General features: G+C 42.8%; 8 protein-coding genes and 4 non-coding genes across 14 annotated transcripts in view; 4 read left to right on the top strand and 8 right to left on the bottom strand.

Moving 5' to 3' along the window:
- The window catches only part of LOC139338718 (phosphatidylinositol 4,5-bisphosphate 3-kinase catalytic subunit alpha isoform), a 13260-nt gene extending 13135 nt beyond the window's left edge, over window positions 1-125 (bottom strand). The window contains exon 1 of the mRNA XM_070973964.1: window positions 1-125. This exon is cut by the window's left edge and continues 248 nt beyond it. The gene's annotated coding sequence lies outside the window, so the exon portion shown is untranslated.
- A 1496-nt stretch (window positions 126-1621) lies between these two features.
- Window positions 1622-3034, bottom strand: LOC139339320 (calcium-activated potassium channel subunit beta-2-like). Its single transcript, XM_070974875.1, has 4 exons — window positions 2976-3034; window positions 2630-2800; window positions 2185-2380; window positions 1622-1906 (listed from the first exon to the last, which is right to left on the bottom strand). Exons 1-4 carry the CDS (start codon window positions 3032-3034, stop codon window positions 1622-1624), a joined length of 711 nt encoding a protein of 236 aa, XP_070830976.1.
- A 7911-nt stretch (window positions 3035-10945) lies between these two features.
- Window positions 10946-30719, top strand: LOC139339114 (F-box-like/WD repeat-containing protein TBL1XR1). 3 transcript variants are annotated; one of them, XM_070974586.1, is made up of 16 exons: window positions 10946-11066; window positions 13326-13392; window positions 15953-16056; window positions 16210-16355; window positions 16523-16748; window positions 18264-18396; window positions 20994-21135; window positions 21636-21699; window positions 21798-21895; window positions 23167-23227; window positions 23572-23693; window positions 24662-24736; window positions 24881-25008; window positions 26439-26604; window positions 26723-26824; window positions 29973-30140. In XM_070974586.1, exons 3-16 carry the CDS (start codon window positions 15999-16001, stop codon window positions 29997-29999), a joined length of 1548 nt encoding a protein of 515 aa, XP_070830687.1. In that variant the 5' UTR covers window positions 10946-11066; window positions 13326-13392; window positions 15953-15998; the 3' UTR covers window positions 30000-30140. The 3 variants fall into 3 exon arrangements, with proteins under 3 accessions (XP_070830687.1, XP_070830685.1, XP_070830686.1); XM_070974584.1 differs by lacking the exon at window positions 10946-11066 and adding an exon at window positions 11321-11511 and having other exon boundaries at window positions 29973-30719; XM_070974585.1 differs by lacking the exon at window positions 10946-11066 and adding an exon at window positions 11377-11515.
- Window positions 30720-36944: 6225 nt separating this feature from the next.
- On the top strand, window positions 36945-41453 carry LOC139338415 (lactosylceramide 1,3-N-acetyl-beta-D-glucosaminyltransferase A-like). Its single transcript, XM_070973388.1, has 2 exons — window positions 36945-37192; window positions 39222-41453. Exon 2 carries the CDS (start codon window positions 39510-39512, stop codon window positions 40671-40673), a length of 1164 nt encoding a protein of 387 aa, XP_070829489.1. The 5' UTR covers window positions 36945-37192; window positions 39222-39509; the 3' UTR covers window positions 40674-41453.
- A 5295-nt stretch (window positions 41454-46748) lies between these two features.
- eif4a2 (eukaryotic translation initiation factor 4A2) lies at window positions 46749-51910 on the bottom strand. Its single transcript, XM_070974216.1, has 11 exons — window positions 51623-51910; window positions 50704-50761; window positions 50462-50594; window positions 50052-50191; window positions 49465-49633; window positions 49261-49370; window positions 48779-48922; window positions 48176-48313; window positions 47985-48074; window positions 47623-47702; window positions 46749-47539 (listed from the first exon to the last, which is right to left on the bottom strand). Exons 1-11 carry the CDS (start codon window positions 51649-51651, stop codon window positions 47395-47397), a joined length of 1236 nt encoding a protein of 411 aa, XP_070830317.1. The 5' UTR covers window positions 51652-51910; the 3' UTR covers window positions 46749-47394.
- LOC139339767 (small nucleolar RNA SNORA81) lies at window positions 48537-48720 on the bottom strand. Its single transcript, XR_011602894.1, has one exon. It is a non-coding gene; the product is annotated as a small nucleolar RNA SNORA81 (small nucleolar RNA).
- Window positions 49033-49214, bottom strand: LOC139339768 (small nucleolar RNA SNORA81). The gene has a single exon (XR_011602895.1). It is a non-coding gene; the product is annotated as a small nucleolar RNA SNORA81 (small nucleolar RNA).
- Window positions 49737-49812, bottom strand: LOC139339769 (small nucleolar RNA SNORD2). Its single transcript, XR_011602896.1, has one exon. It is a non-coding gene; the product is annotated as a small nucleolar RNA SNORD2 (small nucleolar RNA).
- On the bottom strand, window positions 50345-50417 carry LOC139339771 (small nucleolar RNA SNORD2). The gene has a single exon (XR_011602898.1). It is a non-coding gene; the product is annotated as a small nucleolar RNA SNORD2 (small nucleolar RNA).
- A 757-nt stretch (window positions 51911-52667) lies between the features above and the next one.
- setd9 (SET domain containing 9) lies at window positions 52668-54028 on the bottom strand. Its single transcript, XM_070974678.1, has one exon. It carries the CDS (start codon window positions 53997-53999, stop codon window positions 53139-53141), a length of 861 nt encoding a protein of 286 aa, XP_070830779.1. The 5' UTR covers window positions 54000-54028; the 3' UTR covers window positions 52668-53138.
- A 264-nt stretch (window positions 54029-54292) lies between these two features.
- dcun1d1 (DCN1, defective in cullin neddylation 1, domain containing 1 (S. cerevisiae)) lies at window positions 54293-57092 on the top strand. Its single transcript, XM_070974200.1, has 7 exons — window positions 54293-54349; window positions 55052-55265; window positions 55454-55622; window positions 55878-56008; window positions 56089-56171; window positions 56257-56353; window positions 56447-57092. The coding sequence occupies exons 1-7, from the start codon at window positions 54347-54349 to the stop codon at window positions 56521-56523; spliced, it is 774 nt and encodes a 257-aa protein (XP_070830301.1). The 5' UTR covers window positions 54293-54346; the 3' UTR covers window positions 56524-57092.
- Window positions 57093-60083: 2991 nt separating this feature from the next.
- On the top strand, window positions 60084-67931 carry LOC139339248 (coiled-coil domain-containing protein 39-like). The gene is made up of 20 exons (XM_070974781.1): window positions 60084-60319; window positions 61081-61200; window positions 61302-61448; window positions 61544-61702; window positions 61820-61912; window positions 62470-62598; window positions 62727-62918; window positions 63016-63119; window positions 63211-63343; window positions 63895-64089; window positions 64190-64354; window positions 64453-64590; window positions 64888-65096; window positions 65279-65402; window positions 65524-65683; window positions 65851-65957; window positions 66426-66566; window positions 66701-66880; window positions 67057-67145; window positions 67364-67931. The coding sequence occupies exons 1-20, from the start codon at window positions 60224-60226 to the stop codon at window positions 67533-67535; spliced, it is 2853 nt and encodes a 950-aa protein (XP_070830882.1). The 5' UTR covers window positions 60084-60223; the 3' UTR covers window positions 67536-67931.
- The last annotated feature ends 768 nt before the right edge of the window (window positions 67932-68699 follow it).

The raw sequence follows: 68699 nt of genomic DNA, 5'->3' as shown, positions 1-68699 counted from the left end.
TACTTCATGATGTTCTTCATCGTGGTGTCCCGAAAATAAACTGCACAGTTTGGTAGCACGCTAGCTCCACACAGCTAGCCTGCTCCAGGGCTGCTAGCAGGCTCATCATCATGGACCGCCCTCCCACACAGAGGGAGCTAGATGGTGGAGAAAATAGTTTGTCATGAGATGAGGCAGAAGATTTCTGAGAAACCACGGTTACTTTTTTCATGGACAGGACAGCCACCAAAGAGCACATGAGAAAAACGTGGCAAAGTTGTTTTGTTCCTTCAGTCATATGCAAAGCCCAGAGCAAAATCTTTCCCCAGCATGTGTGTGAAAAGTGGCACTGATTCATTAATTCCATTGCATATTGTGTTTTAATGCTGCCACCTAGGACATTATGTTTTCCCTGCATGTTATTGAATATCTTTAAAAAACACAGAACATTTCAGTGGAACTCAGTGGGAAGTTAGAGGCCGTGGGCAGAGGAACAAATCATTAGCAGCATAATAAATGGGAATGGCCAGTGGTTATGGTCTGAACTTGAACTTTTGCACATCCATCTTCAGACAAAGTCATATATTATAAAACAGGAAATCATGGCCACCAGCAGTCAATCAGCACTAGGTGTGTTTTGGTGTACTTTCTAAACCCTTTTCTGTATTAAAAATTAGCTTTCTTATTTCAGAAGATTGTGCAGCTTTGATAGTGATGTGTGCTGACTTTTTGCTGTCTATAACCAGGGGAGATGATCATTTGCTTTGGGGTAGGTTCACGGGATTAAATCGCTGACACAGTAGCTGATTTGTTGAAGAGGAAACTCGTGACTCTGGAATCTGGAATCAAAATGTATTTATTTTTTTTACTTTAAGCTTCCATGGGACATTTTTTCCAATAAATCTGTGAGCATACATTGTGTTGTAGTGTCTCAGTGAATTAGATTTTTCAAAGAATGTGCTTAAAATACCTGACCTTTATTTGTTTATCGTGGTTTGATGAGCAAATTTTCCAGAATAGTTTTTCCAACATCATGACTGACAAAAATAAATAAATCATGTCAGGTTATGTACACCTTCGGTTCAGTCATGAAAGACCCACACATACTATTTGGTCACTGAGATCATATATGATTATCAAAATATCGGAAAGTTCTCAGAAAAGGTTCTCAACATTGTAACACTCCTGAACAACAGAGGACAGTTTTTGGCAGACAGCAGTGTTTTCCCCTGTGGATTTAAATATAGATTGGTTTTGTCATGTGTAGATATTGCAGGTGACATAGCAAGCACACATTCATGATGTACCATATTTAAGATTACAAGTGTAAGAAACTCTTGTAAACAAGTACCAGTAAAACATTTTGCAATGCTTTAACACCATGTAAATCCAGTCATAGTTTTCCCTGTATGACAGCCAGTTACATGTCTGACAGTTTCCGCCTCGGAACATGCGGCTCACTTTCATAAACAGTCACATCCTCGATCCGGAGTCAAAGTCGGCTGTTCCAAATGTCTCAGCCGACGAGGAAAGTTTGCAAGAGGGCACAGTGAGGTCGTTTTGGTTCAGACGATGTCTTTCATGTCATATGTCCATCACAAAAGCACCAAATGCTTGGCTTTCACAGCTGCTGCGCTGCATTTCACCTCTTGATCTTCCCTATCTCTTCACACAGCCTGGAGAGGTACTGCGTGAGCTTCACCATCACAATGATGAGGGCCCCTCCTGTGAGCATGCAGGAGGGCCACAGCAGCGAGTGGAAGATGACGCTGTGGTCGTACAGGCGGGTCAGGAGAACCATCTCCTGCTGCTCGCCGGGGTCGTAATAACAAGGGACCTGCTGGCTCACCTTCAGCCGCTCAGAGATGTTCATAATCATGACATGCATGGCCAGACTGTCCTTTTGGCACCTGGGCACATAGAAACACTGCAAGGACAGATTGTAGGTTATCTAGCAGGCAATCAGTTCATCATACATTTTTTGTGGTGATGCTGACTACTTTTGGTTCATTTCCCAATATTGAATACATCACCCTTCATGTATCATCTTTCAGCTTGACCAGGAAAAATTCCAAATCCTATTGACTAACATTTTCTGCATTTGGAGCACAGTAAGTCTATAATCAGGCCAACATCTGACAGCCGTTGTCAACATTTGAAACGGTTCAGTAATTCTCAGTATTTTCCCTCTGGCACTGTACTCACTTCAGAGCTGGTGTCCTGGGTCTCTTCATTGTGAGATAAACGGCTGACACGGCCTGTGTTATTGACGCTCACGTAGACCTGCAGACAGGGGTATTTGGAGACTCTCCAGCAGTCTGACCCACAGTTGTAGGAACAGTTCATGTCTGCTGTGACCGTGGAGTTGAGTACAACACACACACCTTCCTCTGTCCACACACTATGTTGACATTTAAATAAAGATCCAATTTAAGGCAAAGAAATGCAGAAAACATTCTGGGATCTCAAGGTATGAAAGCAACTCTGGCCTTAGGGTATAATTTCATAAGTATTCATTTTTGCAGGTTTCAGGTTGAGAGGGCACTAAAGCAGTTTCTCAACAAGCACATCTGATTAATAAAATATGTTTCTGACAGAAATATCAGTTAAGTCCTATTTAAGGTGTAAAAAAAAGAAGACAGGGTTGTACCTGTCTGCATAGGAGCGTAATATAGTGATCCCCAGGACAAAGTACATCACGACTGAAGAGAGGATCATTCCGAGTCCCAGGAGAATGGCCCGATCTTCACCGGGCTTTAGAGCTGTCACCGTCTTCTTCTTGTCCAATAAATCTACCTCGCGGAATTTCTGGTAGATTGACCTTGATGATGGAAAATGTGGAGGAGTCATTATTATATATTTTTCAAAGCTACAGTGCAAGTGTTACGTATGACATAAAAATGACAGTGAATGACGATGAGAGCACCAGATGCCCCCTTTTTTCCACTTTGCATTTTAAGCCAGTTTTTAAGGCTGAATTGGTATGAACCTGTTACCTCCTTTCATTTCCTCCGCCTGAGCCTGCGTTATTTTTGGCCCCTGCCACAAAGAACATCTTCCTCGATGATCCGCGTCCTCCTTTGCTTGCTGAACGGAAAGACTGCTGAAAAGACCTGTGAATTATTGCCAGTTTTATGTTTAGCTGTCCGGAAACATGAGAGCGCATTTTTTGTTACACCCAAATGCACTTTCACTTCCTGAATAGAAACATAATAGAAATCCCAAGTCATCGGTTACAAAGCAAATTTGTAAGATGACATATCATACTGTACCTTTGGTGCATATTTGCTGTCAAACCCACTATTTTATACAAAAGAAATATTAAGGATATGTCTCTTCCAATAACCCTGCAAGCAGCAGGTCCTGTTTATCACTGTACTATGCAGTGCTGGGACAGGAAGCACCTCTGATATAGTGGACTCCACCAGGTAAACATCCCATTTTGAGCACAATGAAACCCTACAAAGGGTAAACAAGATGACAGATAGCCACAGATGAAAGGTGTTAATGCTGAGGAGGCGCTTGTGAAAAACCTACCTGCTGTATCCTGACCACTTCTGCTGTCAACACAAAGTCATTGGGTCCTCTCTTGGCACAACAACACCTTGCATATGCCTCCTCTCGCTCTCTGCCGGTCCTACCATTTGCAGAAAACACAGCATCCAATGCTCCACATGCAGCTTTGCTCCCACAAATAACATTAGCCTTGATTCAGATGGAAATGAATGGGCAAGTGAGACATCATGACTTGTTTGTTCTGGGTTGCCCAAGGGTTGGCGTTGAGATGAGGGTCGATGCTAACCCACTCTTGAGATTGCCAGGCATTGATTTAAAGACATCATTTCAGACAAATGCATTGACATGGCAGTGTTATTAGTTATGTGTGGTCATTTGGAATCAACAATCACATCTTAGTGTTTATTTATTCCACTTCTGAGGCAGAATGGTCCATACAGAATGGATCAGATCTTATATTGTTTGACATTCCATAGTAACTATTCAGTCCTCTAGCATGTAAGCATGATAAGCAGGCTGTTTTCATTCAGTGGGGGATAACAACAACCTTGCCACATTGCTAAGAGCAGAATAGTTAGAAAACCAGCCAACAAGTTCCTCTTAGATGAGTAATTTCCTCATTGTATTACATTCCCAGCTGCTTAGGGGAAATGTTGCTGAGAGAAAACCCCAGAGTGACAAAAGAAATCTGAAGGAAACCAAAAGTGTCGCATCAGTTCATGCTTTCTTCGAAGTATTCCACACGATTTTGCATGCTCACCCGCAACAAAGAGTCACACTTATGTGAATTTTATGATCTGTCTTACAACTTTACTCCTCCATGAAAGCATGCTGACCATTGCCTCTTGAGTGCCTCAAGTTCCACACATAACAGTATTGATTTCAGCTAAACATGGAAACGTGGACCTTCAGAAAGGCCGCCACAGTCTTTGTACCCACTTTACAGTGAAGCTAAAGCATATAAAAGGTTTTGTATTTGTTGTCCCTCATGCTCCCTGTAGGCTGGACTTGCAGTGGCAGACTTCCTTCCTAATAACTTAAAAGGAATGGACCGTGATGCTGTCCCTCGTGGTTTATGGGACAGGCAGTGTCAGTGTTGAGCCTGAACGTGCAGGTCCTTTCAAGTTAGCGTCGAATGAAGGAAGCATGTTTAAAACATTTAAACAAAATGATCAAATGCATTTTTTTTTCCACACAACAGAAGTGTTTTCTGCAATTTTCTCAAACAATAACATTTTCTCAGATGCCAGAATTAACAATGGGGAAATTTTTAGCCATTTTTGGCAATAAAAAAGTATGTTCATTACACTAAAGTTTATGACGCCCATGAAAATCTCATATTACTGAAGTGAAATTGTCAGAAATAATGTCATAGGATGAAAAGTGGCTCTGAATGACAGTCACCAACTTGAAAATTTGATTTTGTATATATTTATGTGCTTCTGCATATCACTTACTATTTAAAAATCTCCTGAGTCTGCAGCATCACCACATCAAGCAATGAACGGAGACAGTTTCTGTGTGTCTGACGAGGTGCTCCAGCACCCGGCACGAGTGTGAAACTGCTTACCCCAGCAGGAACCCGTTGTTCGGATTCTCCTATTATCAGTTTAATGAACTACATATCCTGAGCCAGATGCTGATAGGACCAGTCGACCTCACTGTATCTTTATGGCTGTGTCCTTGGTCCGTATTTCATCCAGCCGCCTCGCTCCCATCTTGAGTGACTCAAAATATGACTGAATGAGTGCTAAACCAAAATGCCAGACCACATAGAGCAGGTGTTATCTTATATATGGATGGATTACTGAATGGGTCAGACGGCCCCCGGGCAGATAGCAGCTCCTCATCTCCAGTGTGTGACTAAATACTGAAGTTCAGCTGCAGTTTTTCAACCGGCAACACCTGAGAATTCTGCTTCACCTGTAAGTGATGCAAAATAGCTACAAAAATGTCTAAAACAACCACAGAGGAGCAAAATTATCACAAAAAAGGGAAAATGACCACAAAGAGACCAAAAAGACTTAAAGAGACACAAAACGACCACAAAGAGATGCAAAAAGACGAAAAAGAGATGCACAATAACCACAAGGGCACATAACAAAAAGATGCTAACCATGTCATTGTAGCCATTTTCTGTCTCTATCAGTCTGGGTGTCTTGTTCTTAGAGGGGTGGGGGTCTCTTACATGTCAGTACCCAGGGACCCATTATCTCCATCTATAATCTTATATGACTATTTGTAACTTCCTATGGATTTTATTGAACCCATATTGCACCGACATCATAAAAGTGAAAGAAGGGTGCATGTACACACATAACATATTGAGACTAGCTCTGAGACCTCAACTTTGATCCTACAAATTTTTGCTTCAGTAGGTGTTGACTAACGTTGCATGCTTTACTGCGTCATGTAATTCCAAACCAGGCCTGCTATCAACATGCTCTTTGATGAAGAATGTCTCGGGATGTATTTTTTGCCTTGTCCTTCCAGTGATTATTGCTCCCTTGTCAGGTGTCCTGTCGTGTTTTGAGCCTTTTCAAAGTCACATGCTCCACTGCACAGCACCCCACAAATGTACAACAGAGCAGTAAACACTTACCTGAGGTGCGCACACAGGCAGCTGGACAGTGTGAACAGGGCAAGGCATTATTAACAGCATGTCTCAAGCATATTGTGTATGCAGTTTGTGTCATTATACACAATATCAAAACCCAGTCATCCATTCAGAATTTAATGATGTGTATTTTGCTGTTGTTGATTGTCTTGTTGTTACACACAGGAATGGAAGAACAGTATGTTCCTATCATTATTATCTGATTAAGATTCATCAAGGTGATCGATGAAAAAGAGACTGTCCAAAGCTATCTTACACTGCAGATCAATCCAAAAACCCACACTGTAGCTCAACCAGAGCCACATCCATTCCTCATGTATGAGATGAAAACTTGCATTGTATTCTATTGTATGTTAGCTTGTATTCCCAGCTATGTGCTTTGTGTTGACCCTCTATTGTGGGCTGGATCATTTGTTTGAGCACATGGTCCTTGTGTTCACAGTCTCACTGTTTCTCTCTGGTGCCTGTAACAATCTACAGTCTTCACACATCCAAATTACAATAAGCCCCAGCTTGTGTGTGTGACTATTGTGTGCTGAGTCGAAATAGCAGAGTTAATACGTACAATCTGTGAAGTCCTACCTCTTGTCGATGTGTTGTTAGGATAATCCAGACTTTGGGCTTCAACTGTCAGCAGTGGCTCTCCAACGTGGTGTGGGCTCCCAGGGACAGCAGCTGGCTACTTCTTATTTAAAGTCTTACCCCAAGTGAACAGAATGCCTGCCATACCTGTGTTAGTAATATGAGTTCTCTTTACAATGCCGTCATGCTGAAAATGAGTCGGTCCGGCACAATGAACCTCCACTGTACCTCCAAATAACTGTCTTTGAGTGGCTCCGCTGGGGGCCTGTCGCTATGTTTGTTGCAGGCGCTGCTGCACATCCACAGAAAGGAATTCAGGAGCAGTTATTTCAGCTCTGTCTTTCTGTGTCATAAATGTACAGTATGTATGGGCAACTTCAAGGCAACTGCTTCAATCACTGTCACAAGAAAACTTTGCAATGTCTTGCCACAAGGTGTCTCTGCAGCCTCAGAAACTACAGAGATAAATTAGGGGTTTCCTCTTCTGCTGATTACTGACAACAGAGCATATGGAATGCCAGTGATGTTTAAAAGTGAGGTTTTTATTTTGGTAAAAAGACAGGTGTAAATGTGTGAACTATGTGAGCAGGTGTGGACAAATGCCTTGCTGAAGGCCATTTTAGTCAGTGTGTTAGTAAGAAATATATAAAGTTATATCTATACCTTTACTTGTGAGTAAATGTGCTACAAACTGTCCCATTCTTTCATTTCTAAAAGATGCACATTTAAGGCTGAGAGCCACCCCTCATAAAAATATCAGTTTGTTTAGCAAAATATAAGATTTTGTTCTATTTTCTCACTGTTTTCATGTCAACCAGAGAAAATGAACACTGTAAACATTGGCTGTTATTTTCTAAGAGCCTCCTAAAATGGACAAAATGCTCAAAAATCTGGGGCCAGCATTGTGTGTGACACACACATGCCTTTTTTATTTCAGATTTTTGCACCTCAAAATTCTCCTTGCTATATCCGTGTGAAATGTGTTTGATTTGAAACTCATCTGTTGAGGCTATTTAATTGTTTTCTAATGCCATGTCTTCTCTTTGGGCAGTGATTTCCACGACTGTATTGGTGGTCTAACCAGGTGGGGGATGTTCCCTTGCAGACCACAGTTAATGAGAAATGTTGGCTGCAGTCTCTGCTCATCCCCTGTGGTGTGTGTGATCATGAAAGTCTGTCCCTCCCTTACAGCAGCAGCAGCAGCAGCAACGGGTCAGACTGTGCTAGAAGTGGGCACTGCTCACCAATTTACATTCACTGCCTCCTCCATGCTCCATCCAGTGATGGCCACAGAGTACAGTACAATACAAGACAAGCTCCTTCCTACCTCATAGCTCAGATGCTTTCCCCTTTAATTATAGCCTGACCTTCGAGTTAGCCTTGAAAAAATAACAGCCCCTTTTACATACAGTAAGACAGCAGGAAAACACATGCACAAATATAGCAGGATGAGAAAAAAGACTCCAGGGCAAATGGAAAGGCATTCGTATGTATTTGAGGTTTGGCCTAAACATAGCTACAAAGAAGCGCAGACTGTCTTCAAGTACCACATTTGGAGGTGAAACAACATAGTCACAGAGGGGATGAAAGGCAATTGTGCTTCTTTGTTTCTCACCATCTAAAAATAGCTCTTGCTGAGCAGGCAGTGAGGCTGAGCTGCAGTCCCTTCTCTTGCTCCCTTTTCCTCGTTTTCTGCCGCTCTCACAAGCGTAATACATTGTGATAATGAGGCACGTGAGCTGACTTGTAGCTCAAATGTGTAACAGCTATTAGGGTCAAGTTGCTCTGGTTTTACATTTGAATTGCTGTTATTTAACATGCTGCATAAGGAGTGTTATTATTATGGTGATTGAGTGTCATCTGTGCTGTTGTGCAATACTCTGCAGAAAGAAACAACACAATGGGCCCCTCTCACTAATATATATGTCTATTCATCACACTATGCATGTTTGTGAAAATGCTGATATCCAGTTATTATGCAGGGCTTGACATCTATAGTTAGTAAGTATAGCCGATTCTGATTCTGATGAAGCTTATCTATCCTGTTCATTTTCTTTTTTTATTTCTCACATAAACACACACACAGGAATGAAAAGGCAGCGCCGCCGTTGCTAGGGCAGTTGATAAAGCTTGCTGCCACTTGTGTGGCAGTATCCAAGCAATTACACAATGCCAACAGGTCCAGCACATATTTATCAGTGTTGCCGCTGTGCTCACATCCCTAGCAACCTCGTGTTATTGTCCTGAAGATTAGTTCCCCGCCCCCACACAGATACCATATTGCTGTATTCCTTCTGGTCTCACATTTATGAAGGGAAACAGTGCTATACTTATCTTATTGGAGAACTACTGTACTCTGCTGGCATAAACAGAACTTGTGATTCAGAGATTTCCATGTATGTTGACATGTATTTTTTCATATCTATGACTGTGCGGTATGTGCATGTACTGTATGTATAAAAAAAAAAAATGAGTAGGATTTACAGTCACAGAGAAGAGATGAGTCAATTCACAATATTTGTCCGTAGAGTGAATCATATATTGCGTAAAGCCTGGCACTGGAGAGCAGGAATTCGCTTCACATTTCTTCACTGGCAGCCAACACACCCTCACACAGTGGGAGTGATGGAGCACATATTTCTGTTTCTCCTGGCTTGAGGAGAAACAAGCAAGAGGCAGAATGTGGGAAATCACCCGAACATGAACTAATAGAGGCAAACAGCACTGAAACTGAAACCTGCTTTGCATAATGTTAAAATTCAACCTCTATCACAGGATTTTGGACATTCAGACCCCCTCCAGTAGCATCATTCCAGCTTTGCTCTGAAGAAATTACAAAGTCTTCCCAAACCCATGTAGTAATATCCTTTACACAATCATGTGTTCACAAAGTGGTGAACCTCTCTCCATCCTCGCTTGTGAGCGACTGAGCCTTTCCAGGATGCTCCTTTCATACCCAATCATGATACTATCACCTGTTACCAATGAACCTGTTTACCTGTGGAATGTTGTAAACAGGTTCCCAGTCATCAAATGACTGGTTCCCGCATCATCAAATTCAGAGTAAGCATATATTTACAAAGATCAGTGAAGATGATGAGGTAAAACATTAAATATGTAAAATCCTATCACCTCTCCATATTAGTGAATGTGTGGCACAAGATATTAGGCAGGGAGGTCTCTTGTGGATGAGTTGCGAGGATGTTGACAAAGGACCAGATGAGCTCTGAGATAATTGAGTGGGAGGATCAAACAGCTCAGAGTTTGGGAGGCAGCAAAGGCAGAAAATCACTGGACTGCAGTAGCATACAGTGTCTGCACAGTAAATCAGATAGGGTATACAAATAAATGTCCTTTAGACTTTTGCCATTTGATTGCATGCAAATGTTTTACCTCTGCCATATCGTCAGTGGTAACACAGCTAAAGATGTTATGCTAAGCCATTTTTGCAAAGACATGACTCATAAAATGAGACACATTCATTTGAAGTTGTGGTTGTTCTTTGGTTTTCGTATGTTGTTTGTGGGGATGCACAGAGCATGAGAGACAATGAAGAGATGTTGTAAGTGCGTCTGTGCTCCCAGCAGAGATTATTACATTTGTGGTAACAAGAAGAAGAAAAAAAACACTGCAACAAAGGATGTCCTGAAAATGCTGCACTCTTGCTGCTGTTGTACAACTAACTGAATGGTCTCCAATTCAGCATTTCATGATATGTCATCATCTCACATTGGAAAAGGCTGAGGCAGCTCCGCCACTTAAATGGGTATGGCTACTCATCACAGTGAAACAAGGACTGTGGTAATAAAAGGTACATTATACTGAATTTTGAAGGCCAGCACCCAATTTTCCCTGCAGTCAGTACTTGATATTTCATATATCTTAAATGACCCGGGTATAGCATGAATACTTCCAGGCTATCGTCTTCACTGGGAACATTGGGGAAATTATTATGATTATGGATTATGCATACAGCAAAAAAAAAAAAAAAAAAAAAAAAAATCTGCGTAAAACACAGATTGCAATGATGATGTAAGCTTGTTGTTGACTTTCCCCAGTCTGAATGACTGAGCACAGCAGAGGGGGTGGGGTGTCATTAATCCAGGGCTAGTGGTGACCAGACAAGCGAAAAAGAGGTGTAGTGGGGGATGGGCGAGGACACTGTTGTTATGACTGGTGCTTGGCTGCGGGACAAACTTCCAGAGGCCTCGGCATTTTTTTTGTACTCCACCTCATTGGTCGGTTTCAACGAGGAAACGTGGCTCCATTTTGCTGTGAACCTGTCAAACGGACCAAATATTTAATCAACGCTTGAGGACGGCTTTCATCTTGAGCAAACCGCTGGGTGTTGTTTGCTGCTTTTGGAAAATAGGTTAGTTGCCGACACGGCATGATATCCCACTTCCACTCGGTAGAAATGTGAAATAATGCTACTGATAGATATTGTTCTGTTAGCTTGTGTTTGTTCACCACTTCCCACCACACTTCAATGTATTCAATCGAGGAAACAGTATATATGTTGAACACTGCCGCCGTCACGAGTTAATCTTCATATTGAGCTTTAACTACAGAGTGGCGGTTTGAAACAACAGTAGTTACAGGCATCTCATTTTTGCATGTCGGGTCACTCCACTGTGTCGACTGTCTGAAGCCGTTGCTGGCTTCTTAGCGCCTGGCTTTAGCTTAAATATTATAACCTAATGATAGTTAATATATGTGCGAAAACGATCTACCTTGCAATCGATTAAAGCGGTAACATGGTCTGACTCGAACACAAGAGCTGTGGAAGATATCGTCAAATTAAAGGTTTTATCCAAGTAGGTACGAGACTATAGCAACACTGTCATTAGCGTAGCATGCTAGTTTTAGCCACCTAGCTAGCTTGTTAGCAGGTTTACAGTGATAGGAAGCTGCCGATCTCACGGTACTCGTCAGAAATGCTATTTTAGAGAAGTTAACTTGACGTTGTTATAGTCGGTGGCGATATAAAATAAGTAAAAGGAAGCACTGACTCATGTAGTATTAATTGCTTTTTTTTAACAGTTAACTGCTAGTATCCTGCAAATGAACGAAATACTATACCGTCTTGCCTGACTGGAATGAGTGGCGAGGGGTACGGCCGCCGCCAAGGCAAAACTAATGTTAACTCGCATGTGTTAGCCAATGAGCTAACATTACTTAGCTCGTGGCTTTGCAGACTTATCACCGCGCAAAAGGGGTTGTAAATATTAAAATGCTAATTACAGTAGTTACGATAAAATAAATAAGTAACAAGACGACGATGGTACTCATAATGCATGTGTAATTGATAGTTAACCTAGAATGCCAGCGCCGACAAAAACCCGTTCCTATTTCCCTCGTATATCCGTGACCCATGACATGTGGACAATGGTCAACGTACGGCTTCATTATGCCACTAATGACTTAAATGATTGCTTCACTTCATATGAATGGTAATACAGTGCATTAACAAGAGGGGTATTTGATTGAGGCCTGCCTAACAAGAATAATGGTTATTTTGAGCCATTCATCGGCGCAAATTGTAGCTGCCTACTCTGCCTCATACAGCGTGTCGGCAAACGTACCGTACACACTGTAGATCGTTAGCCCATTCAGTCGCCGCCGCGTGTGGGGGATGGGCAGTGTATTTCCGCAAGTAGCTTGCCATGCTATCTCGCTAATTTACGTAGCAGATTATCATGGTGACATAACTCGCATGTGTTTAACTTGCACGAAATCAGTGCAAGCTGAGGAGGGCCCAGAAATCACTCAGACTAACTGTTACTTTTCTTCTGAAATGGCGACAAAACAAAACATGACTGACGCATTTAAATGTAGCTGCGTACAAAACGGACTAAAACACCACAGTGTTTGGCCGCAGTTGTTGGTCTAGTACCAGAAGTGCGATGTTGGGTGACGTTGTAGGAAGGAAGCATCTGTAAAGTGTGTTTTTACCAAATTGAACAATAACATTTCGTTTCCTGTATGCGTAAGTATACTTCCCATGTAATTACTGTCCCCTCAGGGTAGTTGGGCACAGCAAGAGTATCCACTGTTTTGGCTTTTTGCGTTGTTGACCCAGTTTCTCTCATTGTTTGTTGACACACCCCTCTGTTCATCACACTTTCCTGTGGCTGCCTTTTCACCCACTCCCTGACATGCTAATAATAAAATGTCCATTGTAATTAAGATCATTTGTCACAGCACCCAGAGAGAATCACTGTCGTCTGTGAATATTTGGCAGATCCTGTGTGGTTCTTGTGCTGCTTCACCAAGATTCAAACACATAGTAACATGTGCAAGACGTGTTATTTAGGCATTCCTTGAAAGGTCAGGGCACGTTACTCAAGTGCAGTTCATGCTGTCAGGCGGTTTGACGTAAAAGCATGCCAAGGAGTCTATTGAATGGTTTTTATTCCTTTTATTTGCCAAATTAGTGATATTATTAATAATAATGCAATTAAAGATGGAGTTTTATATGATATTGAGCATTTTCTTAAAATTTTGAGTGCAAGTGATTTCACACTGGAGAAACAGTGCAATCTCCATCATTAATACGATGTTCTGATGTTATCTCAGTGTAATGTAAGAGTTGGAAGAGGTGCATTCAGTTTCTCTCATTTCTTCTTAGGGGCTGAGAGTTCTTGTTGAGGACAACGCAGCTATGATGTGCATCTGAGGACATCTCGATCTCATGGGTAGTGTATATCACTGATTAATGTCAGACTTTGTTTTGTTTGTTTCTCCATTTCTAAATTTTGTTTCACCGCTTTCTATGGCTGCATACTTACATTGCTGCATTGAAGATCACATTGCAATGGCAAAGTGTCAGAAGTCATAATAGAGGAGAGGGTGGTTGTGATTTAACTTTGTATCCAGCCAGTGGGACGACCGTGCACAGGAATGACTCAGTCAAGACCAAAAGGGGGGTTAGAACATGCATACACAATTTTCATCTTAAAAACCTGAAATAACCCAGTTGTTTACATAACTGTGCAGTAATCAAGAGCTTTAATAGGTTACCACTGGAGCTGTTTGCTTTCTTGTAAATGCAGTAAATGTCCTGCATGCCTTGTTGTTTGAACAATACGCTGAGGTTACGTGTAGGAGAAGTGGTTGTTGTGGCTTCGGTTAAGAGAGAGAGAGCTCTTGGTAAGAATATATTATACTAGAACCGGAATTAAGACAGACCAGCGCCTATTTATAAAGACAGCACAACACTGGTGGTATTTGATTGCTGTTTTGAGATCATATGGTTAGTCTGAGTTATTTTTGTTAGCATGGTGGTTCTGTGGAAATTGTTTAACTTGCGGCGCTCTGTTTAAAATATAGATGTGCAACTATGGATTTCTTGTTTTGTAAGAACACATGTATGAATCTCAAGGCTGCTTTCAAGAACACCTGTGTTTTATGTGGTTCTATGGCCACAGTGAAGTGTCTTGCACAGACTTTTTTGTTTGTACAGTTAACTCATTTCTATGATTCAAAGGTGGCTCTTAGATTGTACCAAGCCACCCTGCTCAGTCAGTTATCAGTACAAGATGTGTAGTGTGAGACCTACTTGGCAACAGCTCAGGCGTAGTCTGGACTGCTGGTAATGTGAGACTAATGTCAATGAGTTAAATATCTGTCAAGCTCTCCATTCAAGCTGCTTGAGCCAATCTTAGTTTGGCGGTTAGTTACTTTTATGGCCCTGGCTCTTTAGGACTTTTGATTCTGAACTATTAAGTTGATAAGCTTTAAGATTTTATACCACAGAATTGAAATTAAACTGAGCAGTTCTGATAAGAATTTCCTTATTGTTTAGGCCCAAAGTCTACTTTGCTAGCTGCTAATTAGGTTGTCCAGTGCTTTCTAATCACAGATACTGTGATGTAACATGAGTAAGTCAGGTGAGGGTGTGTGATTGGCATGTAAAACTCACTGGGTCTAATTAGCAGCTGTTTGTGTTTTTGAAAAGCAAAATGATGTAGGTAGTGATCAGTGCTCTTGATTGATCTACTGATCAGCGCTGATGTTCGTAACACAGTCAGAAGTCAGAGATCATGTCAGCCAAATGAATTGGTGGATCTATTCTTGTAAGTGAGCTTTGACCCCATTTACGGCTCCTGCGTCACTTGCATGGTGATGACATTTGCCAGAACCCTTTCAAAACGGGCTGGTGTCAGATATGCAAGAGTACTACATCAACAGGCTTGCAGGACACCACAACCCCGCTGAACCTTAAACAAAAGCTAACAGAAAACACACAACACACTGTAAGAGCAGGAGTACAGTGCTGGTCAATGGCAAAAGCACATATTTTGTCAGAATCATGCTGTGTTTTATGTAGAAAGCTTAGCATTTATTGTTGGTGTCATCCTTAAACAGAAGTCTTCAGTGAGATATTCAGATTTTATCAGACCGATGCTTGCTGGTGGTAGTCCTTCCGTGTGAGAAACACCAGCAGTCAGGACTTTCTGACCACCTTGTCAGGGATAGCTGAAGGGCTTCTACTGGATTCCAGGCCTCTTGATTCAGTTGGTCTTGGATCTCAGCCTCTGGGATGCGGCAGGAGACATGTTGACTTTTTCAGCTTGCTGGCGTGATGGAAACAGTAGAGGTTCTGTCCCCCGTCCAGACCCCTTGTTTATTTCCACAGTCCCATTTAAACAGTGTGGGTTCTGCATGAATAAATATGGAGCCCGGACGCAAGCACTGTAGGATCTGTTATTGCTGAGGTTTAAAGCCCATGTATTCCAGACGTTGTAGGCCAAAATACCCAGCCCTCCTCATGAAGACTGCTGGTAATTATTTCCAGTTGTAGGTTAATGAATGGAAACTGGTGCCCTGCCTAGAGCCAGGAAGCTTCTGCAGCCTACAAAAGTAGAGAGGAACGAAACATCATTATTTATGAAATGGCTGATCACAGCTCACTTTTGCCTACTTTTCTGTTTTGAACTTGAGACATCTAGGTCAGGCAAGGTGATGTGTTTTTTAACCTCTTCCTCTTTCTCAGTTTTCATCGTGCGTGCCAGTTTGGTAGTGAGCTACGTAGCTTGCTCATAGTGTAACCCCATCCTCGGTTTGTGTGTGAGACAGCTCTTTTACACCTGGCCCGGTGCCACTGCATGTCATCTTACTTTTCACTGTCTTTCATGTTATGCACTTGAGTGATGATGATACTTCTGAAACCTCCCTTCAGCACAGTCCTGTGGTGTGTAATACCATCAACTCGTAATTGAGCAAAACTCCCTGCTCTGTGGTTTGCTTTTGCAGGCTCCTATCCTGTGCTGACCCAATGGTTTAATCACCAGGAGTAAAAATGAGCATAAGCAGTGATGAGGTCAATTTTCTGGTTTACAGATACCTGCAAGAGTCAGGTAAGTGTTACAAAGGGTTTTCACCTATTTATTTATTTTTGTTGAGTAAATACCTCTCTGAAAAAAAAAAGATTTCAGATGTAATATTAAACACTGCTGCTCTATTGAACTTTGACTCCATCCTCCTTTCCAAATTATCCATGCCTCCTACAGGCTTCTCCCACTCAGCGTTCACCTTTGGCATAGAGAGCCACATCAGCCAGTCCAACATCAATGGAGCCCTGGTGCCCCCTGCTGCCCTCATCTCCATCATCCAGAAGGGCCTGCAGTATGTGGAGGCTGAAGTCAGCATCAATGAGGTCAGACTCCACATTTAAACCATCAAGCCTTAATTAGTGTAACCTTACTGGCAAGAAGCAGTGCACTGTCAGCTTTATGTTTCGACTGAAGTGTGTGTGTTGGCTTATCCACTGTAGTGAATTTGATGAATAATAAGGATGTATAAATTTGCATGCTGCCTCTGCAGGACGGGACCTTATTTGACGGGCGGCCCATCGAGTCGCTGTCTCTGATTGATGCTGTGATGCCAGATGTAGTCCAGACCAGGCAGCAGGCCTACAGGGACAAGCTGGCTCAGCAGCAGCAGCAGCAGCAGGCGGCAGGCAGTGGCAGCGGCACCGGGCCCCAGGGAAGCACCAAGAACGGAGAGGGCGCCGCCAACGGGGAGGAAAACGGATCACATGCCTTAGCCAGTAAGATAGCTTATGGTCGTAAACAATCTCTGAATCAGCTCGGCTGACCGAATTATAGATTCTTTTTTATTTTCTGAGAGGACCAGTGTGTACGATTTAGGGGGCTCAATTTGCAGAATTTGGCAGTAGCCCGTAACAGACAAGCCAAATGCAGGCTCTACAGAGGGCTGCTCACATTTTTTATGAGTTTTGCACCAAACCCAGGTTCTCCTAAACGCTTGGAAAAGGAGGGCAAGGTGAGAGGTATACAGCTGGTAGCAATCTGCAACCTCGTCAGTAGATGCCACTAAACCCTACACAGCAGACCTTTAATGCAGGGTGTTAGTCCAGGGTTATGTGCCTTGATATAATCAGATTCATACTTATAAGATGCTTGCACAGCTGTTTGGGATGTATTTTTGCCCCCTTTCACTTGAATGTGTGTCACAGATTTGAGTTTTGCTCAATACTGGAGACAGTTAAATAAAAGGCGTGGTGTTAAATAATTCCACAGCAGAAAGAGACAAAGTTTTATCGAAGCCAAAAAGGAAAAAAAAATGAATTATACAAAGTGTGGCTGGGTGAAATGAATGAAGCTCAGCACCCCTCTTAACTGTGTCTGTGTGTGTGAGATTTGCCTTTCTCATGACAGTCACAGTACAACTTTGGGATTTTGTTTTGGAAATGTCTGTGGCCTGCCTGGCATTGCATAAAGCTTTTCTGGTTTCCTTACACCCGCGCGTGTTTCCTCATGGCAGCACTGTCTACATGTCTTTGCTCACCTTTTCCGACCATACAATTGTTTGTTTGTTTTTTAGTGTAAAAGGATACGTGCGGTCTGTTTGTTTTCCCTCAAAACCTCGTTCCTTTCCCAACAGATTTTAATTACAATAATGCAGTGGGCCTCACAATCAAATTTCAGAGTGCTACTGAGGTAGATTCAGGCTCTCGTGGGCTAAAGATGAGTCCAATAGGAGCTTACTGAAATGCAACGGCTCAATAGCTGTTGTTTTGCACAGAGCCTACTTTTGGACAGGCTGTGCTTTGGTACAAACACTCTTGGTCATTCAACAACAGCACAGTCTGTTCTTTAATTCCACAACTGTCAGCTGTTCAGTCTGGTGTTCACTCGGTGCAGCACCGCTTACTTGCGCCCTGTCAAGAAACGGTGGCGTAGCCATTCTGCTTGAATTAACGAGATCAGACGATGACGTACATGTGCGCTGCTGTGGGACTGGTCTGGTTTGTAGAAAATTAGATGATGTCAGACATCTGCTGTTGCTGAAATGAATGCTGCTTGCTTGCCTGGTTGTTAATATACTTTCTGTTCCACCAAATAAGCCTTTGTGTGGGGAATCACTGGTAATTCATTTAAAAAGTAATACGCTATTTGCTAGAAGCTGTTTTTCATTATGTTTTATTTATTTTGTATTGCATTTGAAACCCGTTGCAGTTCCTCCTCACCTTCATGACGTTTAGACAGTACTTTATGAACAGTGTTATGTAAACTTTGAGCTTTCTCACTCCTTCCTGTAGATCACCACTCAGTGATGATGGAGGTGGACAGGGACGTGGAGATCCCCCAGAGTAAAGCCATGGTCCTGAGGGGCCACGAATCCGAAGTTTTTATCTGTGCCTGGAACCCAGTGAATGACCTCCTCGCCTCTGGGTCAGTATCATCGTGCTCTTCCCTGTGGTTTTCACTGGTCTGCTCTGGTCGTGCAGTTTCTCTGAGGGCATTCACTACTGTTGCATTTTAGTAGTCGTCAACTACTCCGCTACTAATGATTATTTTCTCTGTGGATTCATCTGTCAGCTGTTTTCTAAATTAATCCATTCGTTGTTTGGTCTGTAAAATTGTGAAAAATCTCTCCCAAAGCTCAAGGTGATGTCCTCAAATGTCTTCTTTTGTCCACAACTTAAAGATATTCAGTTTACTGTCACAGAGGAGTGAAAAAAACAGAGATTATACACATTTAAAAAGTTGGAATCAGAGAATTGTAACTTTTTTCCCCTTGAAAGTTATTCAGACCTATGAATTTAAGTCCTGTTCACAAATTAGCCGCAATCTAACTCGACAAATCACAGATCAAGCTTGTCTGAGCTGGAGATACTGTTTGACTGCAGTAACAATACGACTGCTTTCTTGCAGGGATAGTGGGATTCTCTCCTTCTCTAAATACCTTAAATTCTGTTCATTTAACACAGCATAACATAGAAAATTACTGTTGACACAAATCCGTGTCTGCTAATACAAATTACAAATCCACAGAGAGAGAGATGGGGCGGGGCAGATGTATATATGATTATATAGTATGGGTATGCAATACAGCACTAGTAGTAGCTGTTGAAAGCATACGGATGCAGAGGGAGAGAAGAACAGAGGAGCCTGGTGTATCATTGGTCAATTCCTGACAGTCTAATCCTATAGCAGCATAAGTTAGGGCTGGTCCAAGGCAAGCCTGAGCCAGCCCTAACTGTAAGCTTGTCAAAAAAGGAAAGTTTTGAACCTACTCTTATATGTAGGGACAGTGTCTGCCTCCTGGACAAAGACACAACCACGAAACAAATCTTTGTTGACTGAAGTTATTGTTTCTTCAGCGTTGTTATCTCTGTCCTGATGAATGTGGAAAATGTCTTACAGAGTAGTGTTTATTAAAGAGGAAAGCATATTTCATTTTGATACTCAAAATGGCCATGTGACAGCTTTTCCAGTAAAAAGAATGACTAATGGCTTATTGTGCAACAGGTCAACCAGCAGTTATTAGTCAATCAAGACTGTGCTGACAGATCAGTTGACAAAGAGGGTACAGCTTCAGAATTATGTCTGTAGCAGCCATTTGTTCTTATACACCAGTTTGAAGTGCCACATGTCAAACCAGAAGTTTGTTGCAGTTTGACCATCGTTTGACTATTGACTCAGACAGATAGCCTCAAGAGTAGGTTTGGGTTCACTACGCACCTGCACAAACCAGACCGCAACTATCTCCTCCCATGATGTCATACAGTTACATCTCCACCTTTCTATCCAGTATGTTTGTCAACATGGCTGAGGGAGATCCCTTTATATCGGAGCAGTCAGACATCAGGAAAAGAAGCAAAAGACATGTGATTGGACAAGATGCTCCAGCCGGTCTTCTCTTTACAGCTTTCACTTCCCATCAGATCAAATAACAGTAGATGCTCTGGACTCTAGCTTGGGGTCAAGTGTGCATTTGTGTGATGAGTTCATTGCCCCCTCAATCCTGTTTAACTGTAAAATGGTCCTTACCTAAAACCATAATTAACAGATACGTGTTCATTCATAACATTCATTTCTGGATCAGAGCTCTTTGTCAGTTGGAAGAAGTGATTCAGTGTTGTCAAACTAAACTAAAGCAAGAACCAGAATGATTCATCATCCTTCTAAACTGTCATTAGATTTTCTCCAGCCTAAATCAACAATCAAGTGCTCATTTATAAACCGAGCAGAGGTGAGCATTCAGCTGGGTACGCACACTGGATTTTCAGCAGTCCTGCTCCTAAGCATGGACACACTGGACAAAAATGGGATTACTTGTGGCACAGTCCTGTAATTTAAGGGGGGCTACATATAGGAAACTATCCACGCAAACAATTTAAAAGTAAATATCTTTTGTGCATATAATCTTCTATCCCTGAAATGTCCAGGAACATTTCCTGCATGGGTTCATGTTTGAGTGGGAGAAGATGTTGATATTCTGGTTTCCCATCTCAAGACCGGCTAACAGGGAAAATGCCAGTACGACTGTGTTGTGATTGAAAGCAGTAACCTGGCAGGGATAGGCACGTAGAGGGTTACGTCCGTCTGATTAAAAAGGCGCGTTCACATGGAGCGAGCGAACTAATCACAAGACTCAACTGATTACGATTTTCAATCCATAACTCAACTATTAAATACGCTACAAGAACACGGGGCAAAAACAGCTCATCGCCACCCTTGTTCCTGAAAATACAGACGCCTTCCACCGCGTACACATACACCCAGCCCTGCCCCATCTTCTTCTTCTATTGAGTTTCACGGCAGTTGGCATCCATCAGTTTTGTATTACCACCATCTGCTGGACTGTCGTCTATTCCAGCGGTGCCACAGCATGTGTGAAAAGGCACGAGACGTAAATGTTCCTGAACGTAGCTCCATGTGTGAATAGTGAAAAGCAGCAACGCTGCCTGGAAGGTTATCCCAGCAATTTACCGGGAACCATGTGTGAAAGAGGCTTATGTGTCTGTGTGTCTTGGCTCGGGCAGGTCTGGGGACTCAACAGCACGGATCTGGAACCTGAGTGAGAACAGCACAGGCGGATCCACCCAGCTGGTTCTGAGGCACTGCATACGGGAAGGGGGCCAGGACGTACCCAGCAACAAAGACGTCACCTCACTAGACTGGAATGTGAGTGTGTGTGTGTGTGTGCGTGCGTGCGTGCGTGTGTAGATGAACATTATGATTGTGTGTCTGTTTCACTGAGCACAGTTTTTAGTAATCTAATATAGTGTGTGTGTGTGTGTGTGTGTGTGTGTGTGTGTGTGTGTGTGTGTGTGTGTGTGTGTGTGTGTGTGTGCATCCATGTGACCACTAGTTCTGCTGAAGGCATTCCTTCCACCCAGACATATGGGGGCGAGTCACTCCCACGGGGGAAAAGGCTTTTCATACTGCTCATCTGCAAACTGTTTTTTCCCCGAGTAGTGGAAGTCAGTGCACAAGGCTAAATCAGAACTAATATTTGATCTGTCATTAACGACTCGCTTCTTAATTTGAGCCTCGTTGTTAAACAAACCAGAATGTAACTCTGAAATTAGACACAATTCTGCCTGAATATGCGAGTAAAGCTGAGAAAGATTAAAAGCAATTGATTTCAAACTAATGAGGATTGTATCTCTCCCTCTTTTCAGAGTGAGGGAACGTTGCTAGCAACTGGTTCATATGATGGTTTTGCCAGAATATGGACAAAAGATGGTAAGAGTCTTAATTTCTGCTACATCATGGCCTTGAAAGGATGCATGGATGGTGAACTCTGCTCTCTTACTGACGTGTTGGGTTTTTTATATTTACAGGTAACCTGGCCAGTACTCTGGGTCAGCATAAAGGTCCTATATTTGCACTCAAGTGGAATAAGAAAGGAAACTTCATCCTCAGTGCCGGTGTAGACAAGGTAAGACTTTTAAAGCTTGTTCGTCCGTTACTCCCATTATTTCCTTCTTCCAAAACAGTGATAAAGAACACTCAGAGCAAATGTCGGGAGTTGAGATTTCATTTAAACAAAATTATGACTGTGTGTTAACTCCCTGCCAAATGAATCAAAGCACACAAGGCCAGAGTGCCTCCTAAGTTACCGTATGAGTAGTTGCTGACAAGCGATCTAGTATGTAAAAGGCCATTTTTTAAGCGGTGTCTGGCGCCATGGTCACTCCACATAAAACACACTGGGGCTGCATTACATCACCAGCAAAACCTCACAAAGAACAGTGAGGGCAGAACAGCATCAGCGATCTGTTTTACTGAATATTCTCTAGTGTAGTTCAGATAAAAACACAGGATCCATCAGCATTTTAGCATGACGGTTCATCTTCACTTCCTGTGTGTGTGTGTGTGTGTGTGTGTGTGTGTGTGTGTGTGTGTGTGTGTGTGTGTGTGTGTGTGTGTGTGTGTGTGTGTGTGTGTGTGTGTGTGTGTGTGTGTGTGTGTGAGAGAGGGGCTAACCCCACCCTGGGTGAAACACGAGAGCAGAGGATATTAATGGTCGTGTGAAATTTTCGCAGCACTCATTTGGCTGCAGAATGAATATAGGAGAAACAGTGGTAGTAGCACTCTGATCACATCAAGAGTTTCCCAGGCAATGACACAGAGGCCACAAACGCACATCATAGATCATTTTCCAAATGAATGGACATTTGGTTTTATTTTTGGCATTAAAATAAAGGTCATTTTGGGAAAGGCACAGGATATGGATGGCATGCATGTCGACCACAGACAGGTCTGTGCAGATACTGTGAGCTGTCCTCAGTGAATACTTGCATGTCAGGGTCTGTTTACACTATCACCAAATGTCAGGACTGACAGGTGAGAGTCAAGTCGACAGCATCCTGTCACAAAATGACAGGAATGTATGGACATTGTTCAACATTGCCATCTAGTGGACTGAAGTAGGATGACACACAGCGTCACCTTCAGCATACATATTGATACCCAAGTGCTGATGTGCTGCAGGTGTAAAAAGGCCTGATGTGCATGTTATCTATTAACTTCTCTGTATACCTCCTCCTCAACTTGTGCACATTACATTAACTGATTGTGACTTGCAGCATTTTTATAATAGGATTATAATAGCATACATTATCATATTGTATGCGCTAATTGTATAGATGCACTTACATGAGCGATACTGCTTTAGTACAAGTAATGAAAATGTCCTCTTTCTCACAGACCACAATTATTTGGGACGCCCACACGGGAGAAGCGAAGCAGCAATTTCCTTTCCACTCGGGTGAGTGACAGGAGTCTGTTGGATCGCTCCATGTGACTTTTCATGGAAGAGTCTTTCTGTTCCGTCTCTGTGGAGACCACAGTGATGATGAATTCAATTTTTTCTGTCATGGAGTCCTTTCACACATTGCCACTAATATCAATGACTGCACCTACCTTACCTTATCTTAACACATTTTGCTGAACAGTTCTGCGTTTTTGGAGTGTGACATTGACAAACGAGACTATCTGCACATGGAGTATTGTTACAGTGGAATATCAGATCCAATGTGGCAATAAGAAATCTACGTTCAGACCATCTTTTCGCTGCTGCAGCAGCCCTAAGCTCTCTGCCTCTTCCTCTAGCACCGGCTCTGGACGTGGACTGGCAGAGCAACAACACGTTTGCCTCCTGCAGCACAGACATGTGCATCCATGTGTGTAAGCTGGGTCAGGACAGACCTGTCAAGACCTTCCAGGGACACACGGTAAGACAGAAGTCCCGTGTGTGAGCTTTGTGACGGGGAGGGAAATGGAAACCACCTGAAAATATATAATATATTTATATATTCTATTCGGTGCTGTTGGATAATTTAGGATAATCTGATGTCAGGCTCTGACTCGCTGTAGCTTCTGATGTTGTTAGCGCTCTTAAGGTAAATGCATTCACAACTCTAATAACTTAGTAACAAACCAGCACACACACTTCAGACTACAGGTGTCTTAAAACCTGATTGCATCGTGCACATAGATGTTCTTCTCTCTAATCTCAAACATGCTCACACTCCAAGATAAGAAAAGCATGGTGCATGACACACTACAGAATATTATTATCATGCCACAGGGAGCAGCTGCCTCATGTGATCTCACATGAAAAATGGATACTGATGTGACTCAACAACTTGCTGTAGTATTGGTTTGCAGTGAGAAAAAGCAAAAGTATAACTCTGAACGGATCTGGATGACACAGTTAGCACAGGTTGTCTATTCTTCAGCAAGAACTGGAGGTGAGAGTACAACAGTCAGTTTTGATATCTGTCAACAGTAGTATGCTAGCTAATGTTAGCCTCAAGGTCTAGAATTTTCACTTTTGCTTGGCAACACCATCAGCTGCTCCGGGACGGCGTTAGCTTGCTTGGAAAGTGCTGACATAAACATCCACATTTTAACTCCCAAATATCAAACATGTTTGAAATTATTGCGGTGGCCCAGAGGAGTTTGCGAGCTGTTTGGGAGGTTTAAGATGAAGATCGGTACTGACCAAGGTCCCAGACCACATCTCTCCTCCCATTGTCAGAAGGGGGAATCAGTGATTAACCACTCCTAAACTCCTGTAGTCTGAGCCCAGCCTAAAGTATAAACACAGAAGTTTATATTATTTCTTTCATTTGTTGTGTTGTCCATGTGCATCAGTCAAATATGCTGTGTTTTCTAACACTCATCTTACTCACCGTAGAACGAGGTGAACGCCATCAAGTGGGATCCCACCGGCAGCTTGCTGGCCTCCTGCTCAGACGACATGACACTGAAGGTCAGTCCACATAACATGCAGACGTAGCACATGTCAGCGGCTAAGATAAGCACAAAAAAGAGCCCGAGTTACACAAATATCTGATTGAATGTGTTGATGTGCTTGATAAACACCATACTAACAGCTTCTTCCTGTCTGGCATAGATCTGGAGTATGAAGCAGGACTCGTGTGTTCATGACCTCCAAGCCCACAGTAAAGAAATCTATACCATCAAATGGAGCCCCACAGGCCCCGGGACCAACAACCCTAGCGCCAATCTCATGCTGGCCAGGTGAGACCACAGTGTAGCGGCTGAACACTACCCTCACTCTCCTGCATCATTTTGACCTCATATGCTACAGTGTATGTTTGTATTCACAGAGGGAAGATGACACAAATGCTGTGTGTCGTTCTGTGTTCTTAAATTGGAAAAATAAAGAAATCTGCAGTTTCTTTCTTTCTAATGATACATTTTCCCATCATTTTGAGGAAATATCAGGATACTTAGATAATCTTAATGACTCTGTACTGCTGAATCTTTAATAACCTGTACAAGTTCTCTGTCCACGTCTCTTGGTAGCAGTCCCATTCCTTGATAGAGCTTCATCAATAAAATATTTGACAGTGACCTCAGGGCTGCTGCTCATGTAATATTTAGGCTTTACTTGCTCTAACAAGTTTGACTTGGACTCTGCAACTGTGCCACCAGTATTGGCTCTGCAGGTGTTCGTATCACTCAGTTATGTCTTTAGCTGTTGGCTGGCTGACTGTTGTGAGTCTAGAATGGAAAAGTAACGCACACCAGCGGTTGTTGTGAGGTGCTGAGCACTGAAAGTAAACCCGAGAGTAGAAAAGAAGCATTGCACACTCTGGCTCCATGTGCTTGTCTCTTATTCAGATGATGTTTCAGCCCTCAGGCCCTTAAAGATCTGCAATAATAAAGTCCGAGGTTACACGGTTATCACATGTGAGCTTAGGCGAGCTGTGCCTCTGTTCGATCAGTACTGTTACTGGTAAATAGGAATAAATAAACCACCTGATCATGTTCTCTGATATCATCAGTAGATGAATTAGAATTAGAGTAGCTGAGGAAACTCAGGTGTTACTGTCATACGCTTGGTGGATTTTTGATGTTGATATTTCTACTTTTGATATGAGTGTGACTTGATAGTAGCATTTGTATTAATAAGACTATGCTGTTGCTGTTGATGTTGTTGTTCACATCGCAAGTAGCTTTAACAGTCAGGACTGAGATTACCACCACAGTGTATATATTATCAGCAAACCAACCCTGAGGGCTGAAACACCATCTGAAGAAGAGACGTGCACATGGAGCCAGGGTGTGCAACGCCGCCAGCTCCAACGCCTCTCAGACACACAGTCTGTAGCATCTGAAGGATGCCGCAGTGGCTCCACTGACCCTGAGGAAATGACACGGGGTCAAGCAGCTCAGGGTGGGCTTTCCACCTGAACAAACCTAAATCCTAAGGTGCCTGAGCAGAGTCGACAAACTGACCATGGCATCAGTGGCATATTGCTGAAAGACTGTATCATGTTGACCTTCCAAGATACTGTTGGGGATTGGGAGACAGATGACGCATACAGTTGAAAAGAAGATATGTTTTATTTTTTTTATTTTTTTTTTGCAGCCAAGTATTTGTGCATCAACCAGTGACTGACTTGGACATGTAGCTCACTGCTTCTCTTGTTCCCTCTTTCCAGCGCATCATTTGACTCCACGGTGCGCCTGTGGGACGTGGAGCGTGGGGTGTGTATCCACACACTGACCCGCCACCAGGAGCCCGTCTACAGCGTGGCCTTCAGCCCTGATGGCAGGCACCTCGCCAGCGGCTCCTTCGACAAGTGTGTCCACATCTGGAACACTCAGGTGTGGGATAATACTTTGAGATTATAACCACACACACCAATAAACATCAGCCATTGAACAGGATAAACGTGTTACCTAACGTTGCTACCGCGTGTGTATTTGTATGTGGTTTTTTTAGACGGGGGCTTTAGTCCACAGCTATCGGGGGACAGGAGGGATCTTCGAGGTGTGCTGGAACGCCACAGGGGACAAAGTAGGAGCCAGCGCGTCAGATGGATCGGTGAGTTATGCTGCCTTAGCTCTCAATCACACACATCGTAAACTGAAAGTAGCAGCCACTCACACACACTTTGGCCCCTTACGTACAACTTCCACAGCAGACTGCTGACCCAGGAAGTCAGCTGTGTGTATTTAAGGTTTGAGCCAGGTAAGCTGACACCAGAAAATGCCTCCGGTGGACTCAGGGACAACACTGAGGTCACACCCGGCTCCGCTGGGTATAAAACTTCAGTGCTTGACTTGAGGGCGTGAGCCTTCCTTGTTTCAGGCCATGTGCATGTGGCTCAGAGGCGCATCATGTGCACGAGATTGTTGACCGACTGAGCAGCATTTGAACAGGGCTGTGGTGAGTGCAGGAGCTTAACCTGAGCTGACGGCCTCAAAAATGCCATGAAATTGTAATGGAATAGTTGGTGTTGCAGTACCGTTAGTGAACACTAGATGGAGCTATTAGTGTCAGAGAAATGAGCCACTGCCCAGTGCTGTCATTAATAACCAACAGCCTGAAATAAAAACCATCCATATATGCTTTGGAAAATACTCAAACCTTTCCACTTTTTCACTTTTTTGTATTAGGATCTTGTGCTAAACATAAGTAACAATAATAAAGCCAGTATAATCAGATATATTGACTTCATTTTTGATTATATTTCTACACGTCAGCACTCTGCAGTGAGTAAGCATATTGAGCTCTGAGAAAGGTTTCTAGCAAGCCAAATTCCCAAGAGCGCTTGACAAAGCCTTTGAGGTGGAACAAGTTTACAGCATTGACCTGAGGAGTGTTTGACTGTCCAGCCGAACACAGCAACCAGGCAGGAGCGGCTGAGATCAGGGAGGTTACTGCAACACTCCATCAGTCAGGCATTTATGGTCGAGTGGCGAGACAGAAAGTCCTGCAGAGTTAAAGGGACATTACAGCCGTGTGGTTGTGTGCCAAGTAAGGTTGAAAAGAGAATCTGATGGACATAATTAAAGAATCTGATTGATGTCCCCTTTTTGGTGTTAATGCTGAGGTCTGCCGGGGTTAATCACCTGGTGAATCAGTTCCCTTTGAGAAGGCTTCATGCTATGAATATGCCTCTTAACAGGGACTGGCAGACTGGCCTTCAACTTCTGGGCTGGTATCTCCAAAAGTTTATGCCTCTGCTGGATGCCATGATTTGCGCTGGTGCTGCGGTGGAAAAGAATCCCGTGATTCTCCCAATCCCCCCCTGGAGTTGTGACACGGGCGGCAGCTTTAGAGCTCTCTGTGCAGCGAGGTTGATGATGTGTGCAAAATGCTGACCGTGTTTGAAGTTGACCAGCTGTGTAGCTGCTACCATGTCAGCGCCGGTATGCGTAACCATGTCGGTGGTTGCGAGCCCCCTTTCTAGTCTGAAACATCTCATTCATGTTTGCTGCTGTGTGACCCTCATGCATTACTCTAGTTTGTAAAGCATGACTTTGTGTAACCACTGAGGTGTGGGCTGCTTGGAGTGTGGGTTTGGTGGTATGTGTACACATGAGATTGATTGTACAAGGCATGCTGTGAATGACCTCAATGGGGGATGAGGTTCAGGCCAGGTTTCTACTCATGTTACTGTCCTCACTAATCTTCTCCACTCTGTGGGTTCTGGTCCATCTGCCCTACTGTAGATGGAATCGCACCAGCAACGTGTTGATGTTCTGACCCAGCCTCAGTTTGATCTCAGCTACACACCTGTACACTTTCCTGACTGCATCTTTCATGGTTGTAACAAAATCTGTCCACAGACAGACAGACAGACAGAGAAGACAGACCAACATACTGTAAATTCAGGTTCTTGCACAACTGATCATCTGTCGCTTGTCAATAATGACACATTCTAGATTCACGACTAACCATGTTTAATGTTGTACAGTCCTTGTATCAAACGAGGGAATATTTCAGCAAAACACATAAATACGTCAATACTAACATGTTGTTGGCCCCCCGCCTCTCCACCAAGAGAAACATTTCCAGAGGCTGAAGCATAGAAGCAACATTGCCTGTTTTAATGTGTTTGTAGTGCATCTTAGAGATGGCTCTGCTGTAAGGAGCGCAGTGCAAATCTAGAAAATGCATTCGTTCATTCATTAAGCCCATAGACATCTATGTGGAACATGCAGCACTTTCAGGGGAATCGTGTGCAATCATCAAGTTGCTGTTTTCCGGTGTTTTCCAAAGCCACACGTCTCATGAGGGTTTCCCCCCCCCGTCTGTGCCATCAGTGCAATTCTTAGCGTGTTTTGTCATCTTTTCTTTTGTTAGTATTTGTCAAACACTGGAGACGACTCTGTGTGTTTGCATACACACATAGGCTGCTTTTCTACGATTAGGCTCGCATTGAATTCGAACATCTGAAGCGGAGCCTAGTGGGCGTAAAATGTACACAAACGAGCCAATCTCAACTTCCAAAATTAATACAGTCGAGTAGCCTGCCGGACTTAAAGTTTTCGAGCTAACATGGTTCTCTGAATTATTTGTAACATTTGTTGAAATTGTCTTTACATCCTGACAGTAATCGATAAATGAAATGCTGGTATGAGTTCCATGGAAACATGGTCTCTAGTTAAGTCTAATGTCTTAGAGTGGACATGAGTGATTGAAACAGGGATACACTGATTACCGACTTGCTTTGACCACACCCATCCCTGATCTCTCCTGATCCCTGCACTTTGCATTGTTGTGATGCTGTTATGTTAACAAAATCTCAGACTGTGTATGTAAAAGTTCTCAAAACCACGTCTGTGCTAGTTCGTGCTACGCACACACACACACAGATACAAGGTGAAAACAAGCCATGCTGCCGCAGCTAGCAACAATACAGAACAGGTGTTCCAGTGTTAAACTCGTGTTGCACACGGTTGCTTGACTTGAAGTCACAGGATCAAGTATGACCCTCCGCCATCTTCTCTGATTGGTTTGCCAGAACACATTTTCTGCAAGACGACGTTTGTTCTTGGCCCAGCAGTCTACACGCTGCTATTACACAGAGCTGTAGTAAGAATGTCAGCTGATCACAAGGTGAAAACCTGGACGAAACGCTTTCGCTGAAAGGGACTAAACTCTGAACAGGCCCAAAGTGAAACTGTGGTGGCTGAGATCAGTCACAGTATGTCTAACCGTGTCGTCCTTCCTGTTTCTCCAGGTTTGTGTATTAGACCTGAGGAAATGACACTCGTCTGGGGGAGCCATGGACCGACTACGAATGTGTACATAGCCAAAATGATTGACTGTCCCTGCCTGTCCACCACACTGCTGTAGTCCCATCCGATGCCATGGCCCGCCATTACAGCCAGATGGAGCCCCCCCCACCCCCACCTTTCCTCATATGCGCACACAAGGACCACACCATTGCCAGATACAGGTCTTATGCATGTGTCGGACATACAACAGGTCTGTATGGACACTGCTTGGACACACCTGCAGGAAGAAGCATCGCTCTGCTCTCACACAGTACACACCTGTTGGACCCGTCACATACAAACCAAAACACCAGGATTCTTCTTGCTTTCCTCTTTTTATCCTTTGTACCAGAATTTTAAAGATTTCTGTTCTCTGTTGGTGTGTGCATATTGCATATGTCAGCATTTGGTGTCCTGTGGACATTGTTTTTGGATTTTACTGATCTCTGTGGGTTTTATATTACATGTGGGGTGGGAGAGAAGAGGGGGGGTGTTGAGCATTGTTTGTTTTTTACAATGGGGTTTCAAGCTGTTCATTGGGAGATCCATTCATCTACTTCTCGGCACTCTTTAAGGTTTAAAAAAAAATGCAGCTGTATAGCATAGAAGACAAAATGATTTTGAATTTTGTCAACTCTATTTTTATCCAGTAGGTTTGTTCCAGTTTTGCCATTTTTTAACAAAAGTATAAAGCAGTTAATCAAAGGGTGAACTGTCCTTTGTTTTTTGCAACTGTTATCCTCAGAAATGGTTTTCAGGTGTTCACGATTCATCAGGTTAATATAGAGCTCTAAAGAATTCCAAACCTCTTGGCTGAAAGATAATCTCTGTAGCTGTTCAAACACCTTGTCGATCTCATGTTCTCACCACGTGCTGAGCAGAAAGACAGCGACGCCATTGTGCAGTCAGCTTCAGGTTTCCGTGGCTGAGCTCATCCAGGATCTGTGTCTCGAGCTCACGTGTAGACGGCCGTGCTTTATTGTCAGTGAGGTAAGGTGGCACAGGAATAGCTCACTTCCTGGTGCTACTGCAGCTTCTGGGCTCTGTGGGGAAGAGAGAAAGAGAGAGAGATGGGAAAACAGGCCCATAACCGCTTGGATCCATGTGACGTCAACAATTAATAAGCATAATTGCGTTTGTTTCCTCAATTTATGGCTTGTTGCTAACCAATGCTGAAAGATAATCAGACTAAGCCGTTCTAATTGTGTCCTGTTTCCCCTGCTCGGTCATTAAACATCAGGACATCGTCTGGAGTATCACTTCCTCTGCAGGCACAGGGTCTTTGATCGCACCTTTTTAAACATGGCTCGACGTTTGCTCAACGTCACCGCCGAGACGGCTGCTCCGCGATGCTGGAGGTCATATCGCAGTTTGTCTTGTCGGGCAGTCGCTTCTCGAGCTACACGTGCAGCTTTCATGTCCAGCACTGACCGAAGTACACACTACAGTCCCTGCTTTGGTTTGCAGTTGTCAGGCAGTCCAGCATTAACACACACACACACACACACACACACACACACACACACACACACACACACACACACACACACTCTGGAGACGGGCTGTGTTCAGGCCTATGCACCGATAGGCGCTTTTGTTTGTAGTGTTCAGAGTTGGCGTTTTGAGGCAAGTCTGTGCTTGTTGTTAAAAAGCAGACTCGCAGCATATGACTTGATGTAACATGGTATCTGCATATAATATATATATATATATAAAAATATAAATATATATCTGTGCTATCACAGGGGATTCTTTTGTATGCCACTTGTGCGCCAAGGGTGGATTTTAAAGTTACTTTTTGAAGACGCTTGAAATACAGTACGTGATGGTGTTGCGTCACTGGGGGGTCGCGACCATGAGGAATGGTTTTTTATAAAATACCATTAAACAGTCATAGCGAAATAAAAAAAAAAGAGCAGCCCTTGGAAGGGTGTTTTTTTCTGCACTTTAGACTAAAAATGGAGAAACAGGGAGGTGTGTTTATTCAAGCCATCGTGGACACATCTGATGTTTGAAACGCTCTTAAAGGTGAATCAGAATTGATGCAGAAAATGTGCATTGTTCCAGTCGGCAAGTGAGGGTGGGTGGTGTCCCGTCTGGGTACGCCAAAATCGAACCAAGCCAACTTCACGGCATTCCAGGTCTCATCTCACCAACGGCTTGATACACGCACGCACGCATATACACACACACACACACACATCGGACATTTCAGAGGTTTTGTTCAGAATGTTCCTGTTTTAAAAAATTTTGTACTGAAGCTAAAGACTATTTTGAAGTTTGCTTTAACACAGTCAGCAGTGATTGGACTGTACCACAAAGACACTATTTCAAATGATGTCTATGACAGTGGAATGGTATTTTATAATGTTGTGTTTTTAGACGATAAGCTTTTTACACTGCATTCAAGCGCGTTTGCTATTTTTTGTTCCTACCGAAAGTACTAACGTTAATTCTATCTTTGCTATGTTGGAGAACCCTTGAAGGTTTTGTACTTCTCAAAACTTTTGTAAATCTGATTTATTTGTAGTTACAAACACAAAATGAACAAAAATCTAAAATCTGGATTTAATTGTTGATGTATTATAACACAGAATATGTAAATACCAATTTGCAGATTTTTTTTGTTGTGTTGTCTTTGCCATCACCTTTGTTGTACTCTCTTTCTCTCTCACTCACGTGGTTGCAGTCTGCAGCCTCCTGATCTGACTGTTGTAATATCACTCAGATTTCAAGGTCTAGAATAAAATCTATTTTGATAATATCAACGTGGTTGCTTTTAATTTGCTGCACTGACGCCGTGTCGTGTATGTATCAACTCATGACATAATGTCTTCAGCTGAACTTTGTGTTTAGTGCTGATTGGTGAATGCATGCTAACACACTATGATGGTGAACATGGTCAACATTAAGCTGCTAAACCTCAGCATGTTAGCCTTTAGCCCAAAGCACCTCTGGGCTCTAAACTGAGCCTCACAGCTGCTGGATTTACACTCTCAGCCATGTTCAAATTATGTGGTAACAGGCAACAAGCACCTCCTCTGCTGTTTTACTTTGCACAATGAGCCGCTGAAAAAGTTCAACAGGCTAAATATGCTTTTAGCAGCCTTTTTGAATGTCATTTAGATCAGAAAGCACTTAAAAGAGACATTAGACAGGAGTTCATCTTCTACTTCCTGCTCTTTTCCTCACACTTTGCGCAGGTTCCTCACTTAGCCTTTTGTCAGTGCTGCTGCTGTTGTTGCTATCTAGAGATAATGACATTCTGTGTGGATAGTATGTGTGGATTCGGCCCTGGAGGCTCTCCTATTTTAAAAATCCATGCTCGCAGCATGCTGGTACATTTATGGTAGGAAAATGAGAAGCCAGTTCACAAAGAATGAACACAACCGCCGGATGATTTGCAAAAAACCTGTTTTGCATCTCTGTCTGTCAGTATCGTCCGAGGTAACACAAGAACTTCATTGAAGCTGTAATATATTTACACTTAAATGAAATATGTTCCCAAAATGTAGCCTGACATATCTGGTGTCTTTGGAAACTTTGGGATCTTCCCTAGAATCTAATATTAAGCCATAGCTCAGAGGATGTCTCTGACTCAGCTACATGAGTAAACTTCACCTTATTTGCTCTTTTTGTCATCTATTGGTGTCATTAGTGACTCATGCACACACACACACACACACACACACACACACACACACACACACACACACACACACACACACACACACACACGCACCACTAAATTCACTGTCATCACATGTCTGTTTGTGTTTGTGGTCAACCCATGTAGGAAATTCTTGGCCACTTGGCCTTTACAGCAACTACTAGTCACACCATAAATGCTGAATGTCTGTAGGAAATGTACCAGCTAAGCTAACTAACACACGTCTCTCGTAGCAGATTTTTGTTCGGGCACTGTAGGTGATCTCTGAGACGTTTGCTTGTTCCTTGGTTGTTCATGCTTTGGCGACCCCACATTCATATGATGTGGGACTTCACCAGTTTCCATCACCAGTGTGACTTAAAACTCAGACATCTGTGAAAGCTGTGATGTTTCAGAGTTGCTGCTAAATAATGCAAGAAAAGGCAAACCCACTCGATGCCTCAGGTTAGCCTAAATATTTGATTCAGAGTAATGCAATGTTAATTTAATAGCTCCAGTGCTCTATCGATCACACAGGTTTTTTTCTTATTTTATGATACAGCTGAATCATAATGTCATTCAGTGTTTAAATTTCTCTCTTTGCGGCAGCCATCAGTGTTTTGTTATGCAAGAGATTTGTCAGCTAGGTGAGTTAATATTACTTGTGTTCATATTGACGCCCGTATGTTTGCATTTGGCATGAAAGCAGCAGTGCAGCTGACACTATGACTGAAGATGTGTTCAGACAGAGCGAAGCTAATGCTTGCTTGTGTGCATTGATTGCTGTACTGCTTGTGTTTACTCAGACAGCCAGTGTGCTGCATATATGCTAGCTGGAAGCTGAATGAAGCTTAGTGGACGTTCAGTCAGGAGGACATGTCATCATGCTCACTCATTGTTTACATTCTCTCTGTCTCTGCACCCTCTCCCTCTGCTTTCTTTTGTCTCAGCGCACTCGGATTGATGCGAGGATAATCTCACTGCTGCCAGTGTGATGTTAAAGGAGAGATTTGGATATTCTCCAAGGCTATCATAATATGATTTTAGTTGCTGTGATCATTTACACTGATCCACACTGGCTTTGAATTGAACTCTCCTTAACATGAATCCAATGAATGTAATTTGAGCCTCCAGCGGTCTGAGTACCTCAGCCAAATCAAGCTTCCTAAGTGAGCCTTTACAGCATAAAAATCCCTCTTCTACCTCTGTGCTACAGAGTCTAGGCAAACACAAAGAGGGGATTTCATATTAAAATTGTTCAAGTTGATTTGACTCATTATCTTCTGCTGATCTACTGAGTTCATTTTCACACAGACAGAGGACGGCGGACTCGCCCATCTCTTACTGTACATCAGAGTTGGACCAGGAAGTGATCATGTCATGGCCAGTATGCAGAGGAGGTACTCAGTACTAATAACACCTTCCACATACATCATGTGAATACTGTATTGACACAGACAATGAATGAATCCAAACCCATTTTTCAGCAGCTCTAAAGTTTTTATTCAGGCAGAAAAACCTGAAATAAATCATCTGAAAGCAAGTTTTATTTTGTATGTGTGTATTTCTGCATGTGTGTGAGCAAATGTGCACACCAGCTTCACTTACCTCTTCTTTTGCACTTTCCTTGACACATCCCATGATGCATCAGTCATGTGCTTGGCAGGACCTGACGGTTTTGCACCGCAGTCTTCTCATCTGTGACCTCCTGACAAGCATTTCATCTAATCAGGTCATGCGGTATATTTTTGGATGTTCATCTACTGTACCGGTCGGTTGCCAAACTCTCAGGTGAAATTCTGGGCAGCTGCACTGAATGAGGTTTGACTGTTTGGAAGCTGCTTGTCTGTTCTGTCTGCACTGACTCAAAAGTACGTGGAGGCAAAACCCTTATACCATTTCTGATGCAAACCAGTTCGCTCAGTCGCGGTGTGCTGGGAACACTGTCACTCACTGTTTGAAGGTGGTGTGTTTATTTTGGTATGTCCATACTGTTCTCTGTGTGCTCTCAGGTTTCCACTAAAACACATTCAGCATTAAATTAAATAAATGCATTTTTTACTGTGTTTTACTACACAGGACTTCTGAATACCATGTGCAGTATTTTCCATTTTTGTGCATTTACACACACTGAGCTACTTTAGTTTCATTACGTACACGTTGACAAATCTGTGAACACATTAGGGCGTGCAAATTGTTTGACTGGGATGTCACATTAAGGTCATAAAGCCAGAGAAGCTCACATCACACAGTGCACCAAATGTAAAATGATATGAAACTGTGTCTTCTTACCTCGGTTCCTGGGAAGGAATTTGTCATTTGGTACACTTCCATTTATATATGTTATAGTATAACGTTTGGCCAGTCTACAGCCATCTCCATGAGACTTGAGCTAAATGCTAATCTTAGCTTGCAAACATGATGACAATGCAATGTTTTAACCAGTAGGAAGTTTACCATGTTCACCATCGTAGGTTAGCACAAAGTGCATGTGAGGCTGATGGGAATGCCATTAGTTTTGTAAGTATTAAGTCATAAAGAAAATTTTAATTTTGACCTGACTGTCTGTACCAAGTTTCATGGTACTTGATCCAAACACTGAGATATTTCATTTAAAACCATGAATGTCACCCTCATGGTGGCACTTGTGGAAAAGTCAGCAGACTTTGAGCTGGTCCATCTTGCAGATGTTGAGCTATTTATTCCTTCAGCCCCTTCATGCTGAGAAACATGCAGTCTGAGAGGAGAGCGGCTCTGATGGATTTGGAAAGCATTTTCTGATAGCTGATTGAGAGAGAATGCAGAATATAGAGAGTATAGTGTTTTTCCAGTCTCTGACGGCTTCCGAAGATGTTGTGTCACGCACCAGGACATTCAAAGTAGAGAAATGGAGGATGCTGTGAACACATACTTTGCATGCGAGCCTGACAAATATGCAAAAACAGAAGAAATCATGGCAGAAGGCAAATAGTTATGATGCCACTGTAGTTTGGTGGATCATTTTGAAAAGACGGCTAATCTGGCAGGGGTTGAGTCTGATACTCTTCTGTCATTCCACCATTTGCATGTCACTCAGACACAGATGAGGCTCAGAGGGCAGACCTTTCTCTCATCATTTCCTCCCCCCTCTTCTCTGTACTAACACCTACACAGCCTGCAGGCCACCCCCACACTAAAGAGGAAGGGGGGGGGGGGGAGAGAGAGAGAGAGAGAGAGAGAGAGAGAGAGAGAGAGAGAGAGAGAGAGAGAGGAACCAAGGCAACCAGCACATGAACAAGCAACTTACAGTCACACACACTCAGAGGGCAGAGGCAGGATCAGAAGGAACACTTGCTCAGATATCCACGCAGACACACACACAGGGGGCTTTACAAGGGACTGATCTGGCTGCTGATAATCGTTACCTCCCTGTCATCTGAGGGAAAAGTAAACTTGGAGCGGAGAAGAGGATCTGTGCAGCACGGGAGAGGACTGGACTGGGCAAAGGAAACTGTTGCCACCTCTGTCTCGGATTCACACAGAGAGTGTATGCCGGTGAGTGTATGAATGATCGGTCGAGTGATGGTGTGCTTTTCCTCCTTCCCTCCCTCCCTCCCTCCCTCCTTCTGTGTTTCAAGTCTATTTATACAAATAGTGACTTTGGAAATATGCTAGTTGGGTGGTTCACTTTCACAACGCTTGTTTTAGATGCAACTGAGACAGAAGAGTGAGGATCAACACTTGTGTTTGAGCTCCCGCCCCGCGTTGGACAGTGTAGCGTGCACCCGGACAGAGTCACAGCACAGTAACCTGTTTAAAGGGTTTCATAGTGGCAACTCCTTTAGTCAATAATCAAAAGCAACTATTAGTAGACTACAGAAATCCAAAAAATAAGAATCATCTCAGGAAAACCACAAAGAAATATTAAAAATTGGGAATATTTAAAAGAGGTACAGAGCAGCACACAATATCCAATGTTAGATAAAGGCCATATCCATCAATCACAGTCACGCTGTTGGGTGTGCACCTGTTACACAAGCCCCGTCTCTCCGGCTCATTCGTATAGTCTGTATTTTGCATGTTTTCAGGAAGTTAATATGTAATCCCCCGGACCACAATTTTTCATGCAAATCACGTGCACCAGAATATTGATGGAAAATTTCTGTATACTGCAATAAGCTGGTGTTTGTATATGTATACATGATCAAAAAGGCAACAGGCAAACAAAGGCATGTTATGGGCTTGGACAGCTGGACATGCCTCATTCTTAAAGGGCCAGTTTCATGCACTTTAAGTGTATCTTGATTTCCCAGGATTTGGGGATGTTTGGGTAAAGAAAGAAACCTCACAGGCTGATATTTCAAAACAGGCACATTAAACCACCTGCGTAGTATCAGCAGATAACACAAGAGGTAAGTGAGAAAAACAAGCTGTTTTTGCAATTTTTTGAACCAACCCTTATAGGATGAGGTATGTCCAGTTGTCTTGCCCCATTTCATGCCCAAGAACCCTCTTTTATACTCTTACATTAACATGTTATATGTGTCAGTCACAGTCCACCTTGTATGTGTGCTCATCTCCATACTGGCCAGTAAAATTACCCGCTAAAAAATCTGAACGTAATCGAACAGGAACAATAGAACTGGCATCTGCTTCATGACAGGTAGGCTGGAAAATATATAACAATAAGTGCTTCTGTGTAAGAACAGGTGAGGCAGAGTTTCTCATTTTCAGCCAGAGAGAAAAGAGAGCCATTCTGAGCCAGTGACCCCATTAGGCACAGGCCATCCAATGATGCTTAAAAAGCTCTTGGGGTGCGGTGGGAGTCCCAGGCCCTGGGCACATCATGATCCCCCCTTGGTTTCAGCCCAGGCCCAGCCGGAAGCAGGTTATTCTCGTCCCGCATTGTACTGCCGAGCTATTCTGACGCTGCCCATTGTGTCCAAAAGCTTTCCATGACTCTCAGCGATTTCACTGGGTCTGAACCTTAAACCCCTCCATTATGGACTGGCTTGCATCGCCACATTTGCTGTGTTGGCTTTTGTATTCAATCGCACTCCCCCGCCCCGCCCCTCCCCTCTGCCCCACCCACTAACTTTTGACTTTTCAGCGAACGTTACTACTCTTGCACAGAAACACTGAATGCAAGTGGATGGTGTCAAATTCCAAGTTCAGATCTGACCACAAAAGTTTAATGTGGTTTCATTTGTGTCTCTGAAAGAGTAAATGGTGTGAATACATGCGTCCTCTTTCTGACTCTTTTTTTTTATTTGTTTGAAGATATTAAATTGAATCAAAATGGTTAGAATCTCTATTTGTTTCTACACCTATAGGTTAATCTAACAACAAAACAAAACGCTGCACATGAGGGAACACGTCATGAGAAAGCACATATTTGTAAAACATGACCTTAGAACAGAAAAATGTTAGGATATTAGTGAGCAGACATTAAGAAATGTGTATTTTACATTTCCACTTCCTCATTTCTAAACAAAAAGAAGCTGAGGTTTCACCAGTGTTTCAACAAAGCATCCGTCCAGCTCTGTCACAATAGTAAATGTGCTCTCTGCTTTCACTACTTCAGGACGACAGCCTCATGGGTGAAAGATGAGTCTCCAGCTGCTGGATGACTCTGAGTGTAATGGAGGGCGTTTCCCGGCAGACACAGTGACTCCCACCAACGCTTGTGCCTCCCGCTAAATGTTGAAAGCCTAGGATGGAAGACCCACCAAGCGCTGCTCTGCGTCACTGGAACAACACTCTTAACCTCCGAAACCTCAATCATCTCGCCTCCTCCTTCGCGCACACCACCTGCTTCACCACCACCACCAACCAGACAGGGACCACTGCCACCTGGTGACAAGATTCCAGGATGTTTTTGAATTTCCGCCGGATACGAAGATGCCAGTGTGTGCAGCTGATGACCACCTGCTTGGTGCTGTCAGTGGTAATGGTATGCTGGGAGCAGATGGACAACAGCGTCGTCAGCCATGTCAAATCTTACTCCTTCCGCTACCTGGTCAACCGCTTCGCCTACATCAACAAGAGCCTCACCATCCCTCGCGAGCAAGCCAGGAGCTTCAGCAACTTCCACTACCTGCTGGACCACCCGGATAAGTGCGCCAACAAGGACGTCCTCCTCCTCCTCTTTGTCAAAACGTCCCCAGAGAACATTGAGAGAAGAAACGCCATCAGATCCACTTGGGGTAATGAGACCTACATCCAGGATGTGCTGGGAGTGACAGTCAAGGTGGTGTTCGCTTTAGGAGCACCTCAGACCAAGAAGGCGGAGCTGTCATGGAGCAAGAGGAACAGGGTTGGTTTTCAGGAGCAGCTCATCCAGGAGGATCGTCTCCACGGCGATTTGATCCAACAAGACTTTGTAGACTCCTTCCACAACCTGACCCTGAAGCTGATCCTGCAGTTCCACTGGATGCACAGCCGTTGCTCACACGCCCGCTTCCTCATGACTGCTGACGACGACGTCTTTGTCCACATGCCCAACCTGGTGACCTATCTGCAGGACATGAGCCGCAGAGGCGTCACAGACTTCTGGATTGGTCGAGTGCACAGAGGGGCGCCGCCAATCCGCAGCAAAGACAGTAAGTACTATGTGTCCTTTGAGATGTACCAGTGGTTGTCATACCCTGACTACACAGCTGGGGCTGGGTACGTCGTCTCCAGGGACGTAGCGGACAAAGTCTACCAAGCCACACTGACCCTGAATGCCACTCTTTACATAGACGACGTGTTCATGGGCATCTGTGCCAACGCCATCGGTGTGTCACCGCAGGAGCATATGTATTTCTCAGGTGAGGGCAAAGCGCCCTACCATCTGTGCATCTATGACCAGATGATGACCTCACATGGTCACGTGGAGGATATCTATGACCTGTGGAAGGCAGCAACCCACCCACAGGTGAAACAGAGGACCTCTGGGCTCAAAGGGAGGCTGTACTGCACAGCTGTGAAAATGTCTCTCCTTTGTAATCCTTACTATTTTAACACCTACCCTTGCAAAGCAGCATTTTTGTAATATTACATCAGGTTTGAGCGTGTGACAGGGAGACAGGGAGTCATAGGTCATAACGTAAAGACGATCATCGCTGCGAATATTACCTCAGTCCTTTTAGTCGGACACCCATGTCTACACACTGGAGCTGTTCATGTTTGTCACTGTGTGTGAGTGTGTGTGAGATCACCAACACATCAAGTCTTTGTGGTTTAATGACACTGGCTTTGCATTGACAACAGAATGTGTTAAAAAGTCGGTCCCAACTCAAACCCACCGCGCTCTCAATATTTTACTTGATGAACTCATTAATTTTCAGTCTCAGCCATTTGTTCCTCCTCTTTGCCTTGAAGTTTGCAATCTTCTCTTACTATGATACGCAAAGGATCACCAAAGCTTTTTAATGATATAAGAACATACTGTAACATTCTCACTTAAATAAACAGACCTTTTGAAACTATTGAGGGACCTATAGGAGGTCTGTGGGTCTAAAGTGATGATGTAGAGGGGAAGTAACACTGGGGTTTTTCTGATGTGTGAGTCAATGTAAAAAAAATATACTGTAGGTCAGTGATGTCTCAAATCTAAAAGTGTCTCTATGTCATGAAGTGGAAAATTCCCCACAGTGAAGCAGAATTGATGTGTAACTGCAAAGACTTCACCAACAGCTCCCATGCTGAGATAATGATGAAGTAATGTGCAACAAAGTGTTCTAAATTGATGCTTTTGTTGTTATAATGTCATTTTTTTGTATTTAAAATTGTGAAATATGTTTTTTATTTAATAAATAAAATCTCCAAAGTTAAGTGTTTCTTATTATTTTTGCTAGAGGTAGTCATGAATAAAGTCCGTTTGTGGGTCAGGAAACGTGAGCTCAAGAAACGTGCATTGTGAAACCGTAGAACAGTTGAGGATTTCACTGCTTTGACTGCACAACTTGTAGAACCATTACAACCACAGAACATCACAACCCTTTCATGACTTCTGTTTTAAAAAAAATGTTAAAAAGGAGATACAAGTCACTTCCTCAAGTTTCTGCTGGTTACAGAGGAAGTTACTGCACCTGGCCAAGAAACAGTTCAACGCATAGGTAAAACTACAATTTATTGTTTTTTCACTTTGGCTGTACTTCCAGCTGGTTAGCATAGTTTAGCACATTGATTGGAAACAGCTCGCCAGCTTCCACCCAAAGGCAACAAAATCCACCTGCCAGCAGCTCTAAAGCCCAAAAATTAAAAGGTCATATCTCATTTGTCAATTCCTATAATCTGGATGTTTTTCTAGAGCAAAGTTCAAGGTTCAAACTTTTGTTGTCAGCAACTTGTGTAAGTTTGTTAAGCAGAGTGTCATTTCCCTGCTAAAGACACAAGGAGACAAATCTAATATTATAACGAGTATAACAAAAAATGCTTCTCCCAATTAAATCAAATGAAAGTCAAGATAAAGAACTACTATCTTGTGTGACAACTGTCATCAAAAGTGTTTTTTCGAGTTACATAAGGCACAAAATGAATACAAAAACAACATGTGTTTCATCTAATTGTCATGAAGACAGACAGCACATTTCCACAGTCATAAGTCTGCTTGCAAGCAGCACTGAACCACAGTGCAGCGTGCATGCACTGCATGCATACGAAGCAGTGTGTGTGTGAGCCACCAGTTACTGCACGAACCAGCCTGACACCACATTGTGGCCCTCCATGTGTTTGCCTTCCCTCCCCACAGCAACAGTTTGCTGAGCAGCAGAGCAGGTGTCAGGAGCCACAAGTCTCAGCAGAGTGGAAGCGTAAGCATCCTGCATGAAAGCATTTCACGACTTTCTGCCCAAACACATTTTTATACGTGAAGGAATGGGCTTCGGCTGAGTGTGTGCACTGAAACACTGCTCACCACAATTTAGATTTTTCCACCTGACATGTGATACATAGAGCCAAAAATACCCCCGACATTGGCCAGAAAGTCAACAGTGTCCTCAGAGGGTCTGATCCACGGAGGCATGTGGCACGCTGCTAACAGCATTAACCGAGGCTGGTCCTGGGTCAGTGCTCAAGATAAATGTCATAAACCTTCCCAGACAAACAAAACCGGGGGGTCATGCTTCAGTTATGTGACTGATCAAATCAGGCAGGAGGAAATATTTCAGATTCTGATTTCAGAGTGGCTTTCTGTATTAATCTGCTTTGTTCAGTTCCTTCTGTACTCCATGTGCTCTTTGCACTGCATCAGCACTCAGGTTTCCTCTCTGACAATACTGGATTTCCCCAAATCTCACTGCAGTAAATATTCAGTTTTTCTTTTCACATCAGGGAGTAAACATCCAGTTTAAGGTCATGAAAATGTCGCCCTCTCCTCACTTCACCTCCACTCACTGTGAGTTGTCCATATGTTTATTTATGGAACTTGGTCCTGAAATGCGATGTTGCCTGGATTAGCTGTTCTCCAAACAGCTGCTCTGTTTCCACGGCAACGCCTAAAGAAGAATAATTCACACAAAGGATTTAGATGAGCCTAAAAACACAACCAGCTGCCTGCATCCGCCTGCTCACCAAACTGCTGCAACTGGCAGCTTTTTGAAATTGCCTTTGATTGTTGATATTAAGAGGTGGATTTAAAGAGGGTAAATATGAATTACACTCATTTAAATGAGAAAATCTGATAATGTCACGTACAATACATGAGCTGTTTAGTCTAATTTCCCTTGGGAACAGAAACTAGTTTGTTATTTTTAGATTTACTCAAGTGATCATCCCTGAGAAATGACCCACGAGGATTCAGCCGCTGACTTTAGTCATCAGAACAATGAAGGTCATCTTTAGTCATCTCCCATGAGGTGGCATTGCAACATAATTGCGTTCCAAAGTTGACATGCCAAATATAGTTGCAGACGGTGCTGGTCAATGCACCAGCTGAGCCCCACAGGCAAGCTATTACCATAGCTTATGAAAAAATAATTACTCTCCACGGAAACTGGTAAAATGTAACCCAAGGCCAAATATAGCAAGCATAGAGAGGATTTACCAGTGTGGAGAAATCTGTCTGTTTCCTGGTTAGGGAGAATAAGCTTGCTCAAGATGAACACACTTCCTAAGTTTTTAATAGCCTTCATGGATGCTGCCAAGTTTACATCCTAGCAGCATCTTTGCCAATGATGTTTACATAAGTTATCTGCCAAAGTAAACCAGGTAAATTCCAGTGACTTAAAAGAATAGAGCAACATCTTATGAAATGCACTTGTTTGCTCTCTCACTGAGTTAGTTGAGGAAACTGATACCTCTCTCATGACTGTACGCTAAATATTAAGCGACAGCCAGCAGAGCTGGTTAGCTTGGCTTAGCTTAGCATTAAGACTGGAAGGAGTTAGCCTGGCTCTGTCTGACAGCAGCAAAACATTTTTGTTCAACAAAAACCCAACTTTGAACCTGATAGGCTGCCTTTTTTCACCTGTGAACAAAGCCAGGCTGTTTGCCCATATCCAGTCTGTATGCTAAGCTAAGCTAAGCGCCTGCAGACTCTTGCATGCAGATATGAGAGTGGTCCTCTGATCTGACTCAAAGTAAAGAAAATAAGCAGATTTTCCAAAATGTCAAACTATTCATCAAAAGGGCAAATCCCTAAAATCATGTCTTTTGTATATTAGCCAGCACAGCGACACTGTGTACATACACTGCATGAGTGAGTGAATCAAGGACTTCAGGTTTACTGACACAGGACTCATTTGGTTCATTAAAAGGCTAGAAGAGAACAAAACTAAAGCTCAGTGTTTTAAATACCCTGGTCACAAGGAACAAGATTTGGGTTCATTTCAAACTAAACTAAAAAAATGTCACTCGTGACTCCCATATGGACAGATTAAACATTAAGATATTTTAGCTTTGCATAAAAACCTGAAACAGGGCGAAAGAGCAAGTGGCTCTGTCCAGTGGTAACAAAAGCCTGCCTACCTGCACCTCTTAAGCTCCCTATTATACACTGTATGCCTCCATGGCAAAGTAACAGGTGACTTGTGCTTGTCTCAAATTAACAGCGACCAGGAGAAAGCAGTGGAACAGGTTTATTCTACACTGCTCATGTTCAGGCTTTGAAAAAGCAGGGTGTGGACCAGCTTACGAAAGTCATTTGAAGCCAAGATGTGGCAAAAAGATCCCTAATGCAAAGCTAACTGCATTATAGTGTTTTCTGTATGTGTATATAGGAGCTTAACTTTTGGTTTTTAAGTTAAGTTTTGGGAAATGTGGTTCTCTGTGCATGTACATTTGTGACTGGGTCGATTTTAACCATTTATACTCACAAGATCAAGTTTTGAAAAAACCCATTTTGAGGACCAGGAAACGCTGTGCACAGGAAAGAAAAAAAACAGTTCTTAAGCCGCATCAACCACAGACAGCAAACTTAAACATCTAACTAGGACGAAATGGTGATAAATGGGTCAAAATTCTTAAGTCACTGAGTGAATAGTTTCCACAAACCACAGCAACCTATCGCTTGTAGGTTAGTTCATAGGTTAGCAACTCTTTAAACTAGATAATACAGGAAGGAAATGTTTTAAGCATAAAACTGGAGGAACTTTTTAAAGACTCCATGATGCTATTTGCTTTGGATTATTACTGAAATGAGCATAAAATCCTCAGTGTTTCGCCATGTTTTAACTAGCCAAAATCTAACAGTCACCATTGTGAAACGTGATGGCATTAAACTCGTGAAGCAATACCAAAATGACAAATTCGTTACCTGTATGTGTTCATCCTTAACAGACACTTAATTCTTGTACAATTTGCAGATGTCCTAACTTATGTTCTTTGAGACGTTAGTCAAGACGGGCCACCTTGGAGAAGAACACCCACACTGACTTCCTGTCTGATGTACACATGTCATGAAAGGGATTCGAAAGCTTCTCCCTTAATTTCTACTTTGGGTACCGAACTTTTTACCATTGCCACATCTGTTGTGTTAAATTCCATGTATTTTTTATAACTATAGATAAGTGAACAAACTACTTCCTCAGGACCTCGACAAATGTTGAAACAGGAACCACACAATAGCAAGATAAGAATCTCACTGATTGAATTCAGATTCCTGTGTCAGAGAATGAGACCTTGCGGAAGCTGAATGCAGATGAGGTCCAACAGAGCATGATAAAGATGATGAGAGAGACTGATGAACTTTTGGTTTTGTGTTTCTGGGCTGGTTTAAATGGAACTCCACAAATTTTACACATCAAAGTGCCACCATGATGGGCCAGCCAGAGCACTGAGTTTGCTGAATGTATGCTCCATTTACTGTGGTCTACTGTCTTATCGTACTTTTCTGCACAGTATATTAGGTTCTGCTTTTCATGCCTTCATGTCATATAGCTTCACAACAGTGCCACTCAAATTGCCCCTCACCACGTTCTGCACACTGTCGATATTGCCTTATTTTAAATATTTGGTGGGTGGTCAAATAGAAAGTGCAACTGTGAGTTTCTTTTTTTTTTTTTTTTTTTTTGCTCATACTCCAATCGATTGTCCACAACGTATCTAAAACTGCACAGTCCCAGAACAAAGTTCAGTTTTTTTTTTTACCCATTGTGTCAAAACAAGGAATATATTCTCTTTAAAATGTATTTTCTATCAAAACAAGGGAAAAATTTGCTTAATTACGACACGACTGAAAACAATTTACATGATATTTACACAAGATTTTTTTTATTGATTTTTTTCTCCAGGAAGCAAATGAATTATCCAATGAGGGAAAAGTAAAGCATGCACAGAAATGTTGAGATTTTTAAGCATCTGACACCTAAAAATCTCTTAAAACTGTCAGCGAATCTAGACCTTCTGTGGCATCAAATGTACCTTTTCTCTCATCTGACCGGTTCTCACAGCGTTGAAGTCTGCTGCTTTACCAGTAGGTGGCACTATGTCACAGCTCTTCATCCGTGCGGACTGACCGTCCCTGCTGCTTCAAGCACCTCACATGTTGCTTCTCCGTGCACATTTCTTTTAGACTGCATCCATCTTCAGAACACTTCGGCATAGTTGTTGCCTGATTTAATCAGCTGGTAACTCAACTTATTGAGAACATGCAAGAACATTATTTTAGGACAGACAAGACAGCATGTTTACTTACAGCAATTTCAGTTTATTAAGACATTCATACAATTCTCGGGAGGAGGAAATCTGAAAAGTAGTCAAGGGGGTAAAATAGCAATATACTCTGGTTAGGGTAAAACCACGTCAGCAAAATATGGCCAACCAGTGAGGAATTCTGAGCAAGTGGGATAATAAAAAAAGAAAAAGTACATTTAAATTATAACATTCACAAAAGATAAAAAGCAAGTGAATCTACAGTAAAACATGACAAGTGCCTCTATGAAGCAGGCCCACAATACATCGTACATATGTTAGCATAACATAATTTGCAGACTTTATACAGCACTTATACCTTTTAGTCCACAAGTAAGTTACTAAATGGTGGAGAACATCAAATACACACATTTTAATTGAACATGGAAAGAAATACCTGATAAGGACCGTTATGTTTACAGACCCCATGGCTTTGTAGCTCCAACCAGGCTGCTGTCGAGGTTAGAATCTACAACTGTCCGAGAGGGACCACCATAGAAGTCACCTCGCTTTTAACACATACCAAAATTCTGATCCAAGGTTTAGCATTGAGAAGTTTTTCCCCCTCGAATATATAAGCACAATGCAAGTGGACGATCGCTATCACTGCGTTTTTTTTTTTTTTAAAGAAATCTCAGAGCTCAAATCAGGTCAGCCACATTCATAGGCATCTCCTCCACAGTTGTATTGTAAAACGTCTCAATGTCTCGAAGAATCCTCTTGTCCTCCTCGGTGACGAAGTTGATAGCAACTCCTTTTCTGCCAAAACGGCCACCACGTCCAATTCTGCAAAGATTAAAGATGAGCCACTTTAGACACACACAAGACACTGAGGTGCACGTAGCGGTGCAAAACATGACAAAACTGACCTATGAATGTAGTTCTCTCGATTTGTAGGAAGGTCATAGTTAATGACCAGGGAAACCTGCTGGACATCAATCCCACGAGCCTGAGTAGGAAAAGGCATTTCAATTATATTCAGGTCTAAGAGACAGACTGTGCACACATTTAATGTGCACAAAGTGATGTCGCTCGTATATAAGTAACAGATTCCTACGTTAGAAGAACCCATTGTGGAGAACGAGCCCTGATCTCCCAAACGTTTGGACTGCTTGGTCATTTAGGGACTGTTGCAGCATTAAAAACATTTGGATTTTAACATCGCAATTGATCATCTGACATTTCTTACACTTCAGCCATCATCACACAACACACTGCATCTTATACTAACCAGAAGATCTGTAGTGATCAACACTCTGCTTGAGCCAGATCTGAACTCCCTCATAATCACATCTCGCTCCTTCTGGTCCATATCTCCATGCTGTGAACCAAAAAGTATTTGAATTAGGGAAATGTGCAGCACTAATATGGATAAGCCTTGCCAACAGTTAGTGAACCAATAAGGTAAAGAACAGAACCTACCAGAGCAGAGACGGTGAAGTCTCTAGCATGCATCTTCTCAGTCAACCAGTCGACTTTTCTCCTGGTGTTGAGGAAGATGACAGCCTGGGTGATTGTCAGTGTTTCATACAGATCACACAGGGTGTCCAGCTTCCACTCCTGGAGACATTCATGAACAAAAAGTTAAGTCAAGCAATGCGTTGACAGCTGAAGAGTTAACTTGACATATTGTAAGCCAGGAACAAGGCCATTTATCATCTATTAAACTCCACATTGAAAAAAAAAAATATATATATATATATATATATATATATATATATATATATATATATATATATATATATATATATATATATATATATATATATATAAGGAGCAGATAATGTGTAACACAGGATCTTGAGACAAGGGACACTGGACATTTAGAAAGAGGTCCCTCCGAGCCTCATTTCCAATACTGTGCCTTTAATCTCCTTCCCTGGTGTACCCATGCTTACACGGCCACATGAGCTAAACCTGCGAGGCTTGGCTCCTGCAGTTTTAGCAGGGTGCTTTAGAGAGAAGGGACATTTGATGATGTTACTGACTAGAGTGTTGCATAGTGTTACAAACACGTGAACCCACCTCTCGCTCAACATTTATGTAGAACTGCTTGATACCCTCAAGGGTAAGCTCTTCTTTCTTCACCAAGATGCGAATGGGGTCTCGCATGAACTTCTTGGTCACCTCCAATACCTCTGCTGGCATGGTGGCAGAGAGCAGGACCACCTGGAGAAGACGCGTCATATTACGATAAGATCCAAAAGACTAAATCACCATATCAAAACTCTGTGCACTGTTTCCAAAGTAAAACATTCAAAACTTTTAAATGCAGACCTAAGTGTGGCACTGCACCTTGAGACAGAAGCCAATGAACATTAAGAAAGAGGTTCGACAACATCTCATTTACAGTACAGTGCACAATGATCTCCTTCCACGTAATACTCTGCTAGCATTACTGCATGAAACAGATCAAATCTGAATCACACAATTATAGCAGACTTCTGTAAATGCAGAAGGATGCCATCAACTGTCTGTGCAGTGCTAGTACTCAAAAAGATACATACTTGAATGTTTGTGCTCAGTTTCTGGAAGATCTCATAGATCTGATCCTTGAACCCTCGACTCAACATCTCATCAGCTTCATCAAGAACAAACATCTTGATCCATTTTGGGGCTGCACAGAAATATGGCAATAAAAGTCAAACTTTTTTATGTGAAATGAACTGCAACCAATTGAAAATGCTTTGAACAAGACCTGTGCTACTTACACAGGTGTCCCCTGCTAAGCATGTCGAACACACGTCCAGGTGTGCCCACCACTATGTGAGGGGCCTCAGCCTGGAGCTTCTGTATTTCACTACGGAGATTGGTCCCTCCAATACAGGCATGGCAGGCTGCCCCCATGTAGTCACCCAGAGCCAGAATGACCTTCTGGATCTAATGAGGGGAGACGGACGAAACAAACAAAAACTGTTCAGGATAATGTGGTACAGAGAGTATGGCAGGATATTTTAAACACGGGAGTGTAGAACAACTGTTGAAGTGATCAGTAAAGTAAAAACGAACTCTCCATTTCAAGAGTCAGTCCCGAAAGATGGTATGCCATCATGTCACCCAGTTTTCTACAGCGAGATACATTTCAATCACAATCAATCCAATGAAGCCAAATCACCTTTTAGACCAATGCAGCCATGGAGAGAGACTACACCAATCCTAAGAGAATACTTTGTTTCACAATTTCAGATTGAACAGTATTTTTTAAGAAGAAATTGTACCTTCGTACTTGAATCAGTGTCCTCAATGTGCTGTTTAGGTCTGAGACACTGAGGTTATCGTGACCTCAGGAACAGCATACCTGCTGAGCCAGCTCTCTGGTGGGAGCCAACACCAGAGCCTGAGTCTCCTTCTGCTCAATGTCCAGCTGCTGCAAGATAGAGATGGCAAACGTGGCCGTCTTGCCAGTGCCTGACTGGGCCTGGGCAATGACATCATATCCTAATAGCAGAGGGACAAATATTTGCTGTAAGGAAATGTGTCTTCCAACTCAAATTGAAAAGAAAATTAGTCTGAATATGAGAAACTGTCAAGTTAGACTACCTCAGAAGCAGTTAACAAAAGAGATGACATTTATAACAATTGAATGGTATTGAGTGATCAGTGGAAACAAAGTTATCCCCATTAATGGGTAAGTCCCGAAAGATGGTAAAGCATCATCTCACTCAGTCGATAAACAATCCATTTCTAAGTGAAGTATGATTTCTGTACCTTTGATGCAAGGAATGATCGCCCTTTGTTGAATGGCAGATGGCTTTTCAAAACCATATGCATATATTCCCCTGAGAAGAGTCTCCTTCAGGTTCATATCATCAAAGTTGTCCGTAATCTCACTCCAGTTGCTCTGAATCAAAGGGGAACAGTGGTTTGTGAATGAAAGTCACATTAAGCACAAAAATTCTATTCAAAATCCATCTTTTTCCGCTGTGAAAAGACTAATGTCATGTACATACCTCGATGACACCATCAGGCTCCATTCCATCTGGCCCCCCATGGTCTCTATCTTTTGAGCTGTAAAAGAAAAGTGATACAGGTCAAATCTCACTTGAAGGCAACTTGACGTATCACCATAACACAAAAAGACATACTAGACGACAGACTACTAAAAACGGCCAAATGCAGCCATCACGTGTCATGTAGCTCCTAATGTAATAAACCGCCTATTTCACGTTAACTAACGATTAAAACGTAAAAACTACGTCAAATGTGTAGTGAGCGGGTCTTCGATGGTCCGGGTTACGCCCAGAGTGTCTCATTACAGAGTCCGGCGCTGCGCCGGGAGCACGTGTAAATTCCACGAGCACAGCTGGACGACCTGTCCCACCTGAAATTCCTGTCTAACCTCGAACGGTTACACATCTGTTCACACTCACGGTGTGATTCATGTCAATTACCTAACATAGGTGTATCTTAAACGTCACACCTTCGGCAAAATCTCAACATGGAGCGCAGCTTCCCTCACAGCTAGCCAATATGTCCGACAATTGGGCCTGACTACCAACGGTGGCTTCTGCTGCCTGCTAGGCCGAGCTGTAGCCGGGCCCGACGGTTTCCCTAATTTAGTCAACCACTGGCCACGACAGCGAAAAGTTTAGGAACATGACCCGGTCTTGATGGATTTCAAGTTAGATATTAGAAAAATGAAACCCCTTAAATCGAAATGTCAAGTAACGGCAATATGGAACTGCGGTGGAAAGGTGTCACAAAGCTAACCGTTAGCAACCCATCGCCTTCACAGCGGTTGCGGCCTAACACTGGATAGCTAAATAATCACAAATTCGGCATCACATAGAGTGTACACCGGCATGACACGATAACGTACATCTAAACATGGAGTATTGTCTAAAAAGGTGACCAAATGTACGATATTACCTGTTGTAATCAGCAGAATCGCTAGACATGATCCGTGCACAACTTCAGCATGCGACTGGAAAGATCGCTGATGGCGATGCCAACTGCCTTTATGCAGCCGGACTTATTTAACTGATGAACTTAATGCTGAGTTTGGTTGACAATATAGTCTCAGTTGACTGACTTAATATCTGGACAATACTACATTTCATTCAGTGTCCTCCTATATACAAATATATATTTCAATAACCAAAAAAATGTGAAAATTGTTCCAGACTACATTTATCAGCGGAAGGATATTGCAGTAATAAGTGGTGCTTGGGCTGCCAGGGCTGCTACAGTGTCTCTGACAGGTCAAAATTCATCCGACAAGGTTGCGCAACATTTTAGAAAAGAGGGTTCGTGTGAGGCCGATGAAATTAATGACCTATAGTAATAGAAGAAGAAGAAAAAAAAAGCCCACTACGACCAATTAATGACCTTTTTTCTGTGTTGTCCACGCTCCAACTGTCTGTGTGTCTGGTGATTCCTCCATCTCCTTTCTCTTTTGCCCAAATTTGGTATATATTTCTTTTGCTTGAATGAGTCGATCTCTGTATTACTCATGATACTTGAAGGAGCTGCACCCTTTTGTTTTAGAGTCAGTTTAACCTTGGATGTTTATGTAGATTGTCACCTGTAGCGTTTTTGTTCCCTAGATGTGGATGAACATGTTGAAGTTAATATACATTTAAAATGAGGTTGAATCTGAGCATTTGATCCAGAGCCCCACAACAAAGCTAGTGAATGACCAGTTTTGATTGGTGCTCTGATCTGTCCTCCTGTAGGTTTCCATGACGAGGCAGTGGTGGAACGAGACCATGTACATTTCCTCAAGCATTATAGTTAAGTACAGTTTTGAGGTATTCATATTTTACAGTTCAGGTTAATGCTCCTAGAGTTACTAGTTAGTTTGAAGGTCAAAGTTTACATCCAAAAATAAACCTCCCAGCTGCATTTGCTCCACCTCTATCACAGCACGCTTCTCACACATCCATGCCAGAGTAATCACAGTCCATTTATGTAAAATCTAATTTTTATTTAATAACCAGCACTCTTAAATCAGCTATTCTGCATACTATGCATTTTTAGTTCTGGCTATATCAGCTGATAAACTGAAAAACACATATTTTTACTTATGTGACATTTTGAATGCAGAACCTTTACTCGTACAGTATGGAGTACTTTTAAGTTACAGTACTGCTACTTTTACTTAAGACGGTGGATACCTCTTCCACTACTGGGCTCTGGCCTGTTTCCCTGGAACAATTCATGTAGGATCTGTCTCAGTATCAACGCTGGCAAATAAGAGCAGTTTTGTTTCTTGCATGTTACAGTAAACTTTACAGGACGTTTCACCTATATTCTACTGCAATGCTGAGAATACAAAGGGAAATCTTTTTGAAAAGGCAATGATAATAATGATACTGTTTAAAATTGAAAAATGCACATTGTTCAGTTCTGACACCACAACCAAACAGAGGGGAGTACTGTGACTCTAATGCACAATGGTGTAGTAGTTAGAAAAGAGTTCTTCCCCTGCTGTAATGTCTCTGAGGGACACAAGGATAACACAGCGCAGAGGCCTCGGTGTGTCCTGGCTGTAGTTGACATTAGGCAGATATTGGCGGAGCTCGATGGGAAAGTTGTCAGGCACGTCATACTCCTGGTAGCACACGTTAGCAGGCCACTCGTTGGAGCAGTTGTTCACATACTGACCAACAGCAAGTGGATTTTGTGGACTTTCTGTCAGCCAGCTGGTCTCACTCATCATGAAAGGCCCCAGTCTGTCCCTGCCACTGCATGACCTGAACACCATTTTGGAGATGCCTTTGTCATTCCCATCAATCAAGACACCATCAATACACCTGAATACAAAGGGGTTTCTGATGGACTGGAGGAGAATTGGCTCATAGGCTTGGTAGACCGTGCCAGGGTACATGGCAACTACAGCTCCTTTGGGCACCAACCCCTTGGTGACAAACACTCCAGTTCCTGCATGGGGCAAAGTGCTTGGCTTCCGGTCAATACAGAACCCCAGAGACTGTAACATGGCATCATCTCCACACACCGGGTTTTCTTCACACTGGTGTTCTTCACTTGTTACCCGCCGGAGAAAGTGAGTTTGAGCTGCTCGGAGTTCGCCATGATTCGTCCAATGACTCCTGAGCAGGACTCTGAAGAACCTCAGTAGCCTCTGTGAAACCTCCTCATCCAGGAGCAGTTTGTCTTTCGAGCGCTGCGTGACCTGACGCAGAGTTTTCTCATTTTTAGACAAATTCAATACAACCCAGGGTACAAACCTGTGTCTGTACGATCTCCATTTGTTCTGAAATCTTCTTAGAGCAGATCTAAACATACAGGACGGCTGATAGGTCGGACATAGAAGATTCAGTTTATTTTCCTGGATTCTTGAGGCACTTCCGACAACGTGCTCCAAAATAAATAGGACACGTGTTAATATTTCCTGATTTGTTGCAGAATTTTTTTTCAGCTTAACCATAAATTATTATAAAGCGTTAGATACTGCATGAGATATTAAATAATTTCACAATTTATGATTACTGAGGATCGAGAAGCGGTTGAGTTTATACTCTTATTTTTGATAGCGATGCTTTAACCGGAAGCACTTTTTACGTGCATTGTGAAAACTTTACACGTATTAGCCAGCTGGATGGGAGGAAAGGTAGTCGGGCAAAGACAAACATGGTAAGAATTGACTCTTTTTATTCTGGTGTGGTGATGCAAACATAACCACTGCTCACACACATAAAATATGACTTTAAGGCGATCGATATAGTTCAGAGGCTGCACCGATGTCCGTATATTCCCCGTTAAAATTATGAACACAAACGTAGCTCTCGACGTTAGCATTAGCTAACTAGCTCACGGAGAGACGAGCCAGCTCGCCAGTTAGCTTGCTAAACTTGTCAGCCTTTAAGCCAACTGACAAACAAAATTAGCTACATCCACCACAGGCGTGTAAACTATGAATTGCCGTCGATGGGATTTTGTGACTGTGTTGCTTGTTAAATATTATCGTAAAGTTAAAGATACCAGCTAGCTGACAGTCAACACATTGAAAGTCAGACACTGCTGTCATATTAGCTTGTTGTTGCTAGTTCTTTTTTTTTTTTTTTTTTTTTTTTTTTTGCTGCGATGTTTAACCATGGTTCTGTCTTTAGTAGCTAACCCTTCGTGGTTGTTATGTTTAATAATAACCACGAACCACAATTTTGGATCGTAGGGGTCCTGCAGTGACATGAAGTTTACTGCTGACAAGTGACTAACATACTTATTACATCAACGTCTCATACATACTGTCTGGTTTTCTAATTGCTGTTCCATACACTAGTCTAGTCGAGTATTATTGTAACAGGTGTTTTGTGTGTTTATTGTGTCTTTGTGCAGAACAAGCTGAAGTCCTCACAGAAGGATAAAGTTCGCCAGTTCATGATTTTCACACAGTCCAATGAGAAGACCGCGCTGACCTGTTTGTCACAGAATGACTGGAAACTAGATGTTGCCACCGACAAGTTTTTCCAGAATCCAGAGCTCTACGTTCCAAATCTAAAGGGAGCCTTAGACAAGAAGAAGCTCGAGCAGCTGTACAACAGATACAGAGGTATGGAAAGTAATGTGGAAGAATAAAGCACCACTAACTTTCACTGCGATTTTCAGCTTGTTACAGATTTATTTACCATAGAGGAATAAATCTGACAACACAGAGAATATTGCATTATCCATTGAAAACATTTTCCTTTTGGCTGTGAATTCAGAAACTCAACTCACTCTTCACACTCATCTACTTAGATCCTCATGATGACAACAAGATCGGCATTGACGGGATCCAGCAGTTCTGTGACGACCTGACTCTGGACCCAGCCAGTATAAGTGTCCTCCTCATAGCCTGGAAGTTCAGGGCAGCAACACAGTGCGAGTTCTCGAAACAGGAGTTCATGGATGGCATGGCAGAACAGGGGTAGGAACGTCTTTTCAGAAACATCTTGAAAGTCATTGCATGTACGCGTACAGTGTGTGGCAAACATTGCTTTCTCAGTGTAGAGGTTCCAGGCTTGGTCTTAAAGATGTCAGATGTAATATATAGTAGTTAATTTTCTGTTACTGCTACCACAGTTTTATACATGACTCTTATTAACGGTTTAGCCTGACAGCAGACATGAATGTACGTCACTGAAAAAGAACATTTCTCTTTGTCTGTTTTATGTTTCCTCAGATGTGACAGCATAGAGAAGCTAAAAGCTCAGCTGCCAAAGATGGAGCAAGAGTTAAAGGACCATGGGAAATTTAAAGACTTTTACCAGTTTACATTTAATTTTGCAAAGAATCCTGGTCAGAAAGTTTTGGGTAAGAGTCTGTCGCTGCTCATCATATTTCCTGTTTATTTCTTGAATGTGTATCAACCTATTTCTGTTTTTTTCTTGTAGATTTAGAAATGGCAATTGCATATTGGAATTTAGTACTGGCTGGAAGATTCAAGTTCCTGGACTTGTGGAACAAATTTTTAGTTGTAAGTTTGATTATCACACTCACAATTGCTCTTAAAATGAAGATAGTATTGCTTCTCATTGTGTTGTATCTGACATTGTTTACAGGAACACCAGAAGAGATCAATTCCTAAGGACACTTGGAACCTCTTACTAGACTTCAGCACAATGATCACAGATGACATGTCGAATTATGATGAGGAAGGTTTGTACAGTTGTGGAATATCAGTTATCATAATCATGCCTTCACCAAAGGTGGAGTCAGCTCATTTAATTCGTTGTGTCTGTTGTTCAATAGGAGCATGGCCTGTCCTTATTGATGAATTTGTGGAGTTTGCACGGCCACACATCGGGACCAAAAGCACAGCAGTATAAGGGCTGCTCTCGCACACGGATCATCCATGTGAGCTTTCTACAACACAGAGCGCAGTGAACAGAGGACAAGGGGACTGCACTGAGCTGAGAACTATGTTGCCTTTTCAACCCTCAGGACTGTAATATTTCACACAGCAGAGACTTTATATATGTGTGTGTGTGTATTTACATATATAAAAAAGGCATATCTCTTTGTTGGTCAACTTGTGGTGATTTGGAACTTAAAAGTATTGGGTTTTTTGTGTGCGCTCAAGCCAATTAGAGAGGAGTCGCCACCTTGGCCCACATGGTTCATGGATGTGTTTGGGCTCCACTCAAAAGCAGGTAGATAGACACACTTTTGAATAGTCATTAATCTAAACATGAGGGTTCGCGAGGGGATGTTGTTCTTTAAATATTGAATTTTAATACTCTTGTGTGCATTCCTGATTTTGTTTTTGTTTTATGATACATTTGTGCGACAAGTCAGTATAAAACATTGATTGTAATTTTTTAAGCATAATGCTGTTTGTCTAAACACAAATGTATAAAGATAAAATAAATGTTTCAATTTGGTATCTTTAAAGCTGCCAGGCCTTTGTCTGTCTCTCTGTGAAGTCCTCAGTAACCCCTGGTTAAAAAATACTGAAGGTTATGATTTGGAGCTTGTATCACTTCTTTAATAAATATGAAGATTGACTTGACTTCAGTTAGGTCAGATGTCATTGAAAACATAAGCAGTTTATACTTCATGGGTAATTTGACCTTAGCCTTAATAATGTTGAAAATACTACATGTGAATTCAATATTTTTTTCTTAAAAACAAGTACATAAGTATCAGCAAAATGTATTTGAAGTATACAAAGTAACTGTTGGAAATACTCACAATGCTTCATAATGGCCCCACTCAGAGGCTGTTATCGTATGAAATTATGAATCTGGCTGCATGAACTTGTGAGCAGCATTTTTTAATGCTGGAGCTGGTTGAGAAGGACACTTCGTTTACACATGCTAAAAATAGAACCTAAAGGGGCAAAATGGAAATACTGAAAATACGCAAGCACCTCAAAATTGTAAACTATTAAGTACACCATTTCAGTGAATGTACACCTCTGATATTAAGTTGTTTTACTGAAATAAATATGCCAATATCATGACATAAAAAACCTCATTGGACAAGTAAACATCCTTCAAATCTTACTGAAGTAAAAGTACTCATCATCATCATCATGTATCCTGTCTATATTATTATATGCATTGTAATATTGCAGTATATTTATTGATGCATGAACATGTAAACAGACTTTTAATGTCATAGTTGGTCCAGGCGAAGCCAACAATAACAACTTTATATATTGCTGACAGTTAAATCCATAGCAAAGCATCACTTTCCGAACTGATCGGATATTTTGTTCACAAAATCTAAATCTGCAAAATTACTAGTAACTATAGCACATTAATGCAGTGAACAAACTACTGTACATATCCCTAAACAAGGATAATAATGATAATACTGCATATGATGTTACTCCTCTTAAAAAGTGTCTCTAAAGCAGCACCCTATCAGTGTGTGACAGGAGTCCAGGAACCACCTGACGCAATCGGACGGAGTCTTTCTTCTGAGACCACAAGCTGTAAGCAGACAGCACACAAATCATCTCTGCCACCACCAAGAAGTGCAGAGCAGAGTTTGTACAATGGACAACTGGGACAAAAAGACACCATGCAGCCAGGTCACCTCACCACAGTGAGGCAGGTGCTCTGAGCCAGAGACAGATAAGCCATTAAACATAGGTCAGGGATACCTGTACTGATACAGATATTTGTCAGTGGTGGATACTTTAAGCCAAAGTTTTGCAAGAAAAACAGTTCATCTTAATATGAGATCACTTTGTTGTCCATTCAAATGTGTGCTGTGAGGCTCTGCTGATCAATAAACGTAATACCTGCCATTTAGTCATAATTCAAAAGCAATGCTTCAAAAGAGCTTGGTGCAGTGATATAATGAGGCCAAACATTTATTGGTGATCACTAGAGCTGAGACATTTTATTGATTAGTCGCTGGACAGAAAATTAATCAGCACCTATTTTGATTCTATTCTACACCTATTTTCTTTCGGGCAAAAATGCCAAACATTCATTGGCTCTAGCTTTTCAAATGTTCCAATTTTCTGCTTTTGTGTTTTATATCATTGTAAACTGAATATCTTTTGGTTTTTGACTGTTTTTCCTGTTCATTTTCCACTTCTTTCTGACATCTTAAAGACCAGATGATTAATCCCAACAATCTGCAAATTCATTAATAATGAAAATCTTAAGTATTAGTTGCAAGCCTTAGTAAAATATCCTTCTCGTGAGCACAGATTCAAGACATATCACACTGAACCAAACAAAGGAGACAGCTGATTAAGAGCCTGACCACCTGCACTTTTCTGCAGTTTCAGATGGCACCCTTCCCTGTGGTAAGCCTTTAGTTATCGCTTTAATGTTTGTTGGTAATACAGCCTCCTCATTATCATACAGGTGATTTGGTGAAGATTCGAACACTCAAGGATGATACGCTCTGTGTCTGAGCAGGCAAACAGAATCTCTCCACACTGAGAGTCTTACAGAATAGACTGTAGATGAGGTCCCCACAGCAGCAGCCGTCAGTCACCCTGCTGTTCCTCCACACCCAGTAAGACCCTGATCAACAACTCACGCTCTGAACACCTTCACTGTTTGGTTGCAGCAGACAACAGGTTTAGTAGTATTGCTGTAGGAGAATGATATCAATGCTGAAACAGTCACAGCTGCACAGGACAAACACACACATACATATTCTGACTTTGTACTGCAGTTGCAGTTCAAAGCTCCAACAGAAAAATTGTTGCAGTTCAGTTTGAATCAAGTTGGGACTCATTAAGTGCTGCCTATTTGGCCCTTGTTTAGCATTTTGCTCTTTGGTCACCCGACCTTTCGATGAAAACACACTACTGACCTCTTTCTCGAGATGTGCTTTTAGGTATCAGGTATTCAGGTCTTCTGATGTGGCTTTGAGGGGAAGGCCTGACACTTGGTGGACAAATGACACCATTGCAGCTTGTCCGATCACCTGTTCTGTGTGTGTGTCCAGCATAATGATGAACCAATGGTGACGCTCCTTCAAGGCATCAGCCAGAACCTGCGGTGTGCTCTAGACCAGCGGTCCCCAACCACCGGGGTCATTTGGTACAGAGAGACTGAACAAAAAATATTTTGTTGATCATCAGATTCTGAAAGAAATTTTATTTTAAAAATCCGCCTGTGTACACGCGTCAAACTGCTCGTCTCGGTCACGTGATACGGTAGTTAAAAAAAGTAAGCCCACAAGCTAGCAAAAATGAGTAAAATACAAATGTCTTTGGAGAGCTTCTTCGGAAAGGGGAAAAGGTCAACTGATGAGACAGAAGAAGAGCTTACAACTTCCAATAAAAAGAAAGCTGCATTTAAGAGACAATATCAGCAGTTCTACTTAAAATAGGGGTTTATCGCTTCAGGTGTTTCTCACGCACCAAGCCCGCTCTATCTTTTAAAGCCTCGTGCGGTTGCTAAGGGCGACTGACAACAAACAGCGGAGGCAGCAGTTAGAGAGAACAGGAGACAAACTGCTGCTCGCGGCTGTTGATTGTGAAGCAGGAAACCACCATCACTGTGAATCCTCCTCTCGTTTCTCTGCAGACTTCTTGTTCAGGGCAGGAAAATGTCGAATCTTCATACAGTTTTATCTGAGGTGGGCTGGGACGAGCGCTTTGCGATCCCCGAAGCCAACGCTGAAAACAAGGCTTTGATAGAAGAGGTGAGTGCGGAGGTTACATGAATTTATGACACCAGCACTAATAAAATGTTCGTTGTTTTAATGGTCGCTGATGTGCTGTGAATGAATCTGACGAGGTCAGACTAGTTTCATGTTTGACTTCCTCCAAACAAGCAGCAGTGTTCAGAAATTAGTGAACAAGTCATGTGACAGAGATCAGAGGTTAACCTTTAAAATGTGATTATTACAAAATGTTTACATATTTGTAGAGGTGAACATACTGAATGTATGCATATTAATTATCAGATGTTTTTCTCCATATTTCTGGAGTCATGTTTCTCAGTTGCTTTGCACTGAACTCATGACGTGTTCAGTGATGCATGTTTTTACTTTTGCATTAAGTTGTTTTTCTTGTTGTTTGTTTGCTTTTGGGATTTATAGATTCCAGGTCAAGTGGTGCTTTATCAGAATCTCTTACACAGGCTCACATGAGCTTCATCAGTTACTATTATATTTTATTTTTAGGACCATGTAAATTAAAAAAATGACACTGCACTGATATTGTAGTTACTACACAGTAAACACTGAGACCACGTGGCTCCAACAACAAGCTGTAAAGTTTGATGTCAGTGCAGAAAAGCAACTCATGAAGTGTTCCAGGTAAATCTGTTCATGTGTCATAAAACAAGCGTTCTGCAGGGACTGATGGCCAAACCACAGGAGACAGCTCACAAGAACAAACATGCTGCAGAGTTCATGTAATAGATGTTGTGCTTTTAATCTGATCCCTTCCTCAATAACAGATCCGTAAGAAAGAGATGGAGTTGGTGCAGCTGGAAAACAAACTGGAGAGAAACAAGGATCAAAAGCAGATCATGACCGATCACCTCAAAGATGTTAAACAACAGCTGGAAAACACTGAGGTCGGTGTGTCAGGATACTTTGTTCACTGAGTGTGAGTCAGAGAGCCAGCGTCTCTTCACGGTGTGTTGTTAACTTCCCATTTTGATTTTTCTCCACGTAGGCTCTGTGCAGGGCGAAGGAAAGAGAAGAAGAGCTGGAGAAACATCTCACAGCCCTCGCAGAAAGGGAGACAGGTCGCCTGGCGCAGGAGACTGCAAAGATGGAGAACAACCTTAGATCTTTAGCAGAGAGGAGGAACATGCTAGAGGTCCATACCATCCTCAACATGTTGACCTTAAACACAGAAACAGCTGCAGCTCTTTTTGCCAAAATGTGCCACTTAACTTTTGTCCACGTCCTCAGAACCACATCTTCAAGGCCAAACAGAAGCTGGAGGAGTTTAGGAACCAGATGAACTGGGACCAGCACACCATGGATGCCTTTTTAGAGGAGTCAGCGCACAAAGACGAGGACACAATGTCCATCATCAAGTACGCCCAGCAAGACGAGCAGAGGATCAAGGTGAGGAGGAAAAGATCCAACAGGCCGTACATCTAATGAGTTTTCAGCAGCAGTTCCATCCAAACTAAACTGCTGACTCATCCTGAGCTAACAGCTTCATTATCTCTCCTGATACAGTCGCTCACTCTGGCGATAGAGAAGAAGACGCTGGAGGCCAATGAAAAGCACAAAGCACTTGACAAAGAACTGACTGAGACTGTAACTGCACAGGTACTGTAAGAAAATATTCTCACTGTTTTTATGGATGAAAGAGGGAAAAAGTGTCAAGTGACAAACTATTGGCTGGAAGAACTTCACACATTTTATTTTTCTTGTGCAGCAGCAGTGACATTCTTATAATAGCAACTAGAGGCCAAGACCAGCTGGATTTCTCTTAGATTCAGAACAAGAAACTGAGCGCATGATGGACATTTGATGCTTTAGAGAAGGACATTCTGCATTGTTGAGAGGGAAAAGGAAGAGGAAAAGGTGGTCAATGTGTCATGTTCGTAGAACAAACTAATTACAGAAATGACATGCTTGTCAGGCAGAGAAAAGCACTTGAACTTATACGTACATTTCCCTCAGGATGTCTGTGACATGTGACAATCTGGCTTCTCTCATTCATCTGTGCATCCGTCATGATTCCACTCAATCATCTGACTTTGTTTTGCTTTAGTATAAATTTACGTCATGTTGTTCTTGAACATCACTCCCATGTAAAATGTGTGACGCCTTTAAGCCACACACTGTCTACGGGAAAACAATCTTCCTCTGCTTTCCAACAGCTTGCTTTGGATAAAACTACAGAGAATCTGCAGCAGGCCCACGTGGAGACGCAGCAGCTCATCCACCAATGGGAAAATACCATCAAGCAGATGAAGCAGCGAGATGCTGAGATGCAGCAGTGCGCGCTGGTAAAGTCTGTGACCTCCTGCTGATGAAAGGCGTGCTGACTCTAAAGTGTATAAACTCGTGCACATAAAAGCCAACAGAACGTGAACAGAAGTGTTTGTGTTCCTGTCTTGTCCCTTCATCCATCCAGCAACTCGCCCAAGCCAACCAGACCATTAGGGAAAGGAATGCCGCCCTGACGGAGAGGAAGCACCTGCTGGAGACTCAGAGGAACAACAACAAGGAAACTGAGAGGAAGATAAGCACAGCCAACCGACAGGCCGTGAAGCTGCGGCAGCATTTGAAGGAGCAGGAGGAAAACTGCAGCGGGCTGCAGGATGAGGTCGGCTTCCCAAAGCATGGACAGCTTTGAGCTACCACTAACTAATATTTTCAGTCATTGGCAGAGTGGGGTGAACTGACTCTCATGTGTCTCACAGCTGGAGAGTTGCAAAGGTACACGAGACAGAGCGACCTCTGATGTCCAGTCTGTGATGGCTCACATGTCCAGAATGAAGAAAGACATCCAGGATAACAATAAGAAGTCAGTGAGATCTTACAGCACGTGTGTGTTTCTAAATTACAGCTCTAGCTTCAGCACACAAGCTCTGTCTGTGTATGTGTGTGTGTTGTAGGCTTGAGGAGGCCAGAGCCTACAATGTGGCCCTGGAGGAGAAGCTGAAAGCTGTGACTCAGACGGCCCTCAGTGAGGAGGAGAGAGCTGCACAGATGGACCAGTTCCTCAAGGATGAGGAGCTGACAATCAAGGTCAGCAGCCCGACAGTCCTGAACCTCGTCCTGTTCGTTTGCTGTGGAGGCAGCTGGAAGGGAAGGGAGCACATGCTGATTACTGTTTTTGCTGAAAGCAACTACTGACAGAAACTACTGAATGTTGGTGTTGGTGTGAATTTAAAGCTGCCCTGAGCAACATCAGGCTTTTATAGTTTCAAACAGTGAAAAAAGTGATTGGTGGAGGTTGTTTGGGCTGTATGTGTCCTCACAGGAAGAACTGCAGGCACTGTACAAACAGTAAACACATAGAAATTAGACTAGTGACAGTGCATTAAGGATACAGCACCATATATTCTACTGCCATTATTATGGGAAGCATGATAACTAATTGAATCATTATAGATCATTTCATCATGCCAGGCTGATATGAATCTATCTAAGACCTCCAGTTTCATTGTCCCCCCACACTGCACTAATAAAGATGTTGTTCTTCAGGAATCAGTGTTAGATATGTCAAAGCTCAAAGCGACACAGCTCTTTGCTGTGATCCGACTGTGTGACCCTGTTCTGCCGTTGCTTTGCTGTAGGAGTTGGATGTCCAGCTGCGTGACTGCAGGGAGGAGCTTTTTCATCGTAAAGAACATTTGCAGGCCCTGAAGACTAAGGAGAAGGATTCTATTGCCCAGGTTTCAAGCAGTAAAGCCACCATCAAAAGCCTGAACAGCCAGCTCAGAAAACTGGAGCAGGAATTACTAAGACAGCAGAAGACCATGAGTACACAGGCACGCGACCAGAAAACACACACAGACGTGACCCTCGACAATCACACTGTCCCAACTTTGTGTGAGACTCATTTTCCTTTCACCTTCCTGCTCTTTGTAGGACTACCAGATCTTCTGCCTGGATACAAAACTGGCACGGCTGCAAGATGACAGTCACTCAAATGAAAAGCAAATGCTGGACATGAAGATCGCTGAGCTGACTGAAGCCATGGAGGAGAAGAAGAGGACAGCCGACATGCTCACCAAGACGCTCAGAGAGTCTGAGGTCAGTCTGATTGTGTTTTCCTCACCGCCTGTTCTGCACGTCTCACACACTGAACCAGTGACATAAATCCAGCTCACTCGAGTCTTTGTCTCTGACAGGATGACGTTCGCTCTTTGAGGAAAGAGATGGAGAAGTCAAAAGCTCAAAAGAGAGATCTGACCAACAAGGTGGAGGAGCTCATGCTGCTCCGTAACACCAATGAAAAGGAGCTGAAGAGACTCAGGCTGAGGAAACAGGTAACGAGCTGATGTCACAGCAGGTATCAGGAAATGATCCTCATCACAGGAAGTTTATTTCAAGGTCCTGTTTTTGATTCTGGCAGTTACTTTTATTATCAATCAATCTTTCACTTCTTCTTTCAATAGATGAAGAGTTTAGCTTGTAGATGGCAGTAAATAGTTAAAACTGTGCTGTCGCAGTTTCCCAGAGCCAAAGGTGACCTGACCGACAGTCCAACACTCAAATATTGAGTTTACAAAGATAGAAAACAGGGAAAAGCGGATGTTTGCATTTTTAGTCGTGTTCCTCATCAGGACAACATGGTGGAGCACAACATCATGAAGATGGAGGTGAAGCGTATGAGGGACCTGCTGTACAACAAGGCGGACAGCATGCTGTCGCTGGAGAAGAGGAAGCTGGAGCTGCAGAAAGCCATGAAGGAGAGGGAGGATGAGATCAAGGTCTACAGAGAAATGCTCAACCAGCAGCTGAAGATCAGCGAGCAGGAGAGACAGAGACTCAGGTGAAATCCCCAGTTTGACTTTCCTGTGAGGTCAAACAGGAAAACTTCGCTCTCACTGGTGTTTCATGTCATACTTGTATGTTTCTAACATAAAGGAGGGTCAATACCGAGCTACATCACATCTGTTCAGACTAGTTTTACAGGAAAAGATCCCTTAATTGTAGCGACTGATTCTGTCTCAGCGCTGAACTGAATGACAAACTGTCCAAGATCGACATGATGAAGAAACGCTTTGAGGTCTTGATGCTTTCAATGGCGGCTCCTGAGGGGGACGAGGAGAAATCACAGGCGTACTACATCACAAAGGTAAGAGGCCTTTAAACACAGTGTCATGTTACACGCAGAGTCTGTTGAAGCTGAACAAGGTTAGATTAGTTCCTGCAGTGCACAGCAGCACATCGACTCACTGCTGTGTGCTTTTCATCAGGCTGCACAAGAGAAAGAGGAGCTGAAGCGGAAGGGAGACGGTCTGGATGCTAAAATCCGCAAGATGGAGCTGGAAAATCGAGCTCTGGAGAACACCATTCAGCTGTTCAACAACAGCAACTCAGCGTTTCGCAAATCGCTCAACAAAGCAAATGAATCCAGTACGTTCGAGCAGGTGGACTGAGCGAGAGCAAACCTCAGCAGCTGCACTCTCATCAGAGATCGTCAGCAGGAAGTTTTCTGACTTCCGTGTTTTTTCTCTTCCTCTGCTGGAATCAACAGAGCAGCTGTCAGTGATCACAAAGTGATCGGACTGTTCTTGTTTCAGGTCCAGAGTATGAGGAAAAACTGAAGCTGGAGGAGCAGCTGAGGGCGGCTGAAGAGACACTGAAACATAAGAAAAGACAGATCCAAGAGCTCCAACAGGACGTACAGGTGAGTCCTATTCACAGCCGAGTGCTGAGCTGTTAGTTCCTCAGTGCCAAACGTCTCATCCTCCATCAGTGACAGACTGCAGCACATTAACTTTTGGAAAACATGCCCCAACATCTAACCAGCTGAAGTCTCTCGTCAAACAAATTTTATCTTTATTCCTCATTAGCGTGATGGTCGACCTGCTGACGATCATAATAATTAACAGCATGAAGTAAAAAATCTGAATTACCACTTCATCGCTGTGTTCACTCGTCCTCCATTCTTGTTTTCTGTCTCTCCTCATCAGCAGCACAGAGTAGCTAGTTGTATTATTTAGTTACTGCAAGAATATCATGAGGTCGTATATAAACTCTGTGTGTGTGTGTGTGTGTGTGTGTGTGTGTGTGTGTGTGTGTGTGTGTGTGTGTGTGTGTGTGTGTGTGTGTGTGTGTGTGTGTGTGTTGGTGTGTGTGCTGCTCTCCATTTCAGGACATGAACAATACCTCAGAGAGTCTGCTGCAAGAAGAGCAGGTGGAGAAAGAGAAGATGGAGCACAAACAGTTGCTCATCAGTAAACTGAAGAAAGAAATCGCTTCCCAGCGAGAGAAGATTGACAGAGCCACAAAGCAGGTTTGACGTCTCCTTTCCCACTTTTTCTCAACACGTTCAACGTCATATATCCAGAGCAGTGCAGGTAACCTGGAACACAAACATGAATTAGCAGCTGTCATGTTTTCTTTTTGTGTCGTCCTGCTGTTTGTTAGAGCTCTAAGCTGATCAAAGAGATCCGCTCAGCCAAAAACACCAAGACGGAGACTTTTGAGGAGAAAGACATTAAGCTGAGGGAGTTGAAGGAATTCAACAAGAGTGTGGACAAGATGCTGAATGAGGCCATGGAGGACAAAGCTGACCTCAGATCAGTGTTGGAGAGATACTTCCTGCAGGTATGAAACAATGAAAACTGCATATTTTACAATCAGAGGATTCGTTGAGCATGACGTCGTGACAGGCTGTGCTTACTGTCACTTCTGAAGTGGTTTAAGATGAAATATGAAGGATCTGCAGTGCTAAAAGCAGGTTTCCTAAACGTTTTGGTCTCTTTTTCTGCTGTTCCTTTCAGGCCAATCTGTCTCTTCCATCTCCGTCTTCCACTCCTTGCAGTAACCGGAGCTCCAAGACAAACTCCGCCCGCAGCTCCGCCTCTCTCAGGTCAGACTTCATGATAAAACCTTTTCTCCACAGAGGGTGGTCGTCCAGGTTAGAGAAATAATGAGCGCTTGCTGTCAGATGGCCATCAGTTTGAACGATTGCACTGATTCTAAAGTGATTGAAAACTGCTCTTCTGTCAATATAAGCTGCGGTTGCCCTGAGATGCTCCACGCTCTGAATCTGTATCTTTATGGTGTCGTTCCGTCTCTGTACTGCAGGTCTCCTGCGTCCTCAGCCAGCAGCAGCCCCAGGGCCTCTGCACTTCACTCCCCCGTCCTGAAGACTGTGGAGCTGGGCTTGGACCTGACTGTTGCCTCCCCTCCTCTCACCACCTCCAGACGTTCCAGCTCTGTGAGCAGCAGCAGCAGCAGGAAGTTAAAGAACCCGTAGTGTGCTGCTCTTCTGTCTGATGGCTGATTCATCATCGTTCTGTATTTACTCATGTGGATGAAGAACAGTTAGCAGCTCTGCCAGCAGGAGGCAGCTCAGCTGTAGTTCCATAGAATTACTGTTTCCTCACATACAATTCTGAAATGTGTTGAAGAGGTTCAGGATAGTTTGGGAGTGGTGTCCTTCTAAAAAGTCTGTTATTGTTAATATTTTTCTTCTTAATATTTGTCACCTGTAGATTTTATTTCTGTGAAGTTATTGTATTTATTCATGTAAGTCTAATGGAGCCTAAAGGAAGATCACAAAAAAGAGAGCATGTGCCCACAATCTGAGTGACAGACTTAATTTTGACAGTTTTTATTTCTTGTAATTTAATAAAGGAAGCATGATCCTTGTTATTCTTGTTTTCCTTTTGTTTTTGTTTTTAGGTTCATTAGAGAGTAACTGACTCCAAGGCATCCCAAAAAAGTAAAAAAGTAAGTAAAAAAAAATCTTAGATCTGATGTTCACATACATCTGGATTTCCTGGCATGACTCTCTATGTTTGTTACAGACATAGAGAGTTTTTTTGGTTCAAAAAAATTATTAATTCAGCCTTTAAGCCTAATTTTTGCTTAAAAAGTATTTTAGATTTTATTCTTTGTACCTGCTCATGTGGCTTCTTCTAGCCTTTGAATGACAGCATTGAGCCCCCTGATGCTGGAAGACCAGAAGGGAACAGGGTCATAAACGATCCTCTACTGCCCCCTGATGACCAGGAAAAGCAAGAAGAGATAGACGGTGTTGATGTGGATGATGAGGATGTGCTTCAGGTAGTTGAGCCTTGGGGAGCTGATGGAGACGATGACGATCATGGCAGCTCCGAGAGGGGCAACAGCGGGATAGGAGACAAGAGAAGAAGTGAATCACAATGAAGATCGAAATGCCAGACCTCCCTCTGCTCCACTTCAGCAGTTCCCACAACTGATCTTTGAGATGGACTGAAGACAACAAGGTCCTGCTGGTATTGCTGATGTGGATGGGATTGAGATCCGTGAACCTGATGTGTTTGGTCTCAGTTACACTCAGACCATTGGGCTACTCTCTACAGAGGAAGTGTCTTCAGCAGTAATAGCCACCTGAAAGAAGGACCTCAATCTCCCTAAACGTCTGGCCTCTGCTCCT

Source organism: Chaetodon trifascialis, chromosome 11 (genome assembly GCF_039877785.1).
Source record: "Chaetodon trifascialis isolate fChaTrf1 chromosome 11, fChaTrf1.hap1, whole genome shotgun sequence".
Taxonomy (NCBI): domain Eukaryota; kingdom Metazoa; phylum Chordata; class Actinopteri; order Chaetodontiformes; family Chaetodontidae; genus Chaetodon; species Chaetodon trifascialis.
The sequence above is the reverse complement of the archived record's forward strand: the minus strand, read 5'-3'. Positions and strand labels throughout refer to the sequence as shown.

Excerpts from the sequence above, each read along its gene's own strand:
- eif4a2 (XM_070974216.1), bottom strand. The coding sequence starts at position 51,651 with ATGTCTAGCGATTCTGCTGATTACAACAG. Across the intron at positions 50,192-50,461 it reads GATCATTCCTTGCATCAAAG|GATATGATGTCATTGCCCAG; the intron begins GTACAGAAATCA and ends CTCTGCTATTAG. Across the intron at positions 48,314-48,778 it reads ACATAAATGTTGAGCGAGAG|GAGTGGAAGCTGGACACCCT; the intron begins GTGGGTTCACGT and ends GAATGTCTCCAG.
- dcun1d1 (XM_070974200.1), top strand. Across the intron at positions 55,623-55,877 it reads GATGGCATGGCAGAACAGGG|ATGTGACAGCATAGAGAAGC; the intron begins GTAGGAACGTCT and ends ATGTTTCCTCAG. Across the intron at positions 56,172-56,256 it reads TGTGGAACAAATTTTTAGTT|GAACACCAGAAGAGATCAAT; the intron begins GTAAGTTTGATT and ends CATTGTTTACAG.
- LOC139339114 (XM_070974584.1), top strand. The coding sequence starts at position 15,999 with ATGAGCATAAGCAGTGATGAGGTCAATTTTCTGGTTTACAGATACCTG. Across the intron at positions 18,397-20,993 it reads AATGACCTCCTCGCCTCTGG|GTCTGGGGACTCAACAGCAC; the intron begins GTCAGTATCATC and ends TGGCTCGGGCAG. Across the intron at positions 25,009-26,438 it reads GCCAATCTCATGCTGGCCAG|CGCATCATTTGACTCCACGG; the intron begins GTGAGACCACAG and ends CCCTCTTTCCAG.
- LOC139338415 (XM_070973388.1), top strand. The coding sequence starts at position 39,510 with ATGTTTTTGAATTTCCGCCGGATACGAAGATGCCAGTGTGTGCAGCTG.
- LOC139339320 (XM_070974875.1), bottom strand. The coding sequence starts at position 3,034 with ATGTTCTTTGTGGCAGGGGCCAAAAATAACGCAGGCTCAGGCGGAGGA. Across the intron at positions 2,801-2,975 it reads GGCGGAGGAAATGAAAGGAG|GTCAATCTACCAGAAATTCC; the intron begins GTAACAGGTTCA and ends TCCATCATCAAG. Across the intron at positions 2,381-2,629 it reads TTACGCTCCTATGCAGACAG|TGTGTGGACAGAGGAAGGTG; the intron begins GTACAACCCTGT and ends ATGTCAACATAG.
- setd9 (XM_070974678.1), bottom strand. The coding sequence starts at position 53,999 with ATGTTTAGATCTGCTCTAAGAAGATTTCAGAACAAATGGAGATCGTAC.
- LOC139339248 (XM_070974781.1), top strand. The coding sequence starts at position 60,224 with ATGTCGAATCTTCATACAGTTTTATCTGAGGTGGGCTGGGACGAGCGC. Across the intron at positions 61,703-61,819 it reads AAGACGAGCAGAGGATCAAG|TCGCTCACTCTGGCGATAGA; the intron begins GTGAGGAGGAAA and ends CTCCTGATACAG. Across the intron at positions 64,591-64,887 it reads GACTCAGGCTGAGGAAACAG|GACAACATGGTGGAGCACAA; the intron begins GTAACGAGCTGA and ends GTTCCTCATCAG.